The 67,974-nt window shown below is 58.1% G+C and overlaps 2 protein-coding genes across 6 annotated transcripts; both read left to right on the forward strand.

Annotated features, from left to right (window-relative positions):
• Positions 1 to 25,939: 25,939 nt before the first annotated feature.
• GPRC5C (G protein-coupled receptor class C group 5 member C) lies at positions 25,940 to 41,498 on the forward strand. Of its 4 annotated transcripts, none has more exons than XM_037493009.2 (5): positions 25,940 to 25,959; positions 33,289 to 34,377; positions 36,320 to 36,414; positions 38,005 to 38,154; positions 39,565 to 41,498. In XM_037493009.2, exons 2-5 carry the CDS (start codon positions 33,321 to 33,323, stop codon positions 39,595 to 39,597), a joined length of 1,335 nt encoding a protein of 444 aa, XP_037348906.1. In that variant the 5' UTR covers positions 25,940 to 25,959; positions 33,289 to 33,320; the 3' UTR covers positions 39,598 to 41,498. The 4 variants fall into 4 exon arrangements, with proteins under 4 accessions (XP_037348906.1, XP_037348903.1, XP_037348902.1 ...); XM_037493006.2 differs by lacking the exon at positions 25,940 to 25,959 and adding an exon at positions 26,615 to 26,653; XM_037493005.2 differs by lacking the exon at positions 25,940 to 25,959 and adding an exon at positions 28,048 to 28,523.
• Positions 41,499 to 55,266: 13,768 nt separating this feature from the next.
• CD300A (CD300a molecule) lies at positions 55,267 to 66,933 on the forward strand. Of its 2 annotated transcripts, XM_037493059.2 has the most exons (8): positions 55,267 to 55,306; positions 55,433 to 55,622; positions 59,256 to 59,588; positions 60,260 to 60,392; positions 62,460 to 62,554; positions 64,833 to 64,870; positions 65,314 to 65,409; positions 66,318 to 66,933. In XM_037493059.2, exons 2-8 carry the CDS (start codon positions 55,562 to 55,564, stop codon positions 66,450 to 66,452), a joined length of 891 nt encoding a protein of 296 aa, XP_037348956.1. In that variant the 5' UTR covers positions 55,267 to 55,306; positions 55,433 to 55,561; the 3' UTR covers positions 66,453 to 66,933. The 2 variants fall into 2 exon arrangements, with proteins under 2 accessions (XP_037348956.1, XP_037348957.2); XM_037493060.2 differs by lacking the exons at positions 55,267 to 55,306; positions 55,433 to 55,622 and adding an exon at positions 58,244 to 58,300.
• Positions 66,934 to 67,974: the final 1,041 nt, after the last annotated feature.

Consider the following 67,974-nt stretch of genomic DNA (forward strand, 5'->3'; position numbering starts at 1 on the left):
CCTGACAAGTGGGCCGTAGTATCCACACCCTGAGCAATGCTTTGTGGGTGCATAAATGATATCAGATAGCAGGCTATCTGGTCAACTAGAGACTGTCTTTTGGGCTTTGCCATTCTAAGCGGTGCAGGCATCACATCCATGCATGCCAGTCAGCACCCATGCTGCCAGTCCTGCCTAGCTGGCACGCGGACAGCATCCCGGGGAATCGGAAGGGCTGCCTAGGTCCCATCGCACCCTGCTTCCCTTAGCACCTGCACCCCAGTTGCCTGCAGAGGACCCACTGCCTTTGGTTGCCTTCTGTGAGGGCCAAAGGGGGAGGAAAAGCTGAAAACCCATCCAAGGTTGCCCATGGGGCCTTTGGATTCAGTTGTCTGACTACCCAGGAGGGGTCTTCTTCAAGGCTCTGGCCCCTGAAACTCACCAACAAGAGGGGAGACCAAGGTGGAGTCTGAGGAAGCCACCAGTGGCTCCTGGGACGGCAGGAAAAGGAGAAAGCCTGCTGTCAAGAAAGCATTTTCAGGGCCCCCCTGGTGGCGCAGGCGGTTGAGTGCAGCACTGTGAAGCTGTCCACAGCCTCTGCAGCGCGGGGTTGATCCTGGACGGCCAGGGAGCAATCCACATGGCACAGTAGACCTCTCCTGTCTCCCCGCTGCTCCCTCAGCAGTGTATTTCAGTCAATCTGCCTGTTCTGCTCCCCACTCTGTCTCTGGGGAGTCCTTTTACCTCCCCATAACTCTGGCCTGTACCCCAGCTCTTATATGCATAAATAAATCAATCTGAAAAAAAAAAAAGAAAGAAAGAATTTTCAGTGGTTTGGCTGAAGGCACCTTCAGGGGAGACGGCCCCAGGTGAGGGGAGAGGAGCTGCCCCGCCTGGTCTGGCCACAAGGAGCAGGCGTTGAAAGCCTGAAAGAAACAGTTGGGGAAAGTGCTGGAAGCATGGTAATGGCAGGCCCTCAAGAGAGCTAGCAGACAGGCAAGAGGTGGGGTGGGGAGGGCAGAGAGGGGTTGCAGAAGGCAGGGGAGCAGAGCCTCCCAGCCCTCTCCCCCGCTCTTCCCGATGGCAGGCCATCTGCAGGGAATGAGCAAGAAGCTGCCACTCCAGGCTGGCACCATCTGGGTGGCCAGGAGGTGGGCCAGGGAATGCCAGGTTGCTGCCAAGCCCTGAAGTCACTGTGCCCAGGCCTGCCCTTCCCTAATAGGGATGTGAGGGAGGGGCGGGAGACCAGAAAATTCTGGGATTCCCCTCAGGGCATGAGACCTAAGAGTGTGGGGGGTGTCGGAGAGGCAAGTAGGGGTCATTAGTGGGTGTGCTCCCTGATAGCAGAGCTGGCCTTGCTTTTCTGGGGCCCTTAGTCCTCTGTGCAGTGTTGAGCTTCTGCATGAGGCGTTCTGCAGGAGCTTCTGCAAGAAAGTACCTTGCAGAGTAGCAGGGGAGGGGCACTTCCTCTGTTTCTAGATCTCCCCTGTATATGGTAAGAGCTGAGCCAGACCCCTCTGTCACCCCACCATGCTGCATGGAACCAAATGGGGCTTTATCTGCTTTGGCTAGAAGCCAAAATTCTCTTTAGCACCAAGGAGCCTGCACTGGGTCCACACAAAAAAGTCTCGGGTCCTGCAAAAGGCGGGGCTCTAAGGTACCCCATGACCTCCACCCTGGGGTTGCTCTGTGATTACATTTCATTACATGGCCAAAAGGATTTGCATTGGAATTGAGGTGACTAATCAGTCGACCTTCAAATGGACCTTCAAATGTCGGTGGGTGGGGGTGTCTGACCAAATCATTTGAACCCTTTAAAAGCAGTTTCCCCAGTGGCAGAAAGAAAGTCAGAGTTTCCAGGTCTGAGAAGGATTTGCTGCATCGTCACTGGCTTTGAAGATAAAGAAGCTGCCTGAGACGGACTTGCTAGAACTAAGAGAGACCCCAGAAACTAAGAGAGACCCCACAATAGCCAGCAAGATAAAGGGCTTCTTAGACCTGGAGAGGCAGAGAACTAGTTCTGCTGAGAACCCACATGAACTTGGAAGTGACACTGCAATAGGGCCGGGTCCTGGTGCAGCTGTCTCTACAGAAAACAGATGAGCAGAGACAGGAATTGAATCTATAAGTGCTTTTATTTTTCATAAATCTGGCCAGCGATCTGAGAGAACAGCGGGCGTAGCTCCCTGAAGAAACCGTTCTGACATCTCATCTAGAGCTGCCTTTTTTATATTGAGTTATACAAAGACAGTTAGTTATAAGAAAACAGCCTGTCAGGACAGCCTGTCACAGTTGATGTTGCTGGTATTTGTCATATTCAGCCCCCAGAACTTGGTATCAGCTTCTCCATTATCTTGGTCCTAGTAATCCTGGCTGGCCAATCCTGGTTAATTTCTTTTTTTTTTTTAATTCATTTTTTTATACATACAAGTGCTGGGGTACAGGCCAGAGGTGTGGCGGTTGGGGGTGTGTGTGTGAGAGGATTCGCCAGAGACAAAGTTGGGAACAGAACAGGCAGACTGACTGAAAATCACTGCTGAGGGGAGCAGCGGGCAGACAGGAGAGGTTTGCTGCGCCATGTGGGTTGCTCTCTGGCCGGCCAGGGATGGAAATCGTGCTGCAGAGGCTACAGATTGCTTCATAGTGCAGTGCTTAACCCCTTGTGCCACTAGGGAGGCCCCCTCCTGGTTAATTTCTGATGATGTCAATGTCCAGCATACTTTGGTCATTATCAGAGCAGGAATCGCAAGTCAAAGCAAGAGTTTTGGTTTAAAGAAAACAGATCACTAGTCACATAGTGTGTCCGTGCAGCCTGTGCTAAGTGTATGTGCAGATTCCGATGCTAGGTATGGTGCCTTCCCTCCATTCCCCACCTACCCCTCACCGCCACCCCAGCTCCCCATCAGAAACAGATTCTTCCTCAGAGCCTCAGGTAAAAGTTCAGCTTGGCCAACAACTTGATTTTGGTCTTGAGACCCTGAGCACAGACCCCATCAACTCACCCCAGATTTTTGACACACAGGACTGTGAGCTAAGAAGAAGGTGTCATTAAGCCTCTAACTCAGGTACCTGCTTCACGGAGGCTCCAGGTCATGTGTGCTGACCCCAGATGAGAAGCCGAGCGACACCCCACTTCTGCTGTACTCTGGCTGTGCCTCTCCACACGGAGGCACTCAGATCATTGTTCACCCAGCCTCTGCCAGAGGCCCAGCTCCAAGCACCAGGTGGAGTGCGAGGGGAGGTCTGGGCACACACTGTAGGTAGACCAAGTACAGGTGAACAGCACAGCTTCTCAGGCCTGCTTATCTAGGTTTCTTATACACTGCTCCTCTGCAGTGTATGTCCCTGATATTTCTGCCCAGTTCTGATGATGTGGGACCTTCCACTCCTTGCCAAAAGTGAAATCCCTTTAGTAAGTTATCTAAACAGGACTCCCTCATTTAAGACCCAGACTATTCTTCCAGACAGAACTCAGAATGAATTGCTCTCTCTTATGGTCCCCTGACCTAAGTGCTTTGATTTCATCCAGAAGCAGAGATGGTTAACTGTTCACCAAAATCCCTGCTTCCCTTTCAAAGTATGGAGTCATCCCTAGGGAACAGAGACTACATTTCCCAGCTGTCCTTGCACCTAGGCATGGTCATGTGACTAGTTCTTACCAATGGAATGTGGGAATAAGAGATGTGTGCCAGGTAGTTACAGGAGTAGTTACAGGTAGAGATGTGTGCCAAGGTAGTTACAGGAGTAGCTCCCCATGCTTGCTCCCTCTTCTGCCAGCTGGAGATGGATGACAATGAGATCCCAGGGAACGGTAGCGCCCCAATATGATAAGAGCCTGGGTCCCTGCATCACCATGTGGAGGAAAGCCACCTGTCAATCAAGAACGCCCACCTTGGTGTGTCACATGAGTAAGAAATAAGTTCCCTGGGGATCTGGACCACTGTGTGCTTGGAAGTCTGGTCGGTCCTGTTTTTGAGCCTACCTTTCACAGCCCTCGACCTGGCCCTCCACTGGAACCAAGTTGCACAGGGCGCTGACTAAACTCCTGGGATGAAAGCCTGCAAACATCCCTCTTGAACTTTCCTGGGCTGGCTCCCGTCCCTGTGTTGGTTCACACTGTCTGCTTGCTCAAAGTCTGGCTGACTCAGCTGGCCATCCATCTGCTGCTCATGAGGGCCTGGCTCACGGAAAAATGCACATTTATTCCCCAAACATAGGGTTCTTTTTTTCGGCAAAGGTGGAGCAGCCATATATCTGGAGAGGCGAGCTTCTCTTCAGCGCATGGCTCCTGGTTGCTTTGGGAGGCAGCCAGAATGCACTGTCTTCAGTCCCAACTCTCTGAACAAGAGCCTCCAGTGGTTGGGGAAGAGGTGGAGCAGAGTACAGAGAGGGGGAGGAAGCCAGAAAGAGGTGACAATTCTCTCAGAAAGCAATTAAGCATTTCTCTCGGGCCTCAGGGACAACCACAACTTTCTGTATTTTCCTCCAGGGAGACAGAGATGTGGGGGTAGGGAGCATCTATAACTACAGTTCTTGAAAACTGCTTTATGATGTGGTGCTTAGAAGCCTCGAGATGCTCGCTGCAGAAAGGGAGCTTGTGTAAAGCTGACAAACCAGGCGTGGGCGCACTTGACCCCTGCCCTGCTGCTGGGGGATGCTCCTGCCAGCCCCAGCTGCCCTCTGCATTCTCCACCAGGGCTGGTGTGAACGGCAGTGGTGGTAGGAGCACTGGGAGCCATGGACTGGAGCCTAGAGGGGGCCAAGACACACAGGCCCTTCTCCTCAGGGCCCGCTTTAAGAGCAGCTCTGGACTGCTGGCCCAGTCCGAGGTCAGGCCTGCAGCTCAGGGTGGTTTCTGGGCTGTGCTGCAGCTCCCAGATGCCACAGGCCAGCTCCCCTATGGCACGTCCCCTATGGACGTCCTCACAGGTCATAAAATGACACAGCAGCCCCATCTTTCAATGGTCTTCAGAATGACTCTGCTTCAGCAATTTTCAGTGCAAATTTGCTGCTTGCTTGAGTCTAGAAATAACAGCGCAGACCCCCCAGGGCCCAGGAGTCCAGTCACTGGCTTCTGATTTTTCTGTCCATGAGCAAGACACAGGCCAGATAGGGCAGCACTAAGGTTCAGCAACAACAACCTGACCAGGGCTGCCCGACGCACACGGAGGGGTCATGCAGGGTCACTGGGCATCTCTGCACCTCAGGCTGGTCTCACTAGTGACCTGAAACCTCCAAGAGAAGCCAAGGGCGATTCTTTGCTTCCCACCCCAGGAAGCTCTTAGCACTAAGCCTGAAGTGGCTGTGACCTGAGCAGCTGGGAGTGGGTACATTTCGTGCAAAGTGCATTTCCTGTTTAGAGATTTCCGGTGAGACTCTTCTTCCAACTGCCCCCTCCCGCCGCTGTGGCTTACCACCCTCCTGAGAAGGCGTCCCTCATTTACATTCGTCTGTCACTTAGCGCTTAGGATTTGGCTCAGCAGTTCTCCCAAATGTTCCCTCTCTGAACGGAGCTGAGCCCTTTCCATGCAAACATGCAGGAACTAACCCGACTTTGCAAACATGGCTGCAAGTCTCCATCTCTCCCAGAGGGACCAGGGAGTCAGGGCTTGGCAGGTGAATGACCTGGTGTGCAAGAGTGTTGGGTGCTGGGCGCCAGGGGAATGGCGGAGGCCAAGGTCTTCCCTCGACCGGCAGCTGGGATGGCTCCCAGGGCAGAAATAACCTGAGCTCGCTGCCCTTTTCTTCACCAGAGTGACTCAGCAAGGAGCCAGCAGATAGAAACATAAATCTAGTTCCAGGTCTTGCAGGAAGGACAGTGGGCCAGGCTGTGGCCTTGGAGAAAGCTGTGCTAAAAGGACCCTCAGGGCCTCCCTGGTGGCGCAAGGCATTAAGCACAGCACTATGAAGCAATCTGCAGCCTCTGCAGCACGGGTTCGATCCCTGGGCAGCCAGGGAGCTACACACATGGCGCAGCAGACCTCTCCTGTCTTGCCTGCTGCTCCCCTCAGCAGTGTATTTCAGCAGATCTGCCTGTTCTGCCCCCCACTCTGTCTCTGGTGAATCTTCTCACCCCCTGCACCTCTGGCCTGTACCCCACTTCTTGTATGCATAAATACATAAATCTTTTAAAAAAATAAAAAGACACTCACCCTCACTGAGAATAAGAGGTGTGCAAATGAGAACTACACCAGATTCCATTTTCCGCCAAGGAGACTGGCAACGGTCAAAGGTTTGAGGATATACTGGGCCGGCGAGGGGTGGGGAGAACACACGCAGCTTCTACGGTTCTAGCAGGACCGTAAAACGCCCTCAGAGGGCAATTTGGCAGCATCTACTCAATGCACATTCCATGACAGGACAATTCCAAGCTCCACTCTAAACTAGGCCCCTCCAATTGCACACGCGCAGTGCGAAATGACCCGGGGACACTGTGCAAGAATGACAAGGAATCGGGTGCCTCCACGTTTATGAAATGCCCACACGATGGGGTACAGTGGCCAGAACAACGAATAAGAAATTTCTTGAAGGGAGAAAACATAAGAAAACATAAGAAAAGCAAAGCGGGCCGGGCGCGTGGGGCCGGCTGGCTTCCATGCTTGGTGAGTGAGGGAAATGTCACGGCTGCCGCTCGGTGACGGAGGGAACAAGAGAAACGGTGCGTGTTCCTGTCTGGTTGTGAGCGCCGAAGACCATCTCTGGATGTTCACCGGGTAAGTTGGTTTCACCGGTGATATAGGCACAAGCCTTTCATTGCCTACCGCTCGGTGACTGCAAATGCTCGAACTGTGTGCACGCATTCCTTACGGGGGAAGAAAGACACTTGAAAAGGTGGGCTGCTCTCCAGCAGGAGATGGCGTGACCCCGGGACTTGACGGAGCGGCAAGTTCCAGGAGAGAATGACGGGGTGGGAGGGAGCAAAGTCCCATCTCGCGGACATGGGGCTTGTTACCTTGCACCAAGCGCCCCGTTTGCTCTGTCGGTTCAGTTCTCACGTGAAGGCAGGGGAGCTCAGAGAGGTGAAGCAATTTCTCAGAAGTCACACAGTAAGCGGTTGAGCCAGGATTCAAGTCAAGGTTTTCTGCTTCCCTTGTGCATGCCTTTTCTACCCCAACGCTGGCTGCGGCGTTCTGGGGGTTACCACTGCCGCCTTTGCCACCCAGAACATGATCTGAGCCCCGGTGCACGCTGATTCAGGCTCCAGCTGGGGGCCAGCGGATGGCATCAAACTCTGAGTCAGCTGCATCCTGCCTGGTGACTTAGGGGAAGCGGCACACATCCCAGCTGCTCTGTCTGTGAAGCAGAAACATGAATATCGTCCAGTAAGAGGCTGCCGCAAGGCTGAACGAGCCAAGCAGCCTAGGATGACACATAGGCCCACTTCCTGCAGCCCCCACTACCCGCTCAGGGGCCCCCGGTGGGTCACCTGCTTCTTGGGAATCTCGCACAACTCAGAAAGAGAAGTTTTTTGCATTCTTGTTACTGTCTGTTCCGCACCACCAGCCTGCCTGCCCGGCATTCTTTCTGGTTCCTTCTCCACTTCTCTTATTCCTGCTGCCTTGTCCTTGCTCACGAGAGCAGCCGGAGGGAACAGAGATTCTGCGTAGAGATCCAGGCCAGCAGGGCAGCAGGGAAAGCAGGACGGATGCACCAGGCCGCTCTGCAGGCAGGAGCCCAGTCTGTCTCTTCTCACCCCCGCCCCCGTCCCTGCTTAACTGTCCAAGATTTGCTTTCTTTGGAAATCGCAATCAAGCAGAAATAGGTGGTGGTGGGGAAGGTAAATAAGTGAAGTTTCTCTTTTTGTTTAAAGATTTACTTTATTTATTTATGCATACAAGAGTTGGGGTGTAGGCCTGAGGAGCAGGGGGGTGAGAGGATCCACCAGAGACAGAGTAGGGAGCAGAACAGGAGGATCCACTGAAATACACTGCTGAGGGGAGCAGCTGGCGAGACAGGAGAGGTCTGCTGCGCCATGTGGGTCAGCTCCCTGGCCTGGGCTCGAACTCGTGCTGCGGTGACTGCAGACGGCTTCATAGTGCTGAGACTTAACCCCTGTGCCACCAGGGAGGCCTGACATTTTTTCTCTCTTTCTCCACAAAACAGATTTGAACGCTCAGCCTTTAGCTAGATAGAATGTTTTTTAAAAAACATGATGAAAGTTCACTTCTCTCTCTCTCATCTGGCGGCCTGTGGACAGGCGTCCTGTCTACAGGTGGTTCTGCAGCACCGTCTCAGAGAGCAGGCCCGCCTTGCAGCCTGCCACCCCTGCCAGGCCCTCAGTGCAGGGCTGGAGCTGATTTACTGCCAGCCCGTCTCTGTGTCGGGATGGTGATATTCGTTTTACATCCTGAAGTGTCTTTTTGCAAATGTTAAAGGGAGTCTCCTTCAGATACGTGTAAGCCGTTGTCAAATGGAAGGCAGCTTTGCACCAAAAAAAGGATGGTCCCTCTAGACAAAGAACTTAGAAAAAGACTCACTATGGTGGAGGAGGCAGCTGCAGGAGCGTGGCCAGGGAATCTGTCTTTTGCGTAAAGAAAAAGGTATCCTTTCTCCTGGGTGTTTAATATGATAAGAAATGATCAAACCTTAGTCTTTTGTGTTCCCACCTACAGTGTCTGAGAGTTCAAGGGGCTTCCAGCCTTGCCAGTGTTGATAGTGTCAGTCTTTTAAATGTTTCCCACAGCAGTAGGTGTGTAGAGGATGCCATTCTGCTTTTAATTTGTATTTCCTAAGTGGTTAGTGATTTTGACCATCTTTTCATGTGCTTATTTGCCATCTGTGTATCCTCATAGGTGAGGTGTCTTTCAAGTCTTTTGTGCTTTTTAAATTGGGTCGTTTGTTTTCTTGTTATTGACTTTGGAAAGCTCTTTACATACTATGGCACGTCTTTTGCCAAGCATGTGATTCGTAGCTTCTCCCAATCTACAGTGTCTTTCCATTCTTTTGACAGTGTCTTTAATTTTGATGAAACTCAATCAGTCTTTTCTGTTTCTTTCATGTATCGTGCTTTTGGTACCAAGTCTAAGAATTCTTTTTGCCTAATTCCATGAAGAGATGCTTCTAACACTTTCATAGCCTTACAGTTAGAGCCACGATCATTTTAAATGAACTTCTGCACAAGGTGTCAAGTTGCTGGGCTTTCTTGTTGTTTGTGTTTGAATGTCCAATTAGTCCAGTATCATGTAGTGAAAAGACCATCTTCTACATTGAATTACTTTTGCTCCCTTGTCATAAATCAGATGGACCTATCTATGTTCAGTTGACTCCTGGGCTTTCTCTTCTATCCCGTGTTGATCTCTACTCCTTTGCCAATGCCACATTGTCTTGAGTACTGTAGCTTTATAGTAAGTTTTAATGTTGGGTGGAATAATTTCAAGTCTTACTGTTTTTCTTTTTCAAGATTGTTTTGGCTCTTCCTATTCCTTTGCTTTTTCATATACATTTTAGAATCAGCTTGTCCATATACAACCTTCCCTTGTCTTATCAGATGGGAGTGTTTTCCACCACCACCATGCATTCTCCAAATCTCAGTGGACTCCAAAGAGGTGTCCTGCAGATAGAATTCATTTCCAACACTATCTACCCCAAGACAGCATCAGATGCCACAGGTCCAGGGCTCTGTCCCACAAAACCGCCCCCAACCACTGCATACACCATCACTAGTCAGCTGTTGGCTGCCTGCTTTTGAGCAACAGGTTATACATCAGCGGTTCCCCTTCCTTGGGTTCAATTAATTTGCTTAAGCAGTTCCCAGACTCAGGAAAACAGTCTACTTACTAGAATGCTGGTTTATTAGAAGAATATTACAAAGAATACAGCTAGATGAAGAGGTACATAGGGTGATGTCTGGTTGTGTCCCTCACACAGGAACTTCTGTACCCGTGGAACTGGGGTAGATCAGCCACCTGGCACATGGAGGCACCAACCAGGAAACTCACCAAATCCTGCTGTTCATGAGTATGGACACAGCTGGAGTCACAGCCACGCCCCTGTGGGTCTGATCACTTGGACTTCCTGGTGGTCAATCCCCTCCAGGGGCTAAGTAGGGTCCCCCCCAACACACACCCCTGTCATCCCATTAGCCAAAACTCGGAGTGCTGGAAAGCGCTTGTTTGGAGTAGGTGAAGTCAAGCCTATCACTTGGGAAATTACAAGTGTCTTATTATAGGATTCCCTTGCCTGGAATAAGCCGCAGAGAGTGAACGTATTTCTCATACAACAACAAAGACAGACTTACGATGGATCTGTCAGGCAGACCAGGCTCTGGGTAGATTCTAAAGGAGGGAGAAATGACGATTTTATAGAAAAAGTCAACAACAGGCATTCACCTGCTTCCTGGGAGAACAGATTGTGTTTTGCCTGAGGAAAATGTGGACTACAAATGCTTTTACTCACTGCAATCGGTGTTAACAAAAGAGTCTCAGACTGAAGAAAGCTCCCACTGGCTTGCAAGGCCAAGTCATACCACTCTTCGACAAAGCTAGCAACACTCTGACTTCTGCAGGGTATCACATAGCCTTTGAAATGCATGTTTTTTCCTCAGGTCAAATAACTCACCAGAAGCTGCATGGGTAATTTCTTCCAGTGGTGGCGGGGGGACCTCATGCATCCTGCTCCGTGATTGTCAGGTCTGAGGACTGCGCCTTCCCATACTCTGGTTTCCAGAACACGCGTGGCTGTGGCCCGGTGCCCACGTGAAGTGCAGAGTTGAAGGGGGGGTGGGTTCCTCTGGGGTGGCTGGTCCCACCAGCACTGGGAGCCTCTCTTCCCACCACCCTCTGTCCTGGGACTGGGGACTGCACGCCTCAGCCTCTCCCCTCCCGGTTTCTCTGGTGTCTGCCAAACTCACGTTACAGTGCTCCAGCCCGTCCAGAATTCACCCCCTGTCCCAGGCACTGCAGTCATTTGCTGGAAGTGGGGTGGGGAATTTAGACCATTTGAGTGAGTTACTCAGTTTTCCTGGGTCTCTTGAAGATACCCAAAATGCATACATGTTATCATTAAACATTTGGGTTTTTCCATTAATCTGTCTTTTATTACAGGGGTGTCTCAGATTAGAACTTAGAGGGGTAGAAAGAAAATGGTCTCTAGATGCAGGGGGCAAACCTTGCATTTCCCCGGACCCCATTTTGCTCACCTGTGAACCATCACTACACTGTGACCGGCTCCTCTAGTGGAGTTGTTCCAACATGCAAAAGATCAAGCGCAGACAACATCTGGGCAGCTGCCGCCCCAAGTCTTTGGAGAGACTTCTCTGGAGAACAGGATGGGGGTCCCGGGGGATGGATTTCATCTTCAAACAACACTGATCTTGTTTAAAAATTTTAACAAGTTGGGGGCCTCCCTGGTCGCGCAGGGGTTAAGTCTCAGCACTCAGCACTCTCAAGCTATGGCCAGTCAACGCAGCACGAGTTCCATCCCCAGCCGGGGAGCTACCCACATGGCACAGCAGACCTCTCCTGTCTCCCCGCTGCTCCCCTCAGCTGTGGATTTCAGTAGATTTGCCTGTTCTGCTCCCCACTGTGTCTCTGGGGAGTCCTCTCACCCCCCGCAGTTCTTGTATGCATAAATAAATAAATCTTTAAAAATTTTAATGAATACAAAATCCTTTGGTGATTAAAAAAAAAAATGGTTTGTGATCCCGTGTTTTGTGGCCTTCGGAAAGCTTCCAGGCCCGTTAAGCTGTGGGGGTCACCTGACCCCGCCTGGACACTTTGAGTCCAGAGGGCATGGGATGAGCTAGGACAGGACCCCAGTTTCAGGGCAGGTAGAAGAAAGAGAGGCCTGGCTCTGTCCTGCTGTGAGCCGGGCTCCTCCCACCGCCCCCCCTCCAGTCCCCTGGGTGTGGGATCCGGGTTTCTCCCTGGTCATCTGGCCAGACCAGGCCGCAGGCAGCAGCAGTGATGCCAGAGGAGGGAGGGAAGCTGCAGAACAGAGCAGGAGTCAGCACAGAACACATTAAAAAATCAATCACTGGGGCGGCAGCCCACCGGAGTGAGGGGCTGGGCGCCGAGGCCATCCTTCTGAGCTGGCAGCCTGCGGCTGGGGGGGTGGGGGTGCTGCAGATCAGCAGGCACAGAGGCCAGCCTGGGCCAACTATATTCAGTGCCCAAGGGCACAGCCAAAGCTGGCACTCCATGGGAGCTGAGGGGGGAGTGGGAAGGGGCCGTGCACATTTGCACTTGTTTATTTGCTGTTTGAAGCTCCTGCAAGGTGAGTGTGGAGCTGACTACCTTGTGCGGCCTGCGTCCTCGCAGGACAAGCTCTCTCTTGCTCACAGCCCCTTCCAGGTCTGGGAAGGCAGCTGTGAGGCAGATCCCAGAGAACCCAGGACAGCCCAGGAACAAGATAAGGGACCTCTTGTTCCTAAGTGGGGAGTCCCACCAGCTGTCACTCTGCCTGATGACAGCCAGACAGGTTCCCAGGGCCCCTGCCTGAGAGAGGGAAGAGTAGGAGTAGGAGGGAGCCAGCTCCTCCAGCCGGCCACATAAACCAGGGTGCTTTAACTGCCAAACTCACGTTACAGTGCTCCGGCCTGTCCAGAATTCACCTCCTGTCCCAGGCACTGCAGTCATTTGCTGGAAGTGGGGTGGGGAATTTAGACCATTTGAGTGAGTTACCAGTTTTCCTGGGTCTCTTGAAGATACCCAGGATGTATACATGTTATCATTAAACATCTGGGTTTTTCCATTAATCTGTCTTTTATTATAGGGGTGTCTCAGATAAGAACTTAGAGGGATAGAAAGCAAATGGTCTCTGTCACAACTACTCAACTCTGCCATTGGAGCTTGAAATGGGTATGGCTGTGTTCCAATAAAACTTTATTTATAAAATCAGGTGGAGGGCCTGATGAACTTGTGGAGTACGGTTTTGCTGACCCTGGTTCAAACTCACCAGACTTCTCCTAGGGCAGCTCTAGGCACCTTTGAGGACTGGGTATCCTTCCTAAATACCTCTGGACCTACAATACCGTAGCTTTCCCCGGTATGCTGACAGCCTGGCTGTCCACGGCAGCAGAGAGGAGAGCTTTTATGGGGTGGGAGGAGAGGAAGCAGGTGTTTGTTAAGCTAAGAAACCCTCTCTTTCCACCAAATCACTTCACCTTCAGCTAATTTAATCCTGAACAGAGATGTGTCCAGTGAACAAGTCTGGTCTCACAAATCACCAAGGTAGGCCAGGTGGGGTTGGGGTTTAGAGGTGAATAAGGAATGATCCACCTCCGAGGGGGTATGTGAGTCTAGAGAACAGGCTGGAGGCCCAGGGAGGAGCCATGGGATCCCCTCCCGCCATCAAGACCCAGGAACAGAAACATGTTTACTCCTACTCATAGCGCCCTGGGCTTAGCAACCAGCTGCAATGGAAAAAGTAGGGTTCAAGTCTCCAATCTGCTGCCACTTGCTAACTGAACGACCTTGGATGAGTAACTTAATCTCTCTAAGCTTTAGTTTCCTTGTTTTATAAAATGGAGATAAAAATAGTACTTGGTTCCTGGAGCCCTGAAGTTTAGATCAGATAACCCTTGTGTAGCACTGAACACAGCACGATGTGCCTGGGCAGGGCCGTTCCAGCGCCGTGACGCACCTTCCCTGCACTGACCTGCGCAGGTGCGGCTATGTGAGCGCTCGCTGGCGACTCACAGCCACCGGATGAGCCACCTCTGAGTATCGCAGGTCACCAGTAAGGAAACTGAAGCTCCGAAAAGCAGCAAGATGCCTCAGGGCACACACCTTTAGCTACCTACCGTTGGTTGCAGACGAGGGTGAAAGTCAAGCTACAGGAGGAGAAGGGTGGGCGTGGGCAAGGGAGCTAGAGCACTCTGCAGATGCTGGGCTCACTCTGGATTATAATTGCACCTTTGCCTTCTAGAGAGGAAGGGGCTGCGGCCTCTGGGCCACCGTGAGCACGGTGGGGGTCTTTCCTGGGAAAGCTGACTGGATTGGTGGAAGGACTCTGGGAGTTGTTGGGGGGACATGGCAGGGGACACGGGAACTGGGTTGAATGGCGGCTCCCAGAAATTCAGGTCCAAGCTCGGAATGTGGCCTTAATTGGAAACAGGGTCTTTACAGAAATCATGAGGTCAGGATGGAGGGGAAGTCATCCTGGATAAGACGGGCCCTAAATCAATGTGAGTGTCCCCCTAAGAGCCACAAAAGGCTCCATGGAGGCTTAGAAGCAAAGGCCAGAGGCAGCTGATGCATCTCCCAGCCAGGACCAAGGACTGCGAGTCCCTAGAAGCCAGGAGACAGCAGGGACAGAGCCGCCCTCGGGGCCTCCCGAAGGAAACAACCCCGTGGGCACCTTGATTTAAGACTTTTGCTGCCAAAATTAGGAAAGAATAATTTCTGTTGTTTGCCGTCACCCAGTTTGTGGCAGACTGTTAGGGCAGCCCCGGCACGTTTATACACACAGGTGAACTTTGGGGGTGGCTCCCGTTGTCTCTGTTCCCGGCTCCCTCTGAGGCCCCTAACGCTGCTAGCAGCGTGAGAGAACAGACCGGAAGGACGCACGCAGGAGGGAGAGACCCACTGCTGGGCCAGCCTTGCTTTGGAGAGCCAGGGCCAGGGCGTGGAAGCCAAGTTTAAGGGAAGCCCCTGCCGGAGGCAGGAATAAGGGCAAAGCAGGAAATAAACGAGGGGAGACTGGCAGGGCCGGGTTCCATCTCCTCGCCTGTGAAGTGCAAACAGATGCGTGGTGACAAGTTATGTAGTGAAGAGAGACGGCTGCGCCAGTGAGAGGACCGTTGGGTTGGCTTCCCTCTCTCCTACGCCAGGTCCCTTCTCCACCCCCACAGCTGGCTTGTGCTTGCACAGCTGTTCAGCAAACCAGAAACTACCCCCACATATTTCCTGGTCAGAGTTGTGGTCAGGAGTGAGGCCAGGCTGGATGGCGACCAGGTACAGGCCTCGACATCACGGCCCCGACCTTGGTGCCCAGGGTCTGTGCCAGCTCCATTGTCATCACCCAGGACAAGCCAGCAGCACCTGGGCTACTTTTCTGCCCAGTTACTTTTCTGTTGAGGAGTATTTGCTATTTCCACTTTCCAATGAAAGACAGGCTCCCATGTTGTCATAGCGACAGACTTGTCTCCAAAGATGGCGGCCATCCATTCCTTGCCTCCCCGGACACAAGCACCACTGTCCCGTTGAGAAGGTGCCTCCCACCCCTCCTTGTAGCTGGATGACTTGCGACTGCTGTGACCGACAAATAGGTCAGAAGGGACACTGAGCCATCTCCACACTGGCCACTTCTACCTGCTCTTGGAGTCAGGAGTTAACAATTCAGCCAAGGCCAGACCTCTGGAAAGAGAGGCAGGTAGAGGAGGCCTGAGCTGCCATCTCAGACATCCCACTCCGTTGGACCTTCGGATGATGACAGCCCCAGCTGCTCTCTGACTGTAGCTGTATAGAGACCCCAGCCCCATCCCAGAGGAAGAGCCGGCCAGCTGAGCCCTGTCAACTCACACAACCACAAGAGGTTAAAACCAATTATTTTGTGCTATCACTGAATATTAGGGTAGTTTGTTTACACAGTTGTCAATGATAGAAATCCTCTGAAAGATTTGTCCCTTCCCCTGCTTCCTCAGGCTTACTCACCCCCTGGGAGGAGACAGTGAGGCTCCCAAACTCCAAAGTCCACAGTCCCTCCTTGATGATGGGACCCGATGGTCTCCAGGGTGACTAGTCCTGGTGATAGGGCAGAGTTGCTGGGTGGCACTGCCCCTTCTGGGGTTGGTAGGAAATCTTTAAGTGAACATCAACAAATATTTATAAAGCAGCTAGTTGATCATGGCACTCTGAGGAGCTCAGAGACAGACGGTATTTTATTTGAAGAGTATTAAACAGCTTAGCAAGCACTTTAACACACTGAACGTCATGTCACCCGTGACAGCCCTGACGGAGCAGGGCAGCTCTGGCTTCTTTTGTTAAGGAACAGGAAGCCACCTGAGACCACATAATTAGGATGGCAGAGCCAGGGCTGGGAGCCAGGTCAGCGGCCACTTTCCCCAGGTCTCCTTCCCACTGCCGTCCACTGTCCCCAGCCCACCCTGGAGAGCAGTTCTGCACTCAGCTGGGCCCATTTGCCCAGATTAGGAGAGCAGAGAATTAGGAATGAGAAACTGACCATGGGTACCGAGCACCTGTAGGAAATTTGAATTTCACACGTCACCTTTCTGGGTTCAGGTGTGCTCCGCCTGTGAACCTGGGGGCTGGGAGAGCTTTTGTGACTGCCTGGAGCCACAGCGCATGGCCAAAGTGGCCTCGAAGCTAGAATATAAAATGCAAGCTCTGCTTTTCTCCCCTTACCTCCCAAGGCTGCCTCACGGGAGGAAGCCCACGAGGGGAGACCACGGAGAAGCCCTGAGGAAGCATAAAGAGGGGAAGATGCCCCCGGCCCCAGCAGCCTCGGCTCCAGCACCGTCCTCTGACCCGCTGCAACTGTAATGAGACGGGGAGCCAGGAGGGCCCTCAGAGTCTCCCCACTGTTGACCCAAAGAAATCACGAGATAAGAAAATGGAGGTAGTTGATCAAAGTCACTAAGTCCTGGCACAGCCGTAGGTAACTGGGACGAGCTGGTGGGGGGCTCCTGGCTGAACAGTGTCTCTCCCTTCCTCCCCCCAAAAGATATTTTCACTCAGAATCTTTCTTTGAAATAAGGATTTTTTTTTTTTTAGATTTATTTATCCATGCATGTAAGAACCGGGGTACAGGCCAGAGACGCGGGAAGGTGAGAGGATTCACTAGAGACAGAGTGGGGAACAGAACAGGCAGATTGACTGACACTGCTGAGGGGAGCAGCAGGCGAGACAGGAGAGGTCTGCCGCACCATGTGGATACCTCCCTGGCTGGCTGGGATGGAAACCGCACTGCAGAGGCTGCAGACAGCTTCACGGTGCTGCGCTCAACCACCTGCACCACGGGGGGAGGCCTTAAATAAGGATCTTTAACAGAGGTAATTGAGGTTAGGATCTCAGGATGAGATGACCTTGGACTAGGGGAGGCCTTACACCCACTGAGGAAGCAGAGGCAGACATGTGAGTGATGTAACCACAAGCCAAGGACGCCAGGGGTCCCTGGAAGCTGGAGAAGGCGAGAAACCATCGGCCCCTCTGCCCTCCGGACTTCAGAGGGAGCGTGACCCTGCTGACACCTCCATCTTGGACTTCTTGCCTCCTGAGCTGAGAGGTAGTAAGCTGCTGTCTTTTCAAGCCCGCAGGTGTGGGTGGCCCGTTGTGGTGGACACAGGGACAGAGCATAGGAGTCGAGGGGCCGCCCAGGCCCTGCTGCAACCTGGTGGGACCATTTTTGTTCTGCTCCTAAATCACATGCAGAACTGACAAGCTCCCCTCTGCTGATCGACATTGCCCTCCCTTGCAGGCCCAGGACGCGGACCAAGCACCTGCTTTCAGCCCTGGCTAGGAAATGGCCAGGCGAGCAGACAACTGTTGTGAAATGCAATATGGTATTAGGGCGAAAGGGCTGTCGGGAGTAAATCTCCTCTGTGCAGGCTGCTTAGGTTAAGCAGATCAAAGTGACCTGGGGCAAGCCACGGCCCCTGAGCCACAGCCCTGGGGAGAAGTGCCCGCTCCCCTGTCAGTCTCTGTGTCTGCAGCTCCTGTCCTTCCCACAGCAGGGAGCAGTGAAGGCAGCTGTGAATGAGGCAGTACAAAAAGGGAGCAGACATAAAAAAGGCAGTGGCATGGGGAATTTACCTGTGAATGGGCACTATCACTCATGAAAATCAGATGCAAAGAGGCTCCAGGTGTGCTCGCAGCTTTCCAATGCCTCCTCCAGCTCAGGTGCAGCTCTGGGGAGCATCCCAGGGGGAGACTGGGTCCACGTGGGTTCTCCTAACTATCACTAAGAGTGGCAGGGTGTGCCACCCCAAAATAGGTGCCACCCCTTCTTTGACATAGGATTGTTTTGAGTTGATTACTTTGAGAAAAACAGACACAAAAGAAGGTCCGAGAACTGCTGTAGTTACCTGCCTGCAGGGCCATTTCATGCCTGCAGGGAACCCCCACTACCTGTGAGGTGTCCCCTTCCCAGGCGGGGTGACTGACTGGGAGGGTCTGATCTGTGCAGAAGGCACCTCCTAGTGACTGACCTCCTCTCTTGTAAGAGGATTCACAAGAGAGAAAGGGGAGCAGAATAGGCAAAGCTACTGAAATCCACTGCTGAGGGGAGCAGCGGGGAGACAGGAGAGGTCTGCTGCACCATGTGGGTAGCTCCCTGGTCAGGGATCAAACTCGTACTGCAGAGGCCATAGATGGCTTCATACTGTGGTGCTTAACCCCTTGCGCCACCAGGGAGGCCCCAACGCATACACTTTATTAGATGTGAGCCTCACCTGGAGTCTGAATGGGCGAGAAGCCCATAGTCTGGATAAGCTCCCGGCACTGCGGAGACAGCGACCCTTGAATGCCATGGAGCCTGCCTGAGGGTGACTTCAGACAGGCCTGGGAACTATTTAGGAAAGGCACAGGAGGTCAGGGCAAAGGAGGAGAAACCCCCGATGCTGTCATCCCCTCAACAGAGGAGGCACGGCTGTGCCTCGGACCTGAGAAAGAAGCTACAGGCCTGAGAACTCAGAGGCCCTTCAAGGCCACGGGAGCTCATTCGGGATTAAAGCACGGCATATTTGGGGTGCACAGATTCAGGTAGAAAACTTAAACTGTATCCCAAGGAGGGACAAAGTCAGGAGGCTTTACAGGAAGAAGAGAAGTTAAGGAAAGCAGTTGCTGGAGGGAGCTGGCTAGCACTGGCCTTGGGCCTGGTTGCCGATTCTCTGCAAAGGATGCAAAGGGAACTGGAGGGGCTGGCCCTTCAGCTGGAGGCCCGTGATGATCCCTGTCCCGGTGACTTCTCACATTGTTGGAGAACTTCTGAAAACAACTGCTTCCGGCCCAGCCAAAGGTCACTGGCCCAGATCAAAGGTCTTTGACCGGGATAAAGGAGACAGGGCAGGCGGCCTCCTGAGGCCCCCTGAAGAATGACTTACACACGTCCCTCCTCACAGGACCTGCAGGTTCTCGCTTCCTGACCCCCTTCACTGGCGGCCTGTGGGTCCCCTCAGAGCGGCCTCTCCTCGCTCCTCCTGACAACTCCTCCACCCATGCAGGGAACCTGCCCTGGAGTGAAGACAGTTCTTCTAGCCCCTGCACCTGGCCTTGGCCTCTGTCCCCCTCCCCTCCCCAGAGCTGACTTAACGGCCCACTGGCTCTGGGCTCAGCATGCATCGTTAACTACCCAGGGGTGGGGGGCACAGATGTAAACAGCCTCTTCAGCTTCTGACCTGGAGACTCGGAATCCACATCCAGAATGGGACCCAGAAATCCACTTTTAAAACAAACCACACGACTGATTCTGTGCACTGAAGTGTGAAGAAGGCTAAGCAGGGCTTCATTGAGTCTCTTTCCCCCTACACAGAAGCGGGCAGCGGTGGGAGCTGAGCCCCCACCGGCCAGTGGTCCCAGGTCAGTGATGGCTCTGGCGGGGCGCTCGGATGCGTGGCTTCTGCAGATATCGGGTGGGGCTGAGGTGCTGAGGCCACCTTATAGGAGCAGCCTGTGCTCTGGACATGCCCCTTCCAGTCCTAAAACTCGGCCTTCGTGAGGCTGCGCATGGACCCAAGGCTGGAACAGCTGCACACATCTGCTGCCTGCAGGCACCTGCGGGCACTGCCAGTGACCAGTGAGCGGGGTACTGAGGGTTAGCCCGGGGCACCTGCCGAGCATCTCCCCGGCGTGCGCTCTGGACGGGAGAGAGGAGGCCCCCTGTGCCGATCGCCTGGGGCAGGGCCACTCAGAACCAGCGTCAGGAATAATGATATTTTTAACGCCCAGGGCTCACTGTTGCTACCTCGATGAACTAAACGCAAACTCGTGACTGTTGGCACAGTGAAATCTATCCAAATGCTTCACTTTGATGATCGAATAAACTCTTTGTCTAACCATCAAGGAGATTTTTATTGCCAGTTAACAAAAGGGCCCGTTGACTTTTGTTGTAAAGCGGACTTGATGACCCAAATCTTTTGTTACCCAAACCCAAGTCTTCTGCTTTCCTGCTGACCTTGCAGACTCAAATCGTGCCGTCTCAGTGTTGGCACGGAGAGCTAACGGCCCGGAGAGCTAACGGCCTTCGGAGGAAACCCACCGCTGCTTTCCCCGGAGGGCCCCGCCTGGGGGTGCGCTCCGGCAGCAGGGTGGAGCTGATGACAGGCTGTAAAACTTAAGGAAAACGACTTGACCGCAGGAACTGACAGCAGCACGAAGGCAGCCGCATCCCCGGGCTGCAGTGTAGACGCTCTGGCCAGGCCCCACTTTTAGCACAACCACAGCTGCTATTAAGACCCTCAAATGCACCAGCAGTGGTTCTGAGCCCTGGTAATGACTGGACGCTGCCTTATCATCAGAGGGGAGAAGAGCAGCGGGGAACCAAAAGGGCTGAAATTTCAGCTGCCGCCCGGCGCCCCGGAGCTCCATCAGGCTCCCAGAATAGCACAGCCAGGTTCCCGGCAGCCTCGGGCCACACCGCAGCTGGGAGCTGGGCTTCCGGAGAGGCAGCCAGGGTGGAGCGGGCCGCTCCGGGAGCAGCTGGGCCTGGACACCGCCCAGAAGCCAGCCGGCTGGCCCTGCCCCGCTGGAGGCGCCGTCCCCGGTGAGTGTGGGCAGCTCCGGCTCCCCAGCACCTGGCTCCCCCCGGCCCCTTGGGGTCCTGGCTGAGCAGGAGAGTCTGGGAGCGGCAGCGGCTGGGGCTAGTGAGCGCAGCTCAGGGAAGCTGTCGGTGGCTGGTGAGGCTGGCGAAGGGCTAAGTGGCCCTGGAGGCAGGGCAGGCGGCAGCCGGGATGTGACCACACAGGGCAGAGGTGACACAGCCCTGGCCAGGCAGGAGACTGTCCAGTGCGGCCCTGGCGTGAGGTTGGCTGCTGAAGGTGAAGGGACGGGTGGGGGCGGGGCGGGCCGCACAGGTCTGTGCCAGCCACTAAGTCCGCAGGCCCTTCACCCAGCTGCTCCCTTCCAAATGTTTCCAGAGACCCCCCGATGGGCGAGGCACCGAGGGCCACAGAGACGGTTGGGTACTCCTTGTCCTCAAAGAGCGCACACCTGCTCGGGGACAGAGGACACGTAGAGAAAGAAACACCCGCGAGGCGAGAAACAGAAAGAGCCGCACGAGATGAGAGAAGCGCGTCGGGGCACAGCCCAGGAGGGCGAGTCCGGGGAGGGGAGACGGAGGATGCTGACCCGTGCGAGCCCCTGGGTCTTTAGGACCCTCAGTCTTTAAATCTGCACGATGGGCACCATGACCTCTGCTCCACTGACCCCACAGGGTGGTAAAGGTCAGGTGTATAAATGAAGATACCTTGAAAATGGCCCAGCGCTAACACAGCGAGCCCTCTCGGGCACGGGATTAGCCCGCCAGCCTAGCGCCGGAGCTTCCTGGGCTGGGATTCTGGGAGGCAGAGGGAGTCTGGGATCTGAGTGTGGGGCTCCCGATGGCAGCAAGGCTGAGCCTAGACTTCGCTCCCCCCCACCCTGGGAGGTCAAACACCCTCAGTTGTTGGTCAAACGGTGCGATCTTTTCGCCGATATTTATTGCTCGTTTTTGCTCTGAGTGTAAAAAAGCTCTGTCCCCGGGGAAGCAGGGAAGGAGGGACGTGAAATGTACAGCCCACTCCCCGCAGGGACCACCAGCAGACGGGAGTGTCTGTGCATAAAATACAGTCAGTGATGCTGGAGGGGCAGCTTTGGGGGGACAGAGGGAGAAGGAGGGTGTGGGATGAAGTCACCAGCAAAGCTTCAGGGAGAAGCAGGCTTTAAAGGGAGCAGATTGATTCACAGAGGTTGAGAGGGGGCACCCCGGATGGAGAGTGGAGGGCGATGTGAATGAAGCCAAGGAAGGCAAGGCTGGTGGCCAGTCTGGAGCTGACCTCTCAGGCTAGAGGGGTATTTCCTGTGGGGAAGAGGAGGGAGGTGAGGCTGGAGCGCAAGGAGGGACCAAGTGGCTGAGGCTGTGAATGCTGGGGTCTGGGGTGGGGGTGGGGGATTGGCTTTTCCCGTAAAGCCGGTAGGAGGTGGTGAAGGTGTGTGTGCAGAGTCTGGGGTCAAGTCACCCATCACCCACTGACTGGGGGCTGCTGGGCGCTGAAGGTGCTAGAGAGTAGAGGGAAGACCACAAGGAGGGTCATCAGTTGGGGGCGCGTAGCCACTGAGGTGACCTAGAGGATATGGGACTTGGAAACGTTCTCAGATCTGGGGTGACCCTTCTGAGGGGTGAGGCTAGCTAACTGCTGTGCTGTTTGCACACTTCCTTTTGGTTTCTAGAAGGTGTGGGAGGGAGGCATGGCCTGAATCCCTGGTCCCTGGATTTGACCCTGGTTCCTAGGTTCAGTCTGCAGATGGAGGTTATTCAGACCTGGGCAGTGTGCGACATCCGGCTCTCTCCTTTCACAGGGAGTTGGTTAGTGATCACTGAGCCATGACGGAGGGTTGGGTGGGGTGAGGGGGGGAAGTAGAAGCTGCTGTGGATGGGCTCAGCAGGTGGCATTCCAGCAGGCTCTGCCCAAGGTCCACCTCCAGGTACATTTCCAGAAGGATTATCTGTAGGCAGTGGGTTGTGAATGAGTCCTAACTCACCTGCACCCTACCCCCAGCTTCCTGCTTCTTCAGGGGGACCTTGGGACTTGGGTCCTTTCAAGAAACCTGGTGGTCCCTGCAGCTCCAAGCAGGCAGTCCTGTGAGCCAAAGAGGAAGGAGATTCAGCCTGACACTGCAGGCCGGGCAGCCACCAGTTAACACAGAAGCTGGGAGCAAGGCGAGGTCAAATGCAAAATCTGTTTACCAGATTTGTGGGGCACCCAGCCACCTCGCACAAGATTCCAGGCACCTACCTGTCAGGGAGCCAAGAGCCCCACCTTCAGCCCAGCCAGGAACTTTCTCGCTCCACTGCGGCCAGGCCGCAGGATCAGGGGTACTGGACCCCTCTAGCAGGAAATGGCTCCCAAAAGAGACTCTGCAAGCAGAAACTGTATTCCAGGACTCCTGCCACCCAGGCAAGAGGGAAGTCCCTCCAGGGAACACAGTGACCTCTAACACTCTCCCAGGAGTTACCTCCAGGGCCCCATGCCAGGTTGCCCACGCAGAACTTTGGGGGGCAGGGCACAGCTGACCCAGGGCAGGTGGACCTGTGCAGCAGGCACTGGCGCTTCCAAGGAGGGTCTGGTTCAGGGCCGGGCAGGCGCCAGCTGTTGGCATGGCCCGGGGTGGGGGGGCAGGTCAACAGTGGGTTGCCCTCCAAGGGCTATATCTCCCTTCTTGCTCGTGTTGTTCTCGCCAGGGAACAATGGGCCTACCTCGTGCCAGGCTCCGTGCCAGATGCTGGGGGCAAGAGCCAGACCTGTCCCTGCTCTTGAGAAGGGCACGTCTCACCGGGGAGAGGACTGAGAGGTTGACTAAGAAACACTAGGACAAAGGACACATAAATGCAGGCAGGCCGTGGGCCGGGGCGCAGCCCACAGGCTTCTTTCTGGGGATGGCAGGAAAGCCTGGGAGACAGCCTGGCGTGGAGCTGAGCGGCAAGGCAGATTTTAAACATTTTTGGTCAGATGGAGAGAGGGGGGCAGGGGGAACAGGATGCTGGAGGTAGAAGGAAGAGCAAGGAGAAGGCCCAGAGGGAGGCCTGGCAATCACAGCCACGAGGAATGGAAAGAATGTCAGAAGCAGCTTGCACGAGAGTTTGGGGTAAAAACTGCCAGGCCTCTTTGAGTGACAGGACTGAGGCTCAGAGGGGGTGGACCAGGAAAGCAGAGGCTGGCCACTGAGCACCTGTAAGTGCCAGGCTTGTATGAGGAACATTCTAGATGTTTCAGCAAGACTTAGAAGCAAGTTGGGCTCGGAGAGGTGGGGTGACTGGCAGGTGGCAGAGCTGCTCCCAAGCCCAGGCCCTGGGTCTTGTCATTACCGAGACACCTGCAGCCCCAAGGAAGTGTTCCATTGAATAAAAGCAGTTTCGACTGGTTTGTAGGAATCCTGGCGCCATATTGGGGTGGGGAGGGATATAGGCACAGTCCTCCAAGGGACCTCTTTCAACAGGGGGTGAGCAGTGCCCACTGGGACCGCTTCTCAAAGTGTCGCCAGTGACATGGGTGTTGATATAGGGTTAAATGCCAATAGGTCATTACATTGGATGAAGGGCATTTGGGGGCGCCGTGGTCCTGTGGCTGGCATCTTGGAAAGCAAGGGCACCCCCCTCAAAGCTTCCCTTCTAGCCTCTGCAGGTCTGATGAGTCCAAAGGCACCCACCATGGCAGGATCCCTGAGGGTGGGGGGGCCCTCCTGACCACCCCCTCCAATCTCCCTACCCTGATGGAGCCCAGACTCCAGGAGCCACAAGCACAGGGCAGCAGGGACCTGGAGACAGGTCACCTGTCCCAAGGGCTGTCCCAAGGGCCTTGCTTTGTTTTGAAGGCAAACCCTGTTTCAGAGCGAGATGGGGTGAACAGGCAAAGCAAACAGTTCTCAGAAACCGCCCTACATTCCTGCTCCCCACCGCACCAGGCTGGCTGAGGGCAGGCCGGCCACCTCTGTGTGTCCAGGCCTCTTTCCAAAGACTCCAGTGGGCGAGGTCAGGCGCCAGATACCCCAACCTCAGGAGTCTGGAGGGGGGTGAAGAACTGCCTCTTGGAAGGGGCCTCTGTAGGAGGAAAGGGTGTAGGTCCCCCAAGCTTGAAAGCAAATTGAGTGGGTGGGCTGGAACCACAACTCCTCCTGGCTCCTGGAGGGTGCACGTCTGTTTCTCTGGCCAGACCACCCACCCCACGTGCTGGCTGCCTTATCTCTGTGTTAATGAGGGTCAGTACCGCGGACTTCAGCATCAGTGACCGGGAGACGAAAACTAGCTAGAGGTCGGGGCGCATCTGCCCAGGTAGGCCTGACCAGTCTCTCCCGGGCCGCCAGCATGGGCAGCAACGGGCTGGACCTTAAGAGCGTGCGCACACCCTATAGCAGGAGCCCGGAGTCGGGTGGGAGGTGCAGTGAGGGGTGCGAGAGCAGGAATCAGGAGCGCCTGGCAGCGAAATGCGCTTTTCCTAATATTTACAAGAACGAGGCAGCCCAGACGTCGCCACACTCCCAGATGGCGAGCGGGGCCCAGGTGCAGGCGGGGGTACCGGGTCTGGAAGGCCGGGGCCCCGCAGCCGGCCCGAGCAGACTTTCCCTGCCGGAGCCCGAGAAGCTGGGGCGCAAAGGGAGGAGCCGGCCGAGGCGTCTCGCTCCGGCGGCTCCGAGTGATTCACGGAGTTTGGTTCCCGGTTGTCACCGCCCGAGGCTCGCAGACGAGCAGCCCGCTGGGCCCCCTCCCTCTCCCGAGCCCTCCCCCCACTTTGCTGCCCCTCGGTCCGCGGCCCGCTGCGCCCCCCCTCCCCGCCCCCGCGCTGAGCCAAGCGCCCCGCTCCGAGCGCGCCGCCGGCGATCCCCGGGCACCTCGGCGCCGCGCCCCGGGGACCCGCGCCGCCCCCCGCGGCGTCCCCCGGGCGCGGGCCAGGCCCGGCCGCCCCTCCCCGCCCCTCCCCTCCCCTCGCGGGCGCCGCTGCCCCTCCGGGCCGCGGGCGCCGCTAACTAGGCCCCGCCGGGCGCCGCGCGCCGCGCACCCGGGAGCCGGCCGGGGAGCCGGTGTTTACTGGCTGGAGTTTCCGCGCCCGGATCGCGCCTCTCTCCGCGGCTCCCCCCGCCGGGCCGGGCCGGGGAAGGCGGCCGCCCGCGGGCCCGCCCCGGGCAGGGTGGGGGCGGGGCGCGGAGGAAGGGGGGCGCCCAACTCGGGGAAAGTGCGCCCGGAGGTGGCGGGGCCCGCCTCGGAGTCGGGGCCGCGGGGGCCGGGAGACGCCGTCCCCCGGGGAGCAGCACCGCGGAGGCTAATTAGGGCGAGTCGGGGCGGGGACGGGGCCGCTCGGAGCTGCGCGCGCCCGGGCGGCCGCAGGACACCCAGGTGCGGGTCCGGGGTGCCGTGCCCGACGGCCCGCGCGTTCCCACGCGCCCCGGGGCCGGGGCGGACCCTCCGCGGCCGGCGCGTCCACGTGTGCAGCGGGGGAGGGGGCGCCCGAGCGTGCGACCCGGGGCGCGGGAGAGCCGGCCGGGGGCGCCGCGGGGACTCGCCGGGGGAGCGCCCCAGCCGCGGGGGAGGGCGCGCTCGGGCGCGCGGCGCGGGGGCGTGGCGGGGCCGGCACCGGCCCCCTGGCCAGCGCGCCGGGCACTCCGCGGGCGGCCGGGCGGGGGCGGCGGGCGCGGGGCGCGGAGGTGAGCCGGGGGGGGGGGGGGCGGGGCGCGGGCGGGCTCGGGGCCGGGCGGCTCCTACCTGGCGCGCGCCGGGGCCGATAAGCCCCGCGGTGATGTCACGGCGGTGCCGGCGCCGCCCGCCCCGCGCGCAGAAAAGAGCCGAGCGCGGGGCGCGGGGCAGCGCAGCAGCGGCGGAGCCGGCAGCCCAGCCCGCGGCCGGGAGAGGAGGCCCCGCGTCCCGGCCCCCCCTACCCCCCCAAACCCCCCCCCCGGTCCCGCCACCCCGCCCGGGCCGGGCCTGCGCGAGCCCCTCCTCCCTCCTCCCTCCTCCCTCCTCCCTCCGCCCGCGCGCCCGCGGCTGGAGTTGGCCCGGGCGCCGCGCTGAGCCCGGCCGGCGGCGCGTCCAGGTAAGGGCTGCGCCCCGCGCTGCGCCCCGGCGCCCGGAGCTGGGCCGGCCGGCGCGGAGCGGGCCGGGGCGGGCCGGGGCGGGCGGGTGCGGAGCGGGCGGGGGTCGCCGCGCCAACTCCGGTGGCAGAAAGTTTCCAAGCCCCGGCCGGCGGGGTACGGGGTGCGCTGGCCGGCCTTGTGGCTCCGGGTGGGGGGCGGGGAGAGAACACCACCAGGGTCGCCGAGGGGTGTCCCCGGCCCCCCATCTGCCCGTTACGGTTAGACGCGGAAGACAGGTTTCCGTGACCCGAAGAAATGGGGAAGCAATGCTGCGCCGCCCCCCGAACCCTGTGTTCCGACGTCCCTGGGCGGGGGATGGAGACCCCAGTAGGGGGGGAGTGGGAAGGGGCGCACGCAGAACCCCTCTGCGGGAAGTTTGGAATTTCAGAAGTTACAGCGGCGCCACTTCTGGATGCTGTGGCGATCCCCACTCCCCCAGGCCCCCGCCCCTCCGCCCCCCAGTTTCCTGCGCCCTGTCCGGCCACCGAGGTTGAGAATGAGCTCCCTCCGTCCCCAGACCCGCATATTTACACCCAGGAAAACCCAGTGCCTGGACATTCTCTCATCTCGATCTTGAAGTGTAGGGGCCAGAATAGGGCTTTGTGCTCCTGGAGGTGCCTCCCTCCAGGGCCATGTGAGGCTGCTTTCCAGGGGGTCGTCCCCAACAGCCCCTGGGGGAGGCTTCAGGGTGCTCAGGGGACTTTGGCCCAAATGTCCACCGGCCACTTTGGCTGTGGAGGTTTGGGCAGGAGCCGGGAAGTGCTCCAGACCCCGTCCAGACGCAGAGATAACTCCTAAGGCGCAGGCCTCTCCTGGAGCGCTTATGACTTAAATGCCAGACCCCTGGGACAGAGCTGAAGGTGAGAAGGGGGAGGCTGTCCTGTCTGTCCATCTCTCCTGATAGACTGAGGAGCCCTGGCGGAGGAGATGGGGAGCAAGGCGGATGCTCTGTGGCACCCATGGGGAGCACAGGTGCCTCCCAAAGCAGGCTCCCTAGGTCATGGCACCCTGGAAGGTAACACTGACCGGCCTTGGGCCATTATCTTACTCTGTGCGCTTGAATCAGGGAGACGGACCAGGGCATCTGTGGGAAACCCAGGGTGCTCGCTGTTCAGTGGGGTTCTCAGGGTTTTGTACAGATGGGGGTGTGTATGAGGAAGGGGATTTCTCTGGAAGGTGAATGAATAGTCACTACTCCTTATCCTTGCGGGGTGAGGCAGGACCTGTGAGCCCCCCTGCACTGGGAGGCCTCTTTGCTCCCCCTGTGGAGGGAAAGACAGAAAGGGGACACTGGACCTGGAAGGGCTGATCCAGAACAGCGGGGGTTGGGGGGGTAGGGGGTGGGTAGCTGAGCCCGGAGCCCCTGAGCCTGGGGAGAGGCCAACTTCAGAGGTGATTAAAACTATTTGCATGACTGATTGAGGGAGGTGAGCAAACCCAGGACTTTTGTTTAGAAAATAAACTGATGCCAAGGCGGCTCAGCCACAGTGTGGGGGAACGTGGGGCGGGGAGAAGGTCCCCCCCAGCCCCTCTGAGGACCTTCCAGCGGAAGCTGCGACTCCATGTGGACAGAGGCAGGTCTGGAGTCCAGCACCGAGTCCTTTTGCGCCTGTGCCTGCTGGGATGGAGGCTGTGCTGGCTGTGGGGTGGCGGCTGAGGTCTTCTGCGCCGCCTTCCCTTTCTCTGCTGCTGGCCTCCAGGGGTCACTGTCCCGGGCGGTGGAGCAGAGCCAGGCAGACTGGCCCAGTTTCCCCATCGGAGGGCCTCCCGCCCTGTCTCCCCACTCACCCTTCCATTTTCAGGGCAACGGGACAAACGGGACATTTCCAGGTGGGAATAGTCTGTTTCGTGTGGGGCTGGTAAACTCCAGGGCCGCCGGGCACCGGGTGCGGGGCCAAAGGGGAGAGGCAGGGACAGGTTCCCGTCGGAAGTTCCCGCATTGGAGGGCCCACGGCGGTGCAGCCGGAGGGTGAGGGCCAGAAAGAAGCCCTTTGGCCATAAACAAAGTCAGGATAAACTGGGGTGAGGGCAGGGGAAGCGTCTCTGGCCCAGTGCCGGTGAGGTGCTGGATTCTGGCAGGGCATAGGTTTGGATCGAGGCGCAAGATGGATCAAGAATGAGTGGCTTAAGGGCCGCAGGGCCCAGTGGGACCAGGCTCGGGTTTTTGTCATGAGCTGGACTTGTGTGGTCTTAGCATCCTGTCCCCCCACATCCACGCAGTCCTTAGAATTTTTTTGAAAAGGGCCTCTCAGGTCCGGCCATGACGGCTCTTCCTGGGGCGGTGGGCTTCACGCCACAGTGAGCCACGGGACGCGTTGTGTCCTCAGCCGGTGCATCGCCTGTGCTTTTTGCCAGACTCTCATCTGAAAGTAGAGCCCTGGTTACGCCCCCATCGGGCAGGGGCTCCCCATTGCCTGTGGGAAAATGCCTCCTAGGTCTTCCCTGTAGGGTCTCTAATCCGTGGCCAGCCAGCTGCGACCTCCCTTTTTACAAACTCGGTTCATACTTGGGTGAACTTGACTTTTTCTCTTTGCTCTGAATTTGAGCTCATCTCCGGCCTTTTATTTATGCATCTTTTTGGCCTCTCCCTGCCCCCTTCACCTGCTCATTCTTCAAGGCGTAGCTCTTTTGCGTGCATTTTATTTAACACTGTAGTGCGTTTTATTAAATGCGTTTTATTAAAAATTGAATGAAATGCTGGTGAAAGCGCTCGACCCCGTCTCGCCTGATCCCCTGCCCTGGAGGCCCTTCCCCCTCTGTTCCTGACACACATGTCTCTGCTCCAGAGGTGAATTTTGTGGTGTGGCACATGGCTTCTTCCTAGTGTAATTTTCTCCTCTGTCCACTTTGTCTCCCCTGTTAGATTTAAACACTATCAAGTCTGGCACTGTGTTTGTTCCACTTTGTATTTTCCATAACTCTGAGAACACCCGCGCCTGTCCCCCTGGGTGCACAGTAAATATTTGCTGATTTGGGATAATTGCCAGCTCTAAACTGGCACTTGGCTGAGGGCGGCCGCTGAGAACCTAGAGGCTCAGTGTGCGTGGCCCCTCCGAGGGTTCTGCTCCTCATCCCCGACTTCACCCCAAGTTCTGACTGCTTTGGTGTGAGCCACAGACTCTGGACCTGGGGTTGAGTGCCCAGATCCCCGAGCAGGTCGTCATAAATTATCTCCCCAGAGCGGCCCCATGAGCTTCCCCCAGGCCTCTGTTCTCGGCCCAGAACCTGTAAATACGGTTGGTGCCTTATTGATTTACAATCACAAAGTCCCCTACAAAAACTTGCTTAAGTCGGGATGAAGGGGAAATGTGCTCGTGCATGGGAAGTCCGGAGAAAGTCGTTCTGTTTCTGTGCCAGTTATTTAAGAAAACAATAGTAAATGCACCTGAAAATGCAAATTCATTAAGAGTTGATGGCAGATGGTGCTTGAGGGAAAAGTGGACTTAACAGGAAAAGGAGTGGGCAGCTGACGCGGCTGAGAGACTAGAGTGTTTCCAAGGGGCGTGGAGAATATCTTGGGGAAATTGATCACTTTTCAAATTTCAACCTCTTTGAAATTGACCATGTCACCTAATTGGTGAGTTTTGTTTTTCCTGGTTTAGTGGCCGTGCATTTTCACGGATCAATTTTAGAGACTGTTTCCATGGGGGCTTTTGTTTGCCTCTTAGTAGGTAAGTAACTAGGAGTGGGAGAAACAGGAAGGATAAACAGCAAATCTCTTCCGCCAAAACGAGGAAGAAGGTGGTTGAGCAGCTGGAACATGTCATTCCCCGGCCAGGCCAGTGACTAGTGGTCGCTATCAGCCCAGGAAGGCTTGGTTGCTGTCTTTTTGGGGAGTACCTGGGCTCCCCCTCAGTGGTGAGAGAAGAGTGGCAGGGTTACAATTGCAGTAGTTCCCCCTGCCTCCCACATCCTTGGGGATATTTCCAGGCCCACCATTGGATGCCTGAAACCATAGGTAGTACTTAGAATGTTTTCCCTATACATATGTTGGGGCTCACATGATGGGGTTCGGTGTGTGGGGTTCTTGGTTCCCTCTGAGAAAGAATTCAGACATTGCCATTCCATACCCAGCAAGTTTATTGAGGAAAGGAGAACAAGGAAAGAGGTGCCTGCATAGACACAGGCGGGGAGTCTTTTTTTTTTTTAAGATTTATTTTATTTACTTATGCATACAAGAGCTATGGTTCAAGGGGTGAGAGGAGTCACCAGAGACAGAGCCGGGAGCAGAACAGGCACACTGACTGAAATACACTGCTGAGGGGAGCAGCAGGGAGACAGCAGAGGTCTGCTGCGCCGTGTGGGTAGCTCCTTGGCCTGGGATCCGAACTCAGGCAGCAGCGGCTGCCCATAGCTTCACAGTGCTGAGGCTTACCCCGTTGCCAAGATCTGCCTTGTCTTTTAAGGGGTGTTCTTTTATAATGCTCCTTGATGGAATTATTGTGGAAATGATTGCCTTGGGATCAGATTGGGTAGGTCTTCTAAAATCGATGATCCCTGCCCCCACCTCTGGCTGATAACCTTTTCTGACCCCACCTCAGATTCCTGGAACCTTCCAGATCCAGGTTTGGTTAAGACTCATTAATTGTGCCCACCCCCAACCTCTGGTGTTTGTCCTCCAAAGACCTTCCATCCTAAATCTTTCTTCTCTAAGGGTCCATCAAATGCAGGCCTGTGGTAGTTTACTTTATGACTTGGGCACAGTGAGAGATTAACAACGGTAACAATAAAATAGAACAATTATATCATTATACTATAATGAAAGTTAGGTGGTCTCTCCAAATATCTTATTATAAAAGATTTTTGGCCTGTGGTTGACCACAGAAAGCAAAACTGCAGTTGAAGGGGAAAGTGCTGGAGTGGCTTGAACCTATGGAGTGATAGAAATGTGGAGTTGTGCACAGTTCACAGAATTTTGGGATTTTATCGTTTGCTTTTTATTATTTTTTTAAAGACTTATTTTTATTTATGCATACAAGAGCTGGGGTCCAGGCCAGAGGTGTGGGGGGTGAGAGGATTCACCAGAGACAGAGTGGGGAGCAGAACAGGCAGACTGACTGAAATCCACTGCTGAGGGGAGCAGCGGGCGAGCCAGGAGAGGTCTGCTGTGCCATGTGGGTAGCTCCCTGGCCGGCCAGGATGGAACTCGTGCTGCAGAGGCTGTGGATTGCTTCATAGTGTGGTGCTTAACCCCTTGGGCAACCAGGGAGGCCCTCGTTTGCTTTTTAGCGCATTTAAATGTTTCGTTAGTTTTGCTCCGGGTAAATTTAAAGTCTTAGATTGGAACACTCACTGATTTGGCTTTTCATCCCTCTTGACCTGTCCCTTTCCTCACAGTGGGAAAATCCAGCTGGAGTGGAGAGCAGGGAGTTACTTTTCTTTGGGCTGCTCTCAGGGGCTGGCCCAATGAGTAGGGCCAGTAGATGAAGTAGTGCGTTACCCTCCCGGTGAGAATAAAAGATAGCTTTCTTGCCTTCTAGCTACAGTGTCTCCGAGTCTTCCATTATAAGTTAATTCCTCTGAGACCTGTATTGCCCTTGCCTGCTTCTCGCATTAAAATATTAATGTCTCATAGGAGAATTTTTGCATTAAGTCATTAACTCCTTAGCTGGGAAGTTAGTTTATTTTATCCTTGACTCCAGCTACTGAGCTAGACAAAGAAGTCTGGATTCGGAAGAGGAGAAGGAGGCACCAAGACGAGGAAAATGACAGGCAGAAAAGCAGGGTTGTCCGCAGGAGAGGGATCGCGGAGAGAGAGCTGGATAAGTACAACTCGTTGAAATTTTAAATTTATTTTCTTACGTCGTTGTTAGGGTAAATACAACTTTTTAACTGTCTTTTATTTATGCATACAAGAACTAGGGAGCAGGCCAGAGGTGCAGGGGTGAGAGGATCCGCCCGAGACAGTGGGGAGCACTGTTGGATCTACTGAAATCCACTGCTGAGGGGAGCCGTGGGCGAGACAGGAGAGGTCTGCTGTGCCATGTGGGTAGCTCCCTGGCTGGGGATGGAACTTGGTGCCCCAGTGGCTGCGGATCGCTGGATGGTGCTGAGACTTGAATCCCTGCTCCACTTTTCATTTTTTGCTGACTGCAAGCCCTGCCTGTCAAGTACTTGTTGAATGAATGATCGTGGAGGGAATGAGCCAGTGGCTGCTGAGCCATGCACTTCAGTGTCACGGGGACAGGGTTCAAGGGCATCAGGTCAGGACTCTCAAACTGGGGAGGCCCCTGGGCAGAGAGCAAGTGACATGCATGGTTTTCATTTGCTCAGAGCCCCTGTCCCCCACCCTAGCTGCAAGAGTGCTGGGAATATTTGGCCCCAGGGTGTGGTCGGTGGGGAGGACAGACCAGAACATTCAGTGAGCATTTCTTTCTTCACCCAGGGGCAGGGAGGACAAAAGAATTGCATCTCTTTTGCCTCTCTGGGCCATGATATGCCTTCCGGTGCTTCAGGGTTAAGGATTCTGAGGCTGGGAGGCACAGGAGCGGCTCAGCAGGCACTGTCTGCCCTGGTTGGAGGTAGAGGGGGGAGGCAGCACCTTGTGTGTCTGGCCTTGGAGGACTTATTTTGCCCTTGCTCCCTCTGTCCCCAGTGACCCAGCAGGAGCCTGGCCCGGGAGCTGGGATGGCCAACCGCAAAGCCTTGCTGACATGCCTGGGACTGCCTCTCTTCCTGCTCCCAGGGGCCCGGGCCCAGGCCCAGAACCTTGCCCCCCCTGGCTGCAGCCCGGACCTCAACCCCCTCTACTACAACCTGTGTGACCGCTCCAAGGCCTGGGGCATCATCTTGGAGGCTGTGGCCGGGGCAGGGGTCGTCACCACCTTCGTTCTCACCATCATCCTCGTGGCCAGCCTCCCCTTCGTGCAGGACACCAAGAAGCGCAGCCTCCTGGGCACCCAGGTGTTCTTCCTGCTGGGCACCCTGGGTCTCTTCTGCCTGGTCTTTGCCTGCGTGGTGAAGCCTGACTTCGCCACCTGTGCCTCCCGGCGATTCCTCTTCGGGGTCCTCTTTGCCATCTGCTTCTCCTGCCTGGTGGCCCACGTCTTTGCCCTCAACTTCCTGACCCGGAAGAACCACGGGCCCCGGGGCTGGGTGATCTTCGCCGTGGCCCTGCTGCTGACCCTGGTGGAGGTGATCATCAACACGGAGTGGCTGATCATCACTCTGGTGCGGGGCAGTGGCGAGGGCAGCGCTCTGGGTAATGCCAGCGCGGGTGGGGCCCTGGGCTCCCCCTGCGCCATCGCCAACATGGACTTCGTCATGGCCCTCATCTACGTCATGCTGCTGCTCCTGGGCGCCTTCTTGGGGGCCTGGCCTGCCCTGTGCGGCCGCTTCAAACGCTGGCGGAAGCACGGGGTCTTCGTGCTGCTCACCACGGCCACCTCCATGGCCATCTGGGTGGTGTGGATCGTCATGTACACCTACGGCAACGAGCAGCACAACAGCCCCACCTGGGACGACCCCACGCTGGCCATTGCTCTGGCCGCCAATGCCTGGGCCTTCGTCCTCTTCTACGTCATCCCTGAGGTCTCCCAGGTGACCAAGGCCAGCCCGGAGCAAAGCTACCAGGGGGACATGTACCCCACCCGGGGCGTGGGCTACGAGACCATCCTGAAGGAGCAGAAGGGCCAGAGCATGTTCGTGGAGAACAAGGCGTTTTCCATGGACGAGCCGACTGCAGGTAGGTCTTGGGGGACCCCCCCCCTCAGCCCCTTTGACTCTATGCCATTGACGGCAGGACGGGGTCTCTTGACCTTCCAGATTGGAAGGTTCTGGAGATTACCTCCTGGTCCCTAAATTCCATCTGTTAAGAGATCTTTCCCCCTTTAGAGTCACCAAAGTCGTGGGTATGTTTTCACCGTCAAATTTCGAACATGACATATAAACCAATTCCCCCCCACCCCGCCCCATCTCCTCGGTTCTACCCCCCTTTCTTCCTGTTCTAGCCCCAGAACTGCCCGCTGCTGACTGGTAGCCGCCTCTGCCAGCCTCAGTTTCCTCAGCTGGGGCATGGGGACGATGATGACGCTGTTGTGTAGATTCCCGTGTGGGTTAAATCGGTGCACGTGGGGGCGCTTGGGGAGCGCCTGCAAGTGTCGCTGTTGCTGAGTGTGTCACTGTCACCGTCCTGCAGCACTTGTGTCCTGTATTCCTGTCCACAGTCATCTCTGTTTTCTTTCAGAGTTTTACCAGCTCATTTTTTTTCTTTTAAATAAAAACACGCCCCCCCCACCCCAACACATATCGATCAGGACGGCGCCCCCTCCCCCCTCCAAGTTCCCAAGCTCCTGCCTCGGTCCTAATGGGTCGTCGGGTCTTGCCCTGGCACTCACTGACATAAGGGCTGCTCGCATGCGCTGCGCACCTACTGTGTGCCAGACGCTGTGAAACCCTTTCCCCATGTGACCTGCTGGGTCCGGGCCACATGCTTTTTCTGCCACTGGTTGATAAAGATAAGACCCAGAAAGCTGGGGCCATAGCCTCAAAAGCCCTGATCCTGACCCCAGATTTTGCTGATCGAGATATTTGGGACCTAAGACTTGGGATTTGACTATCAAGTGCCGGCTCCCAGGCCTCTGCGGCAGTCAGGGTCAGAAGGTCAGGATCGGCCTCTTCAGGCAGCTTCCCACCTGCCCGCTCTGGGAACCCAGCGATCCCCACCGGCCAGACATGCCATCCTTGATCTGCTCGCTGGGCCACACCCCCACCCCCACCCCACCCCGCCCCCGCCCTCACCCTGTGCCTGTTGGTTGGGGCCAAATAGTTCTCAGCCTTTGTCCTCTCAAGGCAAACACTTCTGGGGCCAGGAGGCTTTTATTTTTTTTCCTTTTATTTTTTTTTTCTAAATGGAAAAATCAATCGAGTGAGCCCAGCACTTAGAAAGCCCTATATAGCTGAGGTCCCTCGGCCCCAAGGCCCCAAGGAGACAGGACACGGCGTCTCCTGCCTGGCCAGGCCTGCTCTGGGGCCCCAGGGTCGCTCAGCAGCTTTCCTCATGCACCCTGGGGGCACCCCGCAGGATGGAGCAGCCGGAAACCCACACATCTGTGGGCGTGAGAAGTGTTCCTGGAGCTGACTCCTGGAATGGCCCGGGGGCCAGACAGGCCGTGCGTTCAGCCACCCCCACAGGCTGGGGGGCCCAGGGTGTAGGGGCCCAGCTGTGACCATGAGGACAAGCAGGAGCCCTGGGCCGAGGCTCTCTGCTGCGCCTGCCCAGTGCTGGCCGCTGGCCCACAGCCAGGAGGCCAGGCTGGACGCCAGCCATCTTGGAAGGCGGCCGAGGCCCTTGTGCCCCTCTTGGCCCCAGAGGGCGGATGGGGATGTGAAATTTGCTGATGGGGCACTTTTCTGAGATGACAGGTTGTGGGGGGGTGTCCCCCATGGCAGGAAACCTCAAGAGAAGCCAAGACATGACCTCTGAGCATCTGTAAAAGCAGCGCAGGGTTCCAGTGTGGGGGTGGGGGTGACATCCCTGGCCTCACCCCCAAGCTGGCCACCCTGGCCTGCCTCCCTCCCTGGTGAGATGTGACCCCAGGGCCTGCCTAGCTCCCCTGACCTGCCCACTGGGGAGCCTTCCCCAGAGTTGCAGCCCAGTCCTCTGACCATCCTGTGTTCCCTTGCAGCTAAGAGACCAGTGTCCCCGTACAGTGGGTACAACGGGCAGCTGCTGACCAGCGTGTACCAGCCCACCGAGATGGCCCTGATGCACAAAGGCCCGGTGAGTGGGGGGGACATATCCCCGTGACCAGCCTGAGCAGTGGGTGGAGAGGACTGGGTGGCGGGAGCACATGGGGTGGAGGCAGTGGGAGAAACATCACCTGGGGGAACCCACCTTTCCTGGAGTCGAGGTATCCGTGGCCCCCAGCTCTACCCCCAGGCGGAGGTGACGCCCTGATGCAGAAGGCAAGCAGGGCCTCGCTGGCCGGTGGGAGCTGCCTGCTTCACCCTAGTTGCTTAGGGGGACGGAGGAGGCCCTTAGCCGGTAGATGTCCCTCTGCAGGGGTGGGGGACCAATCAGCAGGTGTGGGTAGGTATTCACTTCTCAAGCCCAGCTGTCCCAGGAGGCTCGACCCTCCCCCACCAGCAGGCACCCCCTCCCCCACCTCACGTCTCCCCTGGGTTCTGGGAACCAGATGCTCCATTAGCCACAGGAGGAGGGGGGACAGGAAGGCGGGGGTAGCCTCACTCCCTATGTATTCCTCCTCTGGGCCGACAGTCTCTGCGGGGAGAGGTCAGTGACCTGCCCTGGCAGGACGCTGGGAACAGGAAACCGGGGAGGTCAGCAGGGTGATGTTCTCATCCCCAGCTCCGGGGGAGGCGAATCTAGCTGATGCGTCTCCCTCTCCCTGAGCCGGAGCCTGCCAGGCAGGGAGAGCAGTCCAGGGGCGGGAGCGGGTGGGCCAGGAGCCCCGAAGGACAGGAGCGGTCTGTGCACCAGGGCCCCGCCAGCCACAGGCCCAGTGCTCAGTAGCTGCCACTCTGGCCACCCCTGCTCACCTGCTCACCTGCTCCCGGCAGGAGGATCTGGACAAAGCCATTTTATCACACAGCGCCTCTCAGATGTGGCCCGAGCCCCCGGGGGCATCATCACCTGATCTTGGGCCACAGAGCCAAGCCGGTGGCTAGCACCTCCCGTGTCTGTTCTCTTTGAGAACCTGGAATCGGCCAGGACGGGAGAGAAAGCTGCAGACCCTGCGCCGGGGCAGGAGGCTGGGAGTTCCTCCCGGGCGGGCGCTGGGATGGTGGGTGCCTCGGGACTCTGACTCTTACTGGAACAGGAACTCGCAGCTCTCACAGGCTGCAGCAGAGCACTTGGGTTTTCTCAGCCTCAAAACTTAAAACTCAAACCCCAGGCCATTTGGGTTTTAAGTCTCCACATCAGACTGGCCAGCCGGGATTACTCCCCTCTCGGTCCCAACAGAGGGGTCAGGCCGCCGCAGCTGTGGGGCCATTTGGGGAACCTGGGGGAGGCTCTGGAGGGAGGAAGCCTGAGGATGTTACCAGCTGAGTGAGGTGCTCAGGTTTGGGGAGCAGAAAGGGGCTTGAGAAGAAGATTCTCTGCCAAGGGCCAGCCCCGGGATCCCGGGGGGTGACCAGAGGCCTGACCCTCTGCCGGGTGAGATAAGGGCCTGGAGGCTAGAGGCCAGCTGCCCGTTTCCAGAAGTGGAGTCATCCCTCGAGGAGCCCTGGGGCCCGGCTGGGGGGCGGCGAGGAGGGGGGAGCTGGCAGCCACAGGCCTGCAGGAAGCGAGTGTTTGTGCATCCGCCCGGCGGAACCTGGCTGTGAGACCGCCTGTTCTTCCTTCCAGGCCGAAGGAGCTTACGACGTCATCCTCCCACGGGCCACCGCCAACAGCCAGGTGATGGGCAGCGCCAGCTCCACGCTGCGGGCCGAGGACGTGTATGCGGCCCAGGGCCAGCAGGCGGCCACCGTGCCCAAAGACGGCCCGGACTCTCAGGTCTTTAGAAACCCCTACGTGTGGGACTGAGGCGCCAGGAGGAGGCGGGCATATCTGGGGGGAGGGCCCGGGGACCGCCCCCTGCCTCCCCCTGCCCCTGGCTGGCTCAGGGCACTAGTGCCTCAGACCATGAGGCCCTCTGTCTGCCAGTGTTTGGACGGGTGTCCCGGGGCCCTCCACCCACTGCTCAGTGTTTGTGGAGGCGAGGAGCCAGCCCCGCTTCATATCAGGGTCACCTCCAGGGGTCCTGCTCCAGCCAAATAGTGTTGTTCTTGGGGTGGCGGCCGGTTAGGCCTGGCTCTCTGGCTGCTCTGGAGAGCTCCCTGCAACCTCGAGATTTTGAAGGCGCGTGTCCTGGGTCTTGCTCCTCTGTGAGGACCAAGGGGGCCTAATAAACACGTTTCTGCTTTATTAACCTTCCTCTGGGAATGTGTCTCTGACCTTGGGCTTCTGGGTCCTGAAGAACTGCTCCCCTGGGGCCTGGGCCTGGTTCCTCTTTCTGCTAGCCTGCAGCCTGCTCACTCTGGGCTGTTGCTGCTCCCCGGGGAAGGGCTCCTGAGCCGAGGCTGTGCTGTTGTGGTCAGGATGAGCATGTGGGCCTGGCTCCCGTCTAGATGTAGCCACTGTCTGGGCCCGTCTGAACCTGGGCAGCTTTCCTCTGGGACCCCTCCCCTGGCCGGAGGTGGGGGCGCAGCAGGCTATTCTGAAAGGGCGTGTGAGGGGGCGTGTCTGGGCTTCAGTCCCTCTTAGGGGGGATGGCGTTGAAGGCCCCGGGCCCCTCTGCTCCACACTGCTAGGTCACGGCTTGGAGAGGGCCGGAACTTGCTCACAAAGCGATTCACAAAGGTGGACAGGATCGGGCAGTGTCATTCCTGGGCAGTTCTTACGATGTCCACCACTTAGTCCTTTAGGACGGACAATGCCTTCCTGCATCCGAGTATTTCAGTCCCAGCAGGTGGACAGGAGTGTGTTTTCTCCCCTTTCCAGAGTTAAAACCCCAGAATTGTACCATTTTAGGGTTAGATGGGACCCTGGGGTGAGTCAGCCGCGAGGCTCTCTGCCCCTCTGGAAGGTAAGCAGGCTGAGCCCATCCGGCCACTAAAAGTGGCCACAGGAGCGGCCAGCAGGCCCTGTGGCCTGCATGTGGCCTGGCAGCAGTGGCCTGGTCCTAGGACATTGGCTCAAGGCTGCCAAGCCAGCCCCTCCCGGCAAAGCTGTTTTCCAACACCTGTTGTCTCGAACGTGTTTCTGCCGGGAAGGAGAGAATGATGGAAGAGAAATCCAAAGCGCTTCCGAAATTTCTCCTGTGTCAGCGCCCACCAGGCCCCGGGGACTCACTTAGTAAAAGCCGGTGCTGGGGCCCTGAGCACGAGGGTCCCCTTTGACTCTTGTTCTTTCTGGTTGCTTTAGGCTCAGTCCCCGCAAAATAACACAAGATGGTAGACAGACGCCCTCCTCCCCGGACCGCACGTCGTCCTGATGTCCTCATCCCTCTGTCCAGGCTGGGCAGGGCCCAGCACCTTTCCCGTGCTGGTCACTGGAGCTGGGAGGGACCAGAGGCCACCGACCTGGAGCAGTGGACTGAATGGGGGGCTCTGCGGAACCCAGGCCTGTGGCTGGGGCTCTTAGGGGTCCCCGTTGCTGCCCAGCCCTCCCCTCACTGTACCCCCAAGTCACAGCCCTGTGTCCCCCGGCTGTGGCTCCCCAGATGGCTGTCAGCTGCCTTCATGCCACGGGCACTCCTGCCCATCTTGTTAGCGTCCGGTGTCAGCGTGACCCGCTCTGCGCCTCGGTGACTGGCCTTCATCTTTGGAGCCGGGCTACGGCAGCAGCTGGCCCTGCCCTGCCCCCTGGGCCTCCGGCCCCCACCCGGGGCGTGGAGGGCCTCCCCACTGGAGACAGACAGACGCACCTCTGCGGGCCTGGAGCCGAGCCCCTCGGTGCTTCAGCACACCCTTGGCCCCAGACCCCATGCCTGCGCCCCCCCAACAAACTGGGTCCACCGAGGACCACGTGGGGTGGGGGCTGCAGTCTCAGGGACCAGCTGAGATTCCTGGCTCAGATGGATTGAGGGGACTTGGGGGGCCCCTTAGATGAGTGGGATCAGGACTGAAGCTTGTTTTATTCCCTCATGGGCAGATGGGCAGGTTTCTACCTCACCGGCACGATCTCAGTGTGCTGGCACTGCCGCCCTCCCCCACGACTGCTCCAGAGGGTGCTGATGGCCTCCCCAAGGAAGCCAGAGGGCTTCCTAGGGGAACTGCCTGATGCTGGCACCAAGGACAGAGATGTGTACTACTCCAGACTCTGGTCCCCCTGGCTTTGACCTGCCTTGGGGTACCGTACAGCAGGCTTGTCCCAGGGTTCCCCCCTCCCCCAGGTGTGCCCCTGGAGCTCAGCTCAGCCTAGCATCACCTCTGGGTGCTGAGATGAGGCTGGGGAGAACAGTAGGGCTGGGCTGGGCCGACCCTGGCCCTGCAGCCCTGCCTACCCTCTGCAGTGCGCCCTCCTCCAGCAGCCTGTGCCTTTGTCACTGAGTATTTATCCAGAGCCCCTGTAGCGAGTAGGACTGCACCCCCAAGGGTGAGGCCCCCCATTCACCAATCTGTCGTACTGGTGGTTGCTCAGTTCCACGCATGGAGTATTATGTCCCCGGATGGACGTCTGCCCGTGGTATAGACTTCCCTTGACCTAGGCAGGGGGGTTCCCTGACTGAGTAAAAAGTCAGGCCTTTCGAGGTGAAGACTTGTGAGTCCTGGCAGCTCCAGGGAGCATGGGGAGCAGCCTGAGTCCTCTGGGGTCTGTGGGTGAGGCTTGGGGAGGGTGGGCTCCTGACAGATGCAGGCATCCGGGGCCTCGGGAGTCCCCCCGGGCCCTGCTTGCTCAGGTCTCAGGCCCGGGGGGAAGGTAGACGTGCCTTTAGGAGGAAAGAGGTGCCTTGTCCCTGGCCCCGCTGCATCCCAGACAGCCTCGGATGGAAGAGAACTTGAGTAACCAGAACCTGCTGCAGGAAACCTGCGGCCAACAGCTCGGTAAATTTCACACCCACTCCGTCCAATCATGTAGCTGGAAGCAGGGTAGTTTGGGATGCAATTGCTCAGAATTAAACGACCTCCTCTGTTTGTGAGGAATTACAACCACTGAACCCCTGTGTGCTCATTACGATTTTTTTTTGCAATTTAGCAACATATATTTTCATCCTACATTCCTTGCGGTCTAAACCAACAAAGGCTGATTGATTCTAAACTTTTCTTGGCTGGGGATTGAGTCTCAGCCAAGCCCAAGCCTAGTGCTCCCCAGGCTCCAAGATCTGGGGGTACAGGAGGGAGGGGCAGGAGACAGGTGGACCCCTGTATGCTGGTGGGGGTGGGGCTGGGTAGGAGGCTCACCTTGTGAAAGGGCACACGGAGGCCTGGTGCTGGTCGGTACCTCGCTTGGTTCTGGGGAGGCCTGGCAAGCGCTGGGCACAGCCTTCAGTTCACACGTATGGCTCACACTCTTGTTTGGGCACCCCCAGCTCATAGAAGAACGAGAAACAGACGCCTGAGTGATGTGCCTGAGGTTGCGCAGCTGGGAAGGAGGGCCCCCCAGCTCTCTGGCTGGTCTCCCCAAGCCCAGCACGCGCTCTCATCCCAGGGGGAGTGCTGAGGTCAGGCACGCACGCAGGTGTGGGCAACCGGCCTTCCCTGTCTGTGGGCCCCACGCAGCCCTCCGGAAGCTGCAGCCCGCTCACGGCAGCCACGTGGATTTGCAGCATCTGCGCCGGCTCTGAGATGCCAGCTCTGACCTCATCCTCCCTGGGCGCAGGGCGCGGCTCTCACCTCCGTCCCCTTGAAGAGGGCACTGGCAGGCCCTCCTTGGGGGCTGGTGACTGAGAGAGGGACCGAGGACGCTCGGAGGAGTTGGGGACCAGACAGCCTCGGCCCTGGCAGCTGGAGGCAGCTCTGCAGAGGGAACCGAGCAGGAGTTGCCGCCAGGGGTTCGATGCTGCCTCCTGCCGCCAGCTCCGTGACCTTGGGCGGCTCTCTTGACCTTGCCTCTGTTTCCTCATCTATACAAGGGAAGTACTAACACCCAGGGCTCAAATTTAATGTTCCAGCTCCTCACAGTCACCTCATGAGGTCACAGTCACGTCAGAGCCCCCAGAGCCAGTGCCGTGCTCCTGCCAGACGCGGGTCTCTCGTCTCCGGGCCACATGTCCCTGTCGTCACCACTCCCCCAGCCCTGACACACTGCACCCCCAGAGCAGGAGGATGGCAGGTTGCTGGGCTGGAAGGGGGTGCTAAGGACAGGGTCTGCCCGTGGCTGTGCCCTCACGGCAGGGCTTGGCGATCAGGCGAAGCAGCTAAGAGCTGGGGTGCAGGGGCATCCCCCTCATGGCAAAGGTCTACTGACTGGGAGCTGCGCCTGGTCTGGCCCAGCCCTTCTGGGCTCAGTCTAACCCCCTCCGTGGCCAGGGCTGAAGCAGGGGGTGGTGGCTGGGATGTGGTCAATCGCTGACCTTGGCAGGGTGCCAGCCCCGCAACCAACCCCCCCAAAAACACACCTTTCCTGTCATCCTGGTTCTCAGGTTCTCATACTTAACTGACTTCTCGACCTTGGGCAGCAGCCCTCAGTTTGCTCATCTGTAGGAATGAACCCTGAGCTTCCAGCTCCGCCTAAGCTCTGAAGTTGGGGTCCCCGCAATTGAAAGAACCCCAAGCCCCAGGGCTGTGCAGAGGGTGGGCCCAGCCACGTGGGCTCCAGGTCCAAGCCCCTTGAGCTGAGGGATGCGGGTGCGCCCGGCTCCAGCCCCCTGGGCGCCCGGCTTGGCTACGTCCAGATAAGCCGGGGTCCCCCGAACCATCTGCTCTGGGCTGGCCGCTCCAGCTCCCCACGTCGGACCCGGGGGCCCGCGCGCCCTATCCTGACTGGCACAGCAGCTGCTGCTCCGCCCTTGACTGACAGCGGCGGCGGCCCGTGGAGCCCTCCAGGGCGCAGGGCAGAGGGGAGGGCGCCGGCCACAGCACCCCCGGGCCGCACCAGACACCCCCTCCGCCCCCCAACCCTGGGGCAGCCCGCGGGGGGCGTGGAGACCCGGCCTCGGACGCCCCCACGTCACTCCCCGAGCGCGCCCGCCCCCGGCCCCCCGGCCAACCCGAGCCAGGCTCCCGCCCCCACCCCTCTGCCCAGCACCCCTGCAACCTGATCCCCGCAGACCGAGCAAACCGGCCCCGACCGGCTGTCCCTGCCCTGCAGCCCTCCGGCGCCTGCTGCGTGACCGCAGGCTTGTGACCCTTCCCCTGACCCTCCCTCGTTGAGTTTGGGGTGGGGGGTGCAGTGAGGCCGGTACAGCGGGGCCCCCCACGGTCTGGGCCCCCGGCTCCAGGCAGGGATCCACTTTCACTGCTGACTTTGGGGCTGCATCGTCCTTTGGGGTGGGGCTGCCCCGTGCATTGGCGGGCAGCGAGCAGCTTCCGTGGCCTCCACCTACGAGACGCCAGGACCCCCCTTGTGACAACCGAAATCGCCTGCAGAGGTGCCCAGTGCCCCTGGGGGAGATTCTGGGTGTCCTGGTGGGTGCCCAGCTGCTCCCGGGCTTGGTGCGGGTGCTGCTGTCACCCTTCTGGTTTACGGATGCCTCGGCCAGCCTGGGACTGTGGCTCCGCTATGTCTGGGCAGCAACTGAGCAGCCAGCCACGGGCACGGGGGGCCATGTGCCCGTGTGCCCCCCGTGTGGGTGCTGGGGGCCGTGCAGGAGGCTCCTGCTCTGTCTCCAGCAGGGTAGCTGGGGCAGCCTGGGGATTCCTGGAGCGACACTGGGGACAGCTGGGGTGAGTCTCCCGAAGACCCTAAGGGCTGCTGTGGCCCCGACCCTCGGGAGCAGGTGCAGTGTCGGCCTCTGTCGTCCCCGGGAGGCCAGGCCCCTCGCCGCACAGGCACAGGTGCCCACACAGGCACACGAGGCGCACGCGGACCAGGCGGTGGGGAGTGAGATTCAGAGAAGAGCAAGAAATGAATCCGTCCCGGAGGGGAAGAGGATGCAGCCCATTAGCAGGGTACAGGGGCGGGGGGTGAGGGGGGGGTCTTGGTTGCCTCTCAGCCAGGAGGAGGCGGGTTCCTCTGACTCTTTCCTTCTCCGTGAAAATAAATTACACATTTTTTAAAAGAAAATCATCTGGAGCCCCCAAGTGGGCTCACCTGTGGCAGCACCCCCTCCCTCCCCAGGGGCCCGGGGTCACGGCCCAGCCCCTTCCTGAGCACCCCGGCCACACCTTCACGGTTCCTCCTGCTCTCAGCACCCCAGTTTCCCGGCAGCCCAGCGCCCCCTCATTTTCCTCTCCAGAGAACGTTGCGGAGCTGAGAATGGGGGCTGGGGAGGGCGGCGCGTGTCCCTCCTTCTTCGCTGCACCCCTCCGGAGGCTGACTTCAGCCCACATTCTCAGAACAGACCTGGGCGCTGACCGCACTGCAGGCCCGCGCCGTGTCCCCCGAGGGGCTCATGGTCAAACACGCGTGTTGCGCGGGCGACAGCCCAGGCGTGGGAGGGACAGCTGGCCGGGGCCTCATCGCTCCCTGCTCCTCGGCGCTTATAGGGCTGTTCCCTGCTCTCCCTGACACCCTCCCACGCCGCTCCCCGGTTGCGGCCACGCTCCCCTCCACCTCGAGTCCTCGTGTCCTTTTAACCGCCTGCCCGGAGGCACCGTAATGCGAAGGGACAACTCCCTTGGGCGCAGGCACCGAGTCGCCTGTACGCGTGCAGGTGTCAGTGTACCTGTGTGTGGGGCGGGCTTACCTGGGAGACTGGAAGGTGGGACCGAGGGCACAGCCTGGAGGCCTGAGGAAGCCTCCCCCGTCATAGCCATGACCGGAGGGGCGTCTCCGTGGGGACCCGCCAGTGGGTGGCTTCAGCGACAGGAATGTGTCATCTCTTAGTGCTGGAGGCTGGAAACCCGAGGTCAGGTGTCTGCCAGGATGGCCCCTTGACAGGATGGCCCCTTGACGCCCCTCCTGGGCGTCTCCCCCTGGCCTTCACGCCACCTATGTGAGTCTCCCTGCCCACATTTGCGTCGGGATGGCAGTCATCTTGCATCAGGGAACCCGTCTTGTTTTAACCCGGTCACCCCTGAAAAGGCATTTCCAATCAGGCTGCACTCGGAGGTGCCTGGACGTCACCTTTCGAATTGTTGGGGTTGGGATTCAACCCCCGCCTCTGGGCCCACCTTTCAGCAGGCTGGGCCACGTCACTGGAGTCTGAGGGCCCCGTGCACATTTCCCTTGGTGGTCTCCCCCGTGGGAGAGCCCCCTGGGGACCACGGCTCCCTGGCCCCCACGTCAGGATCTTTCCCCTCCTCCAGGAAAGCAGGTGGGATTAACGGAGACAATCAGCGACTGTCCCTCGCCAAGAACACGGAGACCCGCGCTCCTCAGACACGCCCGCGGATCTGGGTCAAGGCAGGGCCTGGCAGGTGCCGAATGGAGGGTGCCCTGTTTAGAGGCCTCTCCCTCGTCTTTCCGTCTTTCCTGATTCCAAAAAGGATCAGGAGAAGCTGCCCCCCCCCAGCAGCCCCAGTGAGGGAGGAGCGGGCCACCTCAGGAGTGAGCCCGCTCTGAGCGCACCACGACCTCCCTGCACCCCTGGCAGGCCGTGCAAGAACCCCCGTACTCCAGGGAGGCAGCGGCCTGCAGGTAACACCTGATGGGGCACGGGCTCTGGCTCCGTGGAGGGTCAGGGGAGCCAGGCCTCCTGAGCCGGGCTGATGCACTGTGATGGCAAGGGAGGTAGGAAGGAGCACCCCCACTCTGGCAGCCCTGGGGTGCAAGGCGCTGGGGAAATAGCCCTCCTTCCTCTGCTGTCCTGAAGAGGACTGGGAGGTGGGGGTGGGGGCCTGCGGGAGGTTCTCTGGCCGCAGGAGGACAGGGGAGTTTAAGAGCAAGGAACTGCCGGAGGGCAGGGCATCTGGAGACGGCCGCCTGCTGGAGGCTCTCGCCGAGGTCTGATGCCAGCCTCGGACTTTATCTGAGGGCCTGGGCTTCTCTAGGCGCTCCCTCCTCCTCCAGGTTCCGCATCCTGAAATCATTTCCCCGGCCACCGTCGCTTCCCTTCCACCCTTCCCGCCCTCTCTCTGGACTTGCTTCTCCTTCGTTGGGGGGTGCGGTCTCCCATCTCCCAACTTCTTCCTCCCTCCTAACCCACAGGCCGGGACCCGTCTTCGCTGTGCCCCTGGCCAGGCCACATGGCCCACGGTACCAGCTTCAGTGGTGATGCTGACCGCACAACCTCACCAGTGGCCGGAGGGTGGCCAGAGCCGCCTCTCACTGGAATGATCGCAGCCGCTGACCCCTGTTGGCCGTTCTTACCCCGCCCCGGGCCTCTTGACACAGCCTTGGAGGACCCTGCTGCTTGGATGGTCCCTGGGGTCCTTGTCTGGAGGGGAAACTCACCCCAAAGCCTCCAGCCACCAGAACCCAGCGGGACCTGGAGTTGGGGGAGAGTGTGCCGTCTGCACACCCCAGCGCCGGGTGCCAGAGGGCCATTAAGCCCACCCCACCAGATGACGTCATGGGACACACACCCACTCGGTGGCTGCTGTGTGCCAGGCACGGAGCTGTCCTCTGGCCTCCCTCCCCCACCTTAGCCACCCCACTCTGGCCAATCTTTTAAAAATTATATCATTTTTTATTGTGGTAGCGTTGGTTACCACTCTGTATATGTCCTCTCTCATCTGATCTCCTCCCGTCCTAGATCCCATCCTGCCCGGCCTGCATCCTGTCCAGCACCGCTGAGCACGCGTCCCAGGTGGTCCCGCAAACCCTGCACTGCAGTTTCCTAGACTTGTGTGACTGCAGGTGCTGTCTGGGAAGTTTCCCGGTCCCCGGCCCCAGAGATTCTACAGCAGGCGCCCAGAGGCGGGCCTGGAATGGGTGTTCTTAACCAGCACCCAGTGTCTGTTAGAACCCGCCAAGCTTGGGGCCTTGGGGGGAGACCTAGGGGCGTCGTGTACCGCCCCGCCCAGCCTCATGGTGCAGGGAAGGTTGCCTGGAGTTGCTGGTGCCGCTCTGACGGGAAACTGAAAGCCTCAGCAGATCACCTTCTGTGGGACTACGGTGGCGGGTGGCGGGGGGTGGGGGGTGGTTGAGCACAGTGACCACGTCACCTGAGGCTCCTCCCCCACACCCCATGACCAGACTCACCTGGGGACGGGTCAGGCATCCTTCTGGAACTCTCAGTGTCCATCTGCCCCCCAGAATTTCTCAAGGACAGAGATCCAGTGGGACAGAGGAGGAGGACGCGGGGCTGGGTCCAGAGCCCCTGGGCCGCTTGTCCGTGCTGGTCCCCCGGTGTGAAGGGAGGGAGGCCCCTCACCTGGGCCTCTGGGGGGTTGACTTGCACCTCAATATCACTTTTCACCGTCTAAGGCGATCCTTTGTCTCCCCTATTTTCCCTGTACTTCCCACTAAACCACAAACTCCAGCAAAGGAGAATTTTTGTATTTTTAGCTGCGGGTCCTCGACTTTGGGCCCCGGGTTGGGCACAGCTGACGTGAAAGGTTTGGTGAAGAAACAGGTAAGCGGTGCCTGGGCTCGGGGCGCCCCCTGGTGGACACGGGGCAGAGCGGCGACAGCGCCGACTGCAGCAGCCTGGCCGGCGGGACCCCAAGACTGGACCCGGGATCTGGATCGGGTTCTAGGCAGCCCGGCCCGGGTTCTGAGCTGGAGCTGAGGCGGAGCAGGGGAGCAGGGGGTCGGGGGAGCCTCTGGACAAAGTCTGGGGGGACGGGCAGGGCAGGGCCTTTAAAGACCATCTATCCTGGGGCCAAGAGGGCGGCTGGGAGAGGGTCCACCCAGGCTTGGGAGAAAGAAGAGGGAAGGGAGCAGAGGTGAGGCCCGGGAGAAAGCTGCCCTCTGGGCCTTGGGTATTTGGGCAGAGACTCAGCCGTGGCCCCCTCACATTCCCCTGAACGTGGCAGGGTGGCGGCGTGTTAAACTAGTGCAGAGAACACCCCATCCTTGGAGTGCGGCCATCACCCCCATTTCACAGGAGGACACGCCGAGGCACAGAAGGGGCGACGGCTCGGCCAAGGCCGGGGTTGGGTCAGTGGCAGGGTCGGGGTTCAAGCAGGCGGGGGACGCCAGGTTGACGCTCTGGCCTGGCCCAGCTTCCACCCACCCACCCACACCCGCATCCACGCGCTCATGTTCAGAGCCGGCTTTGCGGGCCTGACCCTGGGAGGAGAAGGGACTGGGGTGCTGTTGTGTTGAGCCCACTCTAGGGATCCCCTCGTCTGGGGAGGGTTTTCGAGAACCAGGTGTTACAGAGGAGCCCCCTGAAACGGAGTCGCGCTATTTCCACGTTGCCTCCACCGTCTCCTGGGCTGTGCCCAGTGTCTGAAATCTTCTCCCCTGTGGCTTCCTCCATACCCCCTCTTCCTGGGGTGTGGGCGCCTCTCCAGGCCTCCACCAGACCAACTGAGTCAGAATCTCGGGCTCAGTTGGGTAGGAAAAGAGGGGAGTTGGGGAGGGGGCTCAGGTGAGGGTGATTTTTTTTTTAAAGATTTATTTATTTATTTATACATGCACTGGGCACAGTCAGAAGCGCGGGAGGGTGAGAGAATTCACCAGAGCCAGAGCGGGGAGCAGAGCAGGCAGAGGGACCGAAGTACATGCTGAGGGGAGCAGCGGGCGGCAGGAGAGGTCTGCGCGCCATGTGGGACCCTCCTCCGGTGGCCGGGGAGCAGCCGGGGATCGAACCGGCGCTGCAGAGGCTGCGTGCAGCTTCGCAACCCAGCGCTCAACCGCTGCGCCACCGGGGAGGCCCAGGTGAGGGTAATTTTTCAAAAGCTCCCCAGGTGATTGTAATATTCACTTGGGGTGGAGACCTTGCCAGCTGCTGTGAGCAAGCGCAGGCGGCAGGACTGGAGGGGCTGGTCAGGCTTATGCCTCTCTCTGTTCACCCCTTCAGGGCTGCTAGCTCCCCCCACCCCCCATTCACACGGGCACTCTGACCCTTGCCAAGGAACTTTGGGCCTCCTGGCCTGAGAGCTGGCAGCGCGTCAGCAGAGTGTCAGGACTCGTCCTTGGGTCCCCTCCCCTGTGGCCAAAACACAAGTCCCGAAAGGGGTTCCCGCCAGTTCAGGAGCCTTGGGGGCGTGCAGCCTGGAACCCGGAGCCTGATGTTGCGGGGAGGGGACCTCCCTGGCAGGGGAGGGCAGCGAGTGTGAGGCCTTTCCTGTCTCTGCTTTCTTAGTCCCTGTGGCGAGGAGGAGGCGATCCCAGCCCCTCCTCCCGAGCTTTGGTCCTGCCCCTCTCCTAGAACATTCCAGTGGAGGAAGTGAAGCCCCAGCCTTTGCACTGGATGGGGCAGCTGGATAGCTCAGGTCTGCCTGACAATCCCAGACAGTCCCAGTCCCGTGCGCCTCGGAGGGCGCACGAGAACCCCTGTGCCTCAGTGGCTGTGAAGCAGGAGCTCGAGACCGCAGCGCTTGCTTCCTGCCACCACACCCTTCCCGGGTGGTCAGAGCCTGGGTACTGCCTGTTTCCTCCTGTAATGCTGCCCGGTAGCTCCGGGTACCCTCTCCTCCACCAAGGGGGCCAGCCAGTCCTCCAAACCCCAGGTCCTCTTTCCAAGGCACTGGAGACGTCCCCCCTTGGCCCCCAGTCTTCTGGAAGGCTCCGTGAGGCGGCTGGCTTGCAGGTGCAGATTCTGCGGAGCTGGGAGCCCTCACCTGCCCGGAGAGCCGGCAGTTCCGGGGACCGCCAGCAGATGGCGCGAGGGGCCGCGCGCCAGACCCCCCTGCCCAGCGCAGGGCCCCTTCCGCGCAGACCCCGGGGCCCCAGGCTGCTGGGTCCCCCTGCCTGGCTCGTAGCCCCTGGTTCCGGCCGCCTTGGGAATTGGGGTCTGTGGGACCCCCAGCACGGTGCCTCGGCCTTCCTGCTCCAAGGCTGGGCTTGACCACCTGGCGCAGCTGTGCTGTCCCGGCTCACTCTCCTCCAGGAGTCTCTGGGCGGACCAGGCATGGACAGACAGCAGGGCCGGCCGGGAGGGAGCCTGGTGGGCCAGGCCCAGAGTCAGGAGCGGGTGCTTAGAAGGTGCTGGAGTTCGAGTGATGGAGCTGGGCGGGATGGGTCGGGCACACCTGGGCCAGGCCAGGCCAGTAGGTGGGTCCGGCCTTCAGCGCAGGGGTCAGGCAGCATGCCCCCTGCTCTTCACCCCCCTCTGCAGGGGTCTTTACCCCGTGGGTACTTGGTTCGTTGGCACCTGGCCTGTTTCCTCTCACTGTGCGGGAAGGAGCGAGGGGTCTGAAATGCCAACTGTAGTCGGTGCCGGGAAGGGTCTGGCGCCAGGAGACAAGGAGGGGTAAGAAGCCAGAAGGCGCGCGGGGTCAGGACGGGGTTGTGGGTGCAGAGAGGGTCTTGGGTCCTATTCACAATGGTTTTCAAATTTGCATTTTAGAGGCTTAAGTATAACTCACACCCATACATTTCACTTGCATAATTCAGTATTTTTTATAAATATACAGAGTTGCACAACCACCACCAGAACATTTCTCAGATTTAGCTGACGTGATTTTTAAATGGATTTGTCTTTAAAGTTCAAGAGTTTATGGGATTTTCCTGCTGCGCCCCCATAGTCCCACGCCTGACCCCAACACATATTATTCTAAATCTTTTAACAGTAGGGCAAGGGTCCAGCTTCCTTGCCGAGTGTGTGCGCGCGCATGCGCGCGTGCGTGTGTGTGTGTGTGTGTGTGTGTGTGTGTGTGTGAGCTCCTGCCCTTGCCAAGGCCCTGAGTATGGGGTCATCCCCTAGAGTGTTGGAAAGCAACAAATTCAAGCTGGAAGTCAAACACAGAGGTTTAAACAACCGCTTGCAGGCTCCTCCTGCCCGACGTCAGCCCCGGCCGCGCAGGCGGCTGCTTTGTATTCGTCTGAGTCTTTCTACAAAAAATACTCCTCCGGCCTCGCTTCTTCCGGTGAGGAAGGAGGAAGCAAGAGGGGTTGGGGTGGGGAGCCGGGGAACGTCTCCATGGCAAGTCCCGCAGTGTGGGTTCTCACGGCCCCAGTTACCCAACATCCTCTTCCCCACGTGCCTGGGTCAGCAGTTTGGCATCTCCCACGGCCTCCGCAAGCCACGCTCTCCCTGCCCTGTGTGGCCACCCTTGGGGGCTGGGGTAGGGGCCGCAGGAGTTGGGGGTTTCACACTGAAGGCCGTGGGTTCCTGCCGGTGAGGTCTCTCGACTCTGTGTGTTGTGAGGTGCGGGCGTGGCGTGGCCATGACCGGGGTTCAGGATGCACACCTGTGTGATACTTGCGGGTTCCCATCTCCAGGCTCCCTGGGAGCCTCCTGGTGTCTGGGCACCTGGGTGGAGCTGCCCCCGTTTCACAGCCGGGGACGCCGCCACGTGAGGAAGCCCGTGCTGCCCCAGGGGTTCGGAGCCAGGACACAAAGGCCGGCCCGTCCCTGCCGTGCTGTCCCCTTGTCAGCATTGGGGGTTCTCCGAGGCCAGCTTCCCGCGCCCACCCTGCACCCACAGTCCCGCTCCCTGGAAGGGCCCCAGGCCACGGCCCGTGACCCAGAGACACCCCGGCCAGTGCTGGGAGGGGGCCGTGCCTCGGACACAGCCCTCTCTGTGCGCCGGCCAGTGGGCACCCTGATCGCACCGCCGCTTCCCGCCCCGCGCGCAGGGCAGGCCAGGCCGTGAGCCTCCTGTGTGCGGGCTCGGGCGGGCGGTTTGCTCAGACTCGCGAGCCTCCGCCTGGGCCGGGGCTGGCCTGGGGTAGGGGAGACGCTCCGTCCTGGCCTCCTCTGCGTCCACCCCAATTCCCAGTCCCTTCCCCGGGAGGCATATGAGCCCGTGGCCCTGGGGGTCCCCCGGTCTCTGCTTTCACGAAGTCTTAGTCTTACCATGAAAGGGAGGGTGGGCAGGGCACCGCCATGCAGGGGAGCAAATACAGAAAGAGGAATTGCAGGGGCCAGGGACGTGGGACAGGGTGCACGGGGACCCAGGAAGGCCCGGCATCTTCCGAGGAGCTGGCTGAGTGCAGAGAGCAGGAGAGCAGGGGAGCAGGGGAGGCTGGGGCTGAGGGAACCTCCTCAAAGAGTCAACATGTACTTCTAGCTGCAGCTGCAGGACATGACTCAGGGCCCAATTGTGACAGGGCTTATTTGCAAAGGGGAGGGAGAGAGAAAGAAGTGGGGAGAGAGGACAGAGCTCGAGGCAGGACCAGAGACAGCAGCGGGATGCTCAGGCGGCGCTTTGAAGCAGAGATCAGAGGAGAAGGTCTCAAAGGTCAAAGGTCTGCAAGGTTGAAGGTCGCTGTGGAGGTGGCACCACGGCAGTCAGCTACAGCAATCTGAAGGCCAAGCTGGGCAGCACTAGACATGCGGCTGGTCAGTACAAAAAGCAACAGCACCAGGGGTGGTGCCGCAGGTGTCAGAGGCAGGTGCCAGCTCTCACAGACGCTGGGCACAAAGCCAGCAGCAACAGCTCTTTTAGGGACACCCAGCACAGGGCTGATGGGTCATTCAGCAGGTGATGTCAGCAGTCGGAGGGCAGGTCCGTGAAGGAACGGTCCAGAGGACAGGGCCCAGTGTTACAGCTCAACCAAGATTTTCTCAGGGGAGTCCAACGAGTCTGCCGGAGCCTGACTTATATGCTCCCCAGGGTTTCTACCTCTCAAGGCTGGTTGGTCCTTTTTAGTTGATTGGCACTCACGGGGGCTCCGATCAGATCGGCCCATTTACAGTCTCAGCTATTTGATTGGTGCCAGTCGACCTGCACCGTGTGCCCAACTGAGCTACACCGAGGCTGGCCTTCAAGCCTGGTCATCAGGGACCCTTTGGCGCTGGAGTTCGGTCCTGACTGGCACCCACAGGAGCTCCAATCTGGTAGCTCTGTTTTCAAACCCATGCTGGTTTCACCCCAGTTCTTGGGATTGTGATACTGAGAACACCCCAAGACCATCTCTTCAGGTAGAACCAGGGCAGACCCCAGGTGGATGCTCCCCTATCCCTAAACCAGGTGCCCCAGTTGAGCTTCACAACCCCTGGCCATCCAGACCCGGTCTCAGGCCTGGCCTCTCTTCAGGGTGGAGACATTCCCTCCAGCTCCAGGCACCAACCATGGGGGACAGAGTCCTCAAGGAGCCGTGGACAGGAAGCCTCAGGAACCCCTGGGGGACAGTGGGAACCCCATCCTTGGGCTGGGGCCACTGTACATCTGTTGGCTCGCAGCTTCCTCTTGCTCTCTGTCACGACCAGAGCACCCCCAGGACCAAGCAGGAGCATGTTCTGCACAGGCACATGGGGGGTTCAAGATACCTCGGGCCTGGAGGACCCAGCCAGGCTGGGGTGGCTCTCCCAGAGATGGGCAGTTGCGGGGAATCTAGCCGAGGGGCAGCCCAGGCCAGACCTGGGTGGGGTCAGACCACGATGCGGTCCCACCCAGACTCCTGGGGAAGGGAAACCCGGTGCTCCCACCCGCTGTGGTCTCCTGTCACAGCTGCCCGGCCCAACTACTTCCCAGTTGCCTGAGGGATCTGCAGTTATTAACCCCAAATTGCGTGCATTCAACCATGGCCAAGGCACCTGCACCCAGCGGGGGCTTGGTGCATCTCGGCAGCCCCCTCCCCTAGCCGGAGCGCCCTGTCCCTCTTCCTCCCGCCAGCTACAGTCACGCAGCCACTTCCTGCATCTGGGTCCTGGGAGCCTGGAGCTCTCAGCCTCCTGGCCCCTCAGGGGCTCCCGCGGGCCCCAGGTGCTTCGAGCTCAGAGGAAGAGGACTCAGTCCCACAGATGAGACGGTGTTGACATTGCACAGGAGCCACTTTACGGCTTGTGTTCAAGGTCACGCCAGGTTCTCAGTCTGGTGCAGCCCCCTCTTACCTTGACATTCCCGATGTAGAGGTGCTTTCCACAGTCAGTTGGAAAACCTACATTGCTGGGCCTCCCCGGTGGCGCAGGCGGTTGAGCGCAGCGTTGTGAAGCTGTCCGCAGCCTCTGCAGTGCGGGTTCGATCCTGGCCGGCCTCGGAGCCACCCACATGGCAAGCAGACCTCTCCTGTCTCGCCCGCTGCTCCCCTTAGCAGTGTATTTCGTCAGTCTGCCTGTTTTGTTCCCCGCTCTCTCTCTGGGGAATCCTCTCACCCTCCCACGTATCTAGCCTGTACCCCGGCTCTTGTGTAAATAAAATAAATCTTAAAAAAAAAAAAAAAAAAACCTATCTTGCTGGGGAAGTTTGACAATCATTAGAGGACGACCCCTCCTGCCTTCCACACCCTGTTCCAGATCTTGTTCTTGGATCTGCATGAGCCTTAGTCAGTCTATGAGGCCATAGAGAGTCTTCCAAGGCCTACCAAGGTGCTGGAACCTTCTAGAAGGAGAACGGGTACTGCTCCTTGGTTTCCTTGCACCCTCCCAGGAAAGTGGTTCTGTGCCCAGAAGGAAGGAGGAAAGTGAAAGTCTTGAAGGAGCAGGCAGGGCAGGCGGGGCAGGCGGGGCAGGCGGGGCAGGCGGGGCATCCTGGGGGCTTGGAGCACCACAGGCTCCCCCTGTGCTCTGTGGCTATTCTGTGTGAGCCCATGTCACAAGGGCTTCGTGTGTGTGTGTTTGTGTATGTGTGCGCACATAGTCTGAGATCTGCCTGGATCAAGCAAGGAGAGGTCCCTTCGCTGGCAGCCTGGGCCTGCTCTGTAGAGCAGGTAGAACCAGGTAGAACCAGGGCAGACCCCAGGTAGATGCTCCCCTATCCCTAAACCAGGTGCCCCAGTTAAGCTTCCCAGCCCTGGCCGTCCAGACCAGGTCTCAGGCCTGGCCTCTCTCCAGGGTGGAGACACTTCCTCCAAGTTCAGGGAGCAATCATGGGGGACAGAGCCCTCAAGGAGCAGCACCCCAAGGTGGGGCCAGTGGTGGCCACACGGGAAAGGTCACGACCTAAGAAGCTTCTGGCCAAGTTGAGAACATGTGTCCAAGACCAGGAGCCATTCAGGGACTCCAGGGTCACTGTGTCCACTTGGGGGTCGAGGCCTCAAGCGGGGGGTCCCCAGGGGAGCCTCAGCAGCATCTCTGTGGGTGTGGCCCCGGCTCTCACATGCTCGCCCCGACCACAGGAAGGGAGTGAGTCACTGGGCCCACTCTGAGGAAACCTGGCCTGCGGTCATAGGGGCGAGAAGGGTGAGGCACAACCTGCTGGTCATGACGGAATGAGGGGCTCGGGGCTCCGCAAGAGAGCGCGGGGTTCTGGGGGTGTCTCAGCCAGTCCCTGCCGCGTTCCCTCAGCGGCCTTCCTTTTCTCACCAGCTCTAGGAACAAAACCAAAAAGAAGCTGAACAAGGAAGCAGCGAGGCCCGGAGAAAAGCAGAAGCAGGAGCCTCGGTTTCGGCTTCTTCCTCCTCAGCGGGCACAGGCCCGGCCGGAGCTGCCGGAGAGATGGCCCCGAGGAGCCAGGCCACATGGCTGCCCCGAGCGCTGCTGCTTCTCTGCGTCCCAGGTGAGGGGCTGCGCTGACTCAGATTCTACCTAGGAGGGGCAGAGCTAAGGGGGGCGGCAGGAGAGGCACCCCAAGTCTGGGCACCATACAGCACTCAGAATGGGGGATGGTAGGATGGAGAGATGGAAGGACCGTACCCTCCTCTGCAGCCACTTGACCTGGGATGAGCCACGCTAGGCTGTGGGCACCCGCGTGGGTGTGGGGCAGGGCCTTGGCCAGAGGCCTTAGGATGAAGGACGGGAAGAAGACAGCTGGGTGGTGGTGCTGATGCCCCAAGGGCCTGTGTTTTGAAAGGAGGCGCCCTGGGGTCCCCCCGGGTTCAGGGTGTGCTGGATAGGAGCAGGCCATGGTCTCAGGACATGGAGGGGTACAGCCAGGGAGACTTGGGGTGCCATGGCTGAGGGCTACGCCTCCAAGGAAGGGAGATGGTCACAGGGCAGGGATGGCGGGCAGGGCCACCTTCCAGATCCACCTCTGTGCCCGGAGGGCTTGGAGCTGCTCTCAAACAGCTGCTGTCCTCTGGTTTGGTCTCTTCCTAGATAGTTCTAATCTTTTTGTAGTTCTGCTTATAAATTGCATGTTTTCTCTCATTGGCTAACAGTTGTCTCTAGGGAAACACTGAATTTTGGGGTGTGCATCTGAGCCCGGCTTCCTGCGCTGGAGCCCGGCTGCTGGGGCTCTTGCTTTCCACAGCTGTCTGTGTGGGGTCTCACAGTGTCGTGAGAGAAGTGTTTCTGTGGGACCCCCCAATTCCCAACCATCACCACCCCACCTTGCCCTGCTCACCAGCACCTGGGGGTCTGGAAGAAAAATGCTTCTCCCGTCTCCTCCTCTCGTCCACCATGGCTGGTCAGCCACGGATGCCCACACCTAGGAGGCAGCGGTCACCCATCTGATGGGGCAGGTGTCTGAAGTAAAGGGGTGCAGCCAGGGAAGTTGGGGGGCCATGGCTGTGACTGCCTGTGGAGCACCTTTGAACCTGATGACATCAGACGCTGGGTGCTTCTCCATCACTACGGAGACGGTTCCCTTTCTCCTCTGAGCCATTGAGGTGGGGAATTGTATGAGATTTGGCTCCTTTTTATGAATTTATTTATGTTTTATTTTCTCTTTTTTTCATCGGCCACATTTTAAGCTCTGTGTGTTGTGCTGACTGCGAAAAGGACCAGGGAGGCTCCCGCGTTCCTATATGCTTTGCAAATGCTTTCGTGAAATTGGACTTGGTTATTGCTTGAGGGCCGACAGAGCTAACTAGTCCAACTTGCTTGCTCTGCTTTGGGGAAAGGAAGTAAAGGGGTGCAGCCAGGGAAGTTGGGGGGCCATGGCTGCGACTGCCTGTGGAGTACATTTTAACACGATGACATCAGATGCTGGGTGCTTCTCCATCACTACAGAGATGATTCCCTTTCTGGCTTGCTCCGCTTTGGGGAAGGGAAAGAACTTTTATCTTCATCTCCCCCAGCTTTATCGAGGTGTGACTGACTAATAAATATCATGCGTATTTGCAGTGAGGACAGTGTGAACCCCACATTGAGAAATGACCCTGGGTCACCGCACCTGGTCCTCGCTGGCCGTGGGCTCCTGCATGGGGCTGTCAACTGCATGCAGAAAAGGTCTATCCTGGGCCAACTCTGGTAATTTACATTTTCTAGAAAATCAACAGTCTCATCCAAGTTTACAGATTTATTTGCAGAGACTTGCAAATCAACCTGGTTATTTTTGTTTTAACAGTGTGTGTCTCCTTTTTTTTCTTGATTTGTACGCCCACCGGCACCCTGTTTTATTGCGTCTCCCAGAAGAAGTCGGCTCCCCGTGCAGGGCCAGCTCCCCTGTCCTGTTTCCCAGCTCCCCGGCCCTGGTTTTCCTCCCTCTGACCTCCTGGTGGGGTGGGTACACGCATGTTCCCTCCCAGCTTTCTCTGAGGTTTCATGGGGTGAGACTTTGTGACCCTCAGTCAACCTTGGGGACAGGGGGACATCCTGGCAGGTGAGGTGCAGAGCAATGGACCCGGCCTGGCGCCTCCAGTCCCCCCAGTTGCTGGTGAGCAGGGAGAGGAGGGCAGTGATGGTCAGGAATTGGGAGGGTCCCGCAGAGGCGCTGTTGGCCCAGTCACCAGGGAAGCCCCCTCCCCATCTCTGAGTTCCAGGGACTGTCACAGGTGCAGAGCATTTTGGGAGAAATGGTGACATTTTTTTCACCCGAGACTTCAGCTGTGGGATGTCCTCAAAAGGGGTGTGTGTGTTTTTATTGTCGCTAAGAGCTGATGAGCAAAGAAGGGGGAGGGAGGGCAAAGAAGTCAGAACTGCAGAACGCCAGGATTATGGGGCGTCGTGGTGGGGGCGGTGGGGCCATGGCCCAGGCAGAGAGAGATGATAGTTCACAGCCGAGGGGACGACGCAGGAGCAGCCTCTTGGATGAAGGATGCTCGAATGCACATTTCTTTATTCAGCACTTGACAGGTGTCAGTTTTAGTGGTCTGCATTGTTCTAGAATATAACATGTTCACCCAGATTTATCGGTGTATCTGTGGGGAATTTCTGCAAAGTGCCATCTTGACTTTAATTTCCTGCATCTCTCTGATTATTTTTTATTTTCATTTCTTAATTTGGCTAGACGGAGATTATCTGTTTTCATTAGGTGGAATCTTATGAAATTCTGGATTTCTTGCTCAAAAACAGGTGACTATCAGCAATTTCATGTGATTCAACCTAATGTTATTTATACTCCTTATCTCATTCAATGCTGCAATGTCATGCGGGGCCTGCCAGTTATCACCACTCTACAGATGAGACATCTGAAGCTCACAGAGGTTAAGCAACTTGCCTCAGAACTCACATCTGAACTGGGACACAAACGCAGACTCCTCGGGTGCCCTGTCCACCTGATCCCCCTTGGCCGTCACCAAGCATCTCAATAAACATCACACCTAGGGCAGGATTAGGGAGGCCTTCGCTGCTGCCTCACAAGGTCTAAGAGGAGATCCTGAGGGGTCCCAGGACAGGGACTAGCAGTTTTGGGTGGGCTGAACTGGAGGCCACCCTTTTGGGGTTGATCACAGATTTATAAGGGGAGCACAGACAGTGGGGGGATGTCCTCTGCCTGGTGATGTCAGCTTCACCCCTTGCTCTGCAGCTCGGGCTGTGGGAACTGTCTGGGGAAATGGCAGACAAACCCCGAAGCATGATACGCAGAATATGAGCTTCCCCGGGGGAGGAGCCACAGGTGCTGGGGGGACTGAGGAAGCCCCAGGATGCACCAAAGGTAGCGGGGGTGGGGTGCAGTGTTAGGGAGCTGGGGTCCCTGCTCGTGTCCCCGGGAGGGCACAGACTGAATGTGTTCCTGCTTCTGATGTCTGAGTTGCTCACGGCTGGGGAGAACCTGCTCCTTGAGGGGGAGAAGGGTGCTGGGGTGGGTTCTTATGGTTTGGAGGTGGGAGTCCCTGGTGGGTGAGGGGATGGGCAGCAGTAAAGAGGGGTGGGGTCTGGAGGAAGGGGTTGCTGTGATTAGAATCTCAGGGGTGACCCCCAGGTGTGATCTGGTTGATGGGGTGGCTGACAGGAGATGGGAAACTTTGGGGATGTCCCCAGGCCCAGACGGCCATCCACAGAGGAGCGGGGCACATGTGTTTTTCAGGCTGTTGGTGTCTGGGCAGCCCCCGCATGGTGAAGGGCTTCGTGGGCAGATCCCTGAACGTGACGTGTCACTACAAGGACAAATACGCAGGACAAGTCAAGTACTGGTGCAGAGACTCATGTTGGACCTCTCAGAAAAAGATCGTGGAGACCAGCAAGTCAGGGAGAGAAGGGAGGCGCGGCCGCGTGTCCATCAGGGACCATCCAGCCAACCTGACCTTCACAGTGACCGTGGAGAACCTCACAGAGGCTGATGCAGGAACGTACTATTGTGGGATTGACACAGTTTTATCATTCGACCCCACGTTCCGGGTTGAGGTGTCTGTGTCCCCAGGTGAGTCCTAACTCCCACCCCCATGCTTTGTACCAGCCCTGGGCCGCTGAGGAGGCTCAGGTAGGAACAGCAGAGGCAGGAATCAGATCAGAGACTCAAGCAAACTGTGTGTGTGTGTGTGTGTGTGTGTGTGTGTGTGTGTGGTGGGGGAGGGGTCAGGAAGGCTTCCTGGAGGAGCTGGCCCCTCTGTCAGCCTGAGGGGGGAGGTGTCTGTCAGGTGAAGGGGAGGTGAGATGCAGAGTTTGTGAGGAGAGAGGAGCCCGCGTGCATCCGCCCACAGAAATGGGGAGCTTGCGGGGGCAGGTAGGAGCTGGGCAGAGTGGCAGGGGGTGGTGACCGTGCTGAGCACAGGGGCCCTCTAACAAATGCGAGTCAGCTCACGGTGTAGACGTGTCTGTCTGGCAGCCGCAGTAGCTGTGGCTGGAGGAGGAAGAGACTGGGGTGCGGAGGTGACTTAGGGGCTCTCCAGAGGCCCTGACCCGCCTGGGCAGAATGAACTTGGGACTGTGGTTCAGTAAACATGTCTTGTTTGGAAATACTTGGCCCAGGAGGGTGACTTTGGCCTGGGGTCCTGCACCCTATTAAGTGAGCGTTTCCTGTGAAATCAACTCAAAAAGGCATGGCTGTGAGATTTATGGGGGAGATCCCTGGTCTCATTTGTGTTTCTGCAGCATCAACGTCAACCCCAACTGCAGTTGCCACCACAGCCACCAACTTGACAATCACAATGCAGATGACCACCCAGACATCCACTGCCCTGGCCACCCACAGCACTAGCCAGGAGGAGCCCCGGCAGAACCCTCGGTAAGGTGGATGCCCATGTCTGGAGGTGCCTGCTCCTCGGGGGAGCCCACGAGGGGCCCCTCCTCCCCTGGTCCAGTGGGTGCGGGGTCACACCGCTGTGGGCTAGATACCCCTGCCTCCCTTGCGCCAGCTCTGGTTGGAGCCTGCAGCTGAATCCCTAGCTTGGCTGGGCGAGGCCTTGCGGGCCTGTTCTGGCTCCGGGGGAAGACTCAGGCTGGGGAGAAGCTGGGGGTGATGGGAGGGAGGTAACAGGCCCTGCCAGGGGCGTGTAGGGACGAGAGACAAGCTGGGCTTCCAGCCCGGATGTACAGGATTCCAGGGTCTCAGTTCTTCATCTAAACTCGGGATTCTTGAATGTTGGGGGGTCACAACCATTAGAGAAATCTGACAGCACTTAGAGATTCTTTCCCTAGAAAATCCAAGCAGTCATAAGCCATTTCCGGGGTTCAGAGACCTCCCCTCACCCCACTTGACACTACCTGGTGTCTGCAATTTACTTCTGTGCGGAGCCCCTGAAGTTAGCACAGGCCCCACAGGGTAAGAACTCAGGCCCACGAAACCTCCTAACTTCAGATGCAAGAGCACTTTGGGGTACCTAGGCCATCATGACTTTCACTGGCTATATATTTGGGGGTCCCCATGACCCCCCATGGGTTTGATGATTGGATGGATAGCTCACAGAACTCAGGAAAGCACTATACTATGGTGACAGCTTTATCATGAAGGATCAAGAGCGAGGACCAGCCAAATGTAGACACGTAGGAAGAGTCTGGAAGGGTCTCCTCTCTGGGGGGAGTCCAGGCACATCACCCCCTGGGACATCATGTGTCCCTGGAAGGGCTCCCCAAGCTTCCATATCCAGAGTTTTTACTGGGACATCATTAAATGAACACAAATGATTGAACCATAGGCCACCCCAGCCCTGCACTCCCTGAAGGTCAGGCTGGCTCAGAACCCCCGTCCCCAGTCACATGGTTGGTCCTTCTGTGACCCATCCTGAGTCATCTCATCTCTGAACATAAACTTGGGAGTGACCCAAGGGGCGCATGAATAACAAATCACTCCAATTACTAACAAAACCCCAAGATTTAGAGCCAGGAGCAAAGGCCAGTGAGATTCCTTATGCTCTGACCCCCCTGAAACCCTTCCATAGGCTGCAGGTCATCCCACGCCACAACCTTAATATCCAGCAAGGTCCAACTCAGGTCTCAGACATGCCACTTCCAGAAACAGGCCTCCAGATACACACATGGGGGCAGAGCTAGGTTTGTGGGTCTGAAGCCTGTGATTTGAGGGAAGCACATCTTTATGAAAAAGACTAGAGCATCATGGTTGCAAATTAGGCAAGAAATAGCAGACAAAAGCAAGCAAGGGGTTTGGAACAGTGTGTGCGATAAATCCCAGTAAATCTGCAGTGCTTGTCCACTCCCAGAAGGCAAAGCTGTAAGGTGATTTTTGCAACAATGTGTGTAAATGCAAAAGACTAGGGGAACTGCCCATTCAGAGGAAAGAGTTAAACACTTAGGTCTGTCCATGTGTTGGAATACTATGCAGCTATAAAGAATAGCAGGGCGCGTCTTTATGAACCAACATGGAAGGGTCTCCATCATGTGTCAATCAATACTTGTGTCAATCGACACTTCAGTCGATAACAGATGGCATTCTGTGTTACCAACCCCATCCTGAATGTTCTCATCTTATAAACTTGGGTGTGACCCCAAGCGGTATGGTGGAGGCTCTATGTCTAGTCTTGGCATGTAGTGAGGCTGCATCATCCAGGTCTGCGTGTTTCTCAGAATGTTTGATACCTGGCTATATTAGGTGATGTCTGGCATTTGTTCTGTGCCTCTTGTGTGTGACGAAAGGAGGAAAATAATGTACATGAGTATTTTCTTGTATCCAAATGACGAGTTTCTGGAGGCTTCTTAAGTATGTGTGGATGTGGGGGTAACTGCTAGAGAGAGGTGTGTAAAAAGATTTCATGCCCTTTTTTTTTCAATGTGGCCGTATCTGGGCATTGGAACAAGGAGGGAAAGCATCGTGCCCCCCCCCATCTGTGTCCCCCAGGTCCCCCGTGCTGCTTTCCCTGTTAGCCCTTGTGCTGCTTTTGTTGCTGGGGATCTCGCTGCTGGCCTGGAGGATGATTCCAAGGCAGGTCAAAGGTGAGTTAGCTCCCCGCGCCCCTGTGTCCCCAGGTGGGCAGGGCCTGACCACACCCTGTGGTGTTCGGGGCTCTGTCCTTGTTCCCCAGAACAAGCACTGAATGCAGGCCCTCGGCAGCAGGTCCTGGGTGACCCTCAGGGCTGGCCCAGAGGAGGTGTCCCAGAGAGAGGCATTTCCCACATTAGAGCCTGGGGTGTTTGCTCTGGGAGGCTGTGTCTCTCTTCTATTTAAAACCCTCAAAAATCCAAGCCCCTCAAGACAGTCACCGCCCCCCACAATCTGGCCTCCCGCCCTGGAAAGCAGCCGTTTCCAATTTCTTGTGATTTGGCAAAAGCCATGACCTGCTGCCCCATCTGCATTCCCTCTGGAAACCTGGGGTGCCCTTGTGCTCACCCTGATGGGCCCCAAGGGCTGCCCTCAAACTTCATTTTCTGGGACCTTTTCCTGACCCCCCAAAATAGCTCACCCCCTGGGTGAACCCCCATCCCTGCATCATCATGATCAGGGTCCCCGCTGGAGAAAGCACACAGTAGGTATTTTGTGGGTTAGCGCATTATTTAACATCTTGGTTGCCATGGGCCCCCAGGGAGTCCAGGCATTGTCCTTGGGGTGGCCGCTCCCCTCTGAACAGGAGCTGGGGGACACCAACGGCAAATCGAGTAGCTGACAGAGCGTGGCCTCTGGCTGCTGGCTGGAGGCCCAGGGTCCCCTGGAGGGATCTTGGCCTGAGATCAGCAAGGCCCAGGGGCCCTGCCTGCTCTGAGGTTCTGGGCTCCCGAGCAGAGGGCTCGGGTGTTTGTTGTCAGTGAGTTAAGCCTTTCAAAGGCTGCAGGGGGGCGGATGGGGTGCTCCCTCCACAGCTGCAGCACCAACGAAGAGAGGGTGCAGACGGGGGAGGGGGACTCACTCTCAGCTCCAGCCACCCCCTGGGGGTGCAGCCCCCAGCACACTGGCGTTTTGAGAGGAGCAGAAGCCCGTGCTGGGAACAGAAGCCCTTCCTCCTCCCCACCCCGTGTCCTGTCTCCTTCCCCTGCGCCTGGGTCACGAGGAAGCTGGGGCTTTCCCGCCTGACGGCCTCGCCCTCCGCTGCGAGTGTCCTCCCTGCCCTTTCACCCAGAAAGCTCCCCTTGGATAAGGAGCTTGGGGTTGTGTCGAAGATTGGAAAAATAAAGGCACAAGGAAGAATCTAAGTTCCCCACACTAAAGTGAAAGCCCCACGGCAGACAGACTCCCCCTGGCCTGGGAGCAGCCTCGGGGCCTCCTCCCTCCCCCCACCCCCCTACACCGGCCAGGCCCCCTCCCCTTCAGAAGGCCTGTTGGGGTGGGGGTGGGGGGCCGCGGGGGCAGCACCTGGACCATGTGTTTTGGCTGCAGGTTCTTGAGTCAACTGACAGGGATGGGCAGGCGCGTCCCTCAGGTGTGGTCCTGCTTCTAGCCTTTGACCTTAGGGTCCTCTGGGGGCAGAACTGTCTCTCCCTGCAGCGTCCAGGGCCGCCGGCTGTGGGCTTGCTGGCCAGGCACCTGCACAGCCACCCTCACTGTGTGTGCATCAGCTGCTCCCACCCCGGGCGCAGAGGCGGGGTGCAGGGAGCTGGGCATCAGGCAGGGCTGTGAGCCCCGAGTTGTGAGCCCTCGCGGCTACCGAGACTCCTGTCCGTGAGGGGCACACCCCAGGCCAGGGGGCCACAGGGGCCACCAATCCTCCCGCATGGCGTGTCCCAGGCAGGCCTGGCCTCTGCGAGGACACTTGTGTTATTTTTATTTCTAAGTCTTGTTGAAACACAGATTTCCCGGCATTTCTGAGTCAGTGCATCTGGGTGGGGCCTGCGGAGTCACATTTTTTATTGTGGTAAAAGGCACCTAACATAAAATGTGCCGTCTTCACCATTTTGGGGTTCACAGTTCAGTGGTGTCCCGTCCCATTGTTGGGCAAGAGACCGCCAGAACTTTCCATCTTGTCTCAGGTCCTTCAAGAGGCCCTTTCCTGCCCTCTCCCACCCAGACGCTCTTATGTATTTTTTTGTATTTTGAGAACTAGCTTGGTTTGGGTCTCCCCAGGATGCTTTCCGGCTTGTTCCTGTATATGTGTACCCACCCACTCCCTCCCTGCCTCCCTCCCTCCCTTCCACACCGCAGGCCTGAAGTGGTAAGTCCCCCGACCACCGTCTCCGGGGAAATACTTTCCTGCAGGTGAATCTTAGGGTCACATCTTAGGGACCCCCCCTCTCTGCCATTATTCTGGGGTTCCACCTCCTTACTCTCCTCTTTTCTCTTTAGCTGCTAAGAATTCAGGGCCACTGCAGAACTCCAGTCAGGTAAGAACAGGGGCAGCAGGAGGGGTGTTAGGTGGCCAGGCAGGAGCACAGGAGGCTGTGGGCTCCCCTGGGGTGGGGAGTCCTGGTTGGGGTATTGCTGGTTGACTGGGATGCTTGCCCGGAGCACACAGAACGATACCAGGGGGACCTGGTTACCGGGTCCTGTCTCCAGCTCTGCCAGCCTGTCCCTCTCCCCAAGGAGCCTGCGGTGAAGGAGGGTCCTCCCATGCTGACCTGGGGGCATTCAAACACTGCCCTGAGGGGCCTGGGGGCAGCAGGGAGGGGTATTGGGGTAGGCAGAGCAGAGAGGTGGGGGAGGGGCTTCACCCACACATAGAAGGAGGGATCAGGTCTGCAGAGAGGCAAGGAGAGAGGGCCCTCTGGGCTGGACGGCAGAGGGTCTCCATGGACCCCCACTGAGACCCTGCACCCCTGCCCACCAGGGTGAGCCCTACTATGCAAATATGGAGCTGAAGACGAGGCCCCTTCAGAGTGAGCCCAGGCACCCCCCGCAGGTGGACGTGGAGTACAGCACGGTGGTAAGCACAGGCCGCCTGGCATGGGGACCCTGGGGGCCACACAGAAAATGGGGTGAGTGTGGATTTTGCCAGAGCTTAATGTCATTGTGGCTGGGGGGTGGGATGGGAGATGAGGTGCTATTGGGACAATCCTGACAGTCCATAAGGGGCAGCACTGATTAAGCACCTACTGTATACCTCACACCCCACGGTAAAGCCTGTGACTTCTTGCTCTTTGTGTCTCAGCATCTCTTTGGTATCAACGCTGCTTCCCAGGTTTTGGTCAGTGGCCCCTAAGTCAACCCTTAGACACAGAGCTGCCCCCAGGTTGTGATCTGCCTGGTGGTGGAAGAGCTCGGGCTGAGGCCAGCGAGGGGCGAGGTAGTGGAGAAGATGGGGATGGATTTGGATTTTTTTTAAGATTTATTTATTTATGCATACGGGAGCTGGGGCGCAGGCCAGAGGTGTGGGGGGTGAGAGGATACGCCAGACAGAGTGGGGAGCAGAACAGGTGGATCTACTGAAATACACTGCTGAGGGGAGCAGCGGGCAAGACAGGAGAGGTCTGCTGTGCCATGGGGGTAGCTCCCTGGCCAAGAAGTGAACTGTGCTGCAGTGGCTGCTGACACTTGATAGCGCTGGGACTTAACCCCTGCACCACCAGGGAGGCCCCAGACAGGGGCGGATTTAAGCCTGAGACTTAGACATGAGCCCCGGGACAGCGACATCCTATTTTCCCAGTGCGGTGGCCAAGGTGTCAGCGTGGGCCACAGCGTGCCTGGTGCTCTGTGCCGTGTCTCATCAGGTGGGGTGCAGCAGGTCATGGACAGACCTTATGAGAGACAGAGGCCCCGGCCGAGGGGAAGACTGGAGGCCCTGCTCCCCAGGACCCTGAGCTGCCCCCCTCTTCCCTGACACTCTCTCTGCAGGAGGCTCCCCGGGAAGAGCTGCTCTACACCACCGTGGTGTTTGACGCCCAGAGCCAGGATTCTGCGGCCAGAGGGCTGCCCCCTCAGAGGCCCACGCAGCTGGAGCCCATGTACAGCGTGGTGAGAAGGAACTGAGCCTGAGGCGGCCTCGCCCTGGAGGCTCCGGGCGAGCACCTGCCCTCGGCCTCTCTAAGTCCCCTCCCCGGTGGCGGAGGAGGCAGCTGGGCTCCCTTGGGTGTCCATCGGGCACTGTGAGTCCGCAGGCTTCTTTGAGGACCATCAGGGATGGGGTTCTGGAGGGACCCGGGGGACCCCTCCGCCTGCTGCTCTTGCCGTCTTTCCCCTCGACTCTGCGGGCGCGGCCCCTGTCACCCCAGGCAAGCATGTGGCTCCGGTGGTGCCCACGGGAGCTTTGTAACCCTCAGCACCTGGAAGTGTCTGGAATGCCAGGGAGCAGGGACTGGGGCGAGCTGGCAGAGAGCCAGGAGCAGAGCTGGCTCTAAATGGACCTTTCGGCCTCGACCACGGGGGAGGAGCCTGGTCCCGAGGCTGCAGGGCCCCAGGACCCACGTCCTGCTGGACTCTGGTTCATTTTATATAAGAGAGAGCAATAAAACTTAAAACATCTTAAGAGTGTGGAGAAAAATTACTAAAACGACCCCTCCTCCGCGCCGGCAACCTGAAAGGCCTGGCTGGGGCCCAGCTGAGCAGGAAGCCTGGGGGGCGGGGGCCAAGGGCCGGGCTCCCGGTGATGTGGGCTCTGGCGGAGGGGCCGGTCACAGCGGGTCCTGTCCAGGCCAGAAACGCCGAGGCTCTTGCCTGCAGATCTGACCCTTGGTGCCGGCAGCCCCGGGCCTGCTTTCAGCCTCGCTCGCCTCCCTCCGGGCTGTGCAGAAGCTCAGGGATTCCTTTTACTCTCAGCAAGGTCTCGACCTGTTTCAACAAAGCAAGGGGTGTGTTTCACCTAAGTCAAGGGCTTTTGATCACTGACATGACAACCAAAGTGTGCCTTTTGAGTGGTTTTCTCTAAGATGTGGGTTCATGGTTTCTAGAAGATTCCTCCGGGGTAAGTGGCCCCCATCCTTTGTTAACAAAATGGAAAGGGTCTGCTCTGGTGGTTTCTCTGGATCTTTAATTATTTGCAACCGCATGAGTCACCCAAACACTTCCTCTCTCTTTTTACTAACGTTCTCCGATGGAAAAGGGGAACCAAACACAGACGCACACGCATACAGATAAGCACAGACATGGAGACACACAGACACACACACATACAGCTACGCACAGACATGTAGACACACACAGACACACACACAAAGTCTCCAGGAGGAGCCCGGGTGAAACCTGGGGGGAAGGTGCCTCCATCCCAATGACTTGCATGGGAACAAGTCATTGGGTCCCTCCATCCCTCCAGCTTCTGGGCCCCTCCCCTGTCTCCTGGCCTCAGTGTGCAGGGAGTTGCCTGAGTTGGCACAGTGTCCTCAGGGGAGTGACCGGCACTGTCCCTGCACCAGGGACACGGCTACCAGCCTGAGCCCCAGTGGCCCAGTCTCCTTCCTCTTTGTGTTTCACAAAAGCACATTCAGCGCTGGCCTGGCATCCTGCGTTAACAAAGCTTCTCCATCTCCGCAAGCGTCAGTCTTTTTTGAGTGATCTT

Source organism: Talpa occidentalis, unplaced genomic scaffold (genome assembly GCF_014898055.3).
Source record: "Talpa occidentalis isolate TD23 unplaced genomic scaffold, MPIMG_talOcc4v2.1 talOcc4.7, whole genome shotgun sequence".
NCBI classification, from domain to species: Eukaryota; Metazoa; Chordata; class Mammalia; order Eulipotyphla; family Talpidae; genus Talpa; species Talpa occidentalis.

Excerpts from the sequence above, each read along its gene's own strand:
- GPRC5C (XM_037493005.2), top strand. The coding sequence starts at position 28,256 with ATGTGGACAGAGGCAGGTCTGGAGTCCAGCACCGAGTCCTTTTGCGCC. Across the intron at positions 34,378-36,319 it reads CATGGACGAGCCGACTGCAG|CTAAGAGACCAGTGTCCCCG; the intron begins GTAGGTCTTGGG and ends GTTCCCTTGCAG. Across the intron at positions 36,415-38,004 it reads CCCTGATGCACAAAGGCCCG|GCCGAAGGAGCTTACGACGT; the intron begins GTGAGTGGGGGG and ends TCTTCCTTCCAG.
- CD300A (XM_037493059.2), top strand. The coding sequence starts at position 55,562 with ATGGCCCCGAGGAGCCAGGCCACATGGCTGCCCCGAGCGCTGCTGCTT. Across the intron at positions 55,623-59,255 it reads GCTGCTTCTCTGCGTCCCAG|GCTGTTGGTGTCTGGGCAGC; the intron begins GTGAGGGGCTGC and ends TGTGTTTTTCAG. Across the intron at positions 62,555-64,832 it reads GATTCCAAGGCAGGTCAAAG|CTGCTAAGAATTCAGGGCCA; the intron begins GTGAGTTAGCTC and ends TTTTCTCTTTAG.